At 37.2% G+C, this 72,089-nt stretch overlaps 1 protein-coding gene and 1 pseudogene across 1 annotated transcript; both read right to left on the bottom strand.

The window, feature by feature from the left end:
- Window positions 1-33,123: 33,123 nt before the first annotated feature.
- On the bottom strand, window positions 33,124-41,698 carry LOC127804363 (linamarin synthase 2-like; annotated as a pseudogene).
- Window positions 41,699-54,363: 12,665 nt separating this feature from the next.
- LOC127804362 (uncharacterized mitochondrial protein AtMg00810-like) lies at window positions 54,364-55,572 on the bottom strand. Its single transcript, XM_052341222.1, has one exon. The coding sequence runs from the start codon at window positions 55,570-55,572 to the stop codon at window positions 54,364-54,366; it is 1,209 nt and encodes a 402-aa protein (XP_052197182.1).
- Between the last annotated feature and the right edge of the window lie 16,517 nt (window positions 55,573-72,089).

Here is a 72,089-nt window from a genome sequence, read left to right as displayed (position 1 = left end):
TCCATTTGAGCCTTCACATTCGAATGAGCTGCCTTCACATTCGAATAAGTCATGTGAAAATTGCAAAATTCATCCGAATGAGGGCATTGTAGCATTCAAATATCCTTTTTTTTTTCTTCAGCTTTTCATCCAACTATTCAAAATTCATTCAAATGCTTTTTCTATTTTATCAATTTTTCTATCAAAAGCCTTAAAACCCATTCGAATGTGCCCAGATCATCCAAATGACTTTCATACAACTACCTATATATGTATATATCATCCGAATTCCTTAAATTATATTCGAATAGCTTCCTCAGTGATTCAAAAAATATATATATATCGCCCGTTACCTCATTAACTCTGGAAATGTGTAGAAAATTCTAGAACTGGAATATCAAAAAAAATATAATAAATATATAGAGAATTTTGGAAATAATTAGATGGATAAAAATGACTTATGAAGAAAATATAAAAGAGAAATTTGTGAGAAAAATCTCACTGGAACAAAGCAATCTTTTTCTCTTTCTCATAAGCTTTTTGTTCTTCTTCATACCCTTATTCTTCTTCTCACAGCAAGCTAGATCCTTCTATCCAAGGAGTTCTTAGTGGTTGATAGGTGAAATAAAAGGCAAGTTCTTTTTTCCTTATGGGTTGGCTATGTGTCTTGAGAGCATGACTGGGGTTAGGGTGTTTAAGCTTGAGGGAAAGTTTCTAATAGTCACATGGGGCTTGTTTCTCCCCACTAATCCTAAGGAATGGAGTTTTAAGTGGAATTTTGCATGGGAGACTTGTTTCTTCTCCATGCCCTGACTAGCATATCTCGCCGTGATCTTGAAGCTTAAGTAAGAAATCCATATTTTAGTGTTATCGACTGACTGTGTTGAACAGGTTTATAAACTGAAAATAACTTTAAATTTCTCATACACGCACAGTCATGGCATGTTTTAAATGAGTGGTAATTGTGCATCATGAGTATGTCTTGGCTTGACCTCTGGCATAGCATCTCATGAGTGAGCACAAACATTAGTTCTTATTTGTGTCACGTGTGCAATTTGCATGTGGCCACTTTATGTGTTACATGTGCATTGGAAAAGGCATGGACAAATATGATTATGCGCGCTGCGGTTGTGTACCACTGGGATATATCCCCTAAAACCAGCAGGCATTAGCTTGACTGGGGTTACGCTCCTACGGTGACGACCATGGGTGAGATTATATATATATTTATATATATGTACATATGGCTACACCCAAGTATTACAGATATGACTTATGGGCTACATGTTACAATTTCTCTTGTTACTGGTATCAGCTACAAGCTAGTACGTGTTATGATGCATTTTATATTATTTTATGAGCCACTGGCCAATTATGTGCTGATCGACTTTTATGTGTGTTATGCATGACATTATCATTGCGGGTGTGTGTGTAACTCCTGAGTTGTAACCTATCATTTCCATTTATATGCATCTGCCTTGCTCTTCCTTCTTATTTCTTATACTTGTTGAGCTTTGTAACTCACGTTGTACTCTCCTCTATTCCAGGTAAAGGTAAAGAAGTGGCAGGTGGTGAGTTGAGCAAGAAGGACAGGTAGGCATGTGCGCATGCGAATCCCCTCTTGATCTAAATGGTCTTAGGTAGGAGTAAGTTTAGAGAGAGAGAGTTAGGAGAGGGGGTGAGTTAGGGTTAAATATTTGGGGATTTGGGGAAAGAGGTGGGGGTATCTCTTGCCCACATTTTTTGTATTTTTAAAAAATATTTATTTGTTAAATAAAAATAAAATAATTTATGAAAATTATATTATTAATTATTTAATTGATACAAATAAAATAATTTATGATTATGATAACTAATAAAATAATAATTTGAAATAATAATCTAAAATATGGCAATAAAATAATTTAAATTATTGAATCAAATTAATATTTATTTAAAAATATTATTATATTATAAATCTAATAATTATAATAAATTAGTTTGATATATTATAAATCTAATAATTATAAATATAAAATTAATTTTTCATTTTTTTATTTGTTGGTATTTAAAAAAATATGAAATAAAAATGTCACAAAAATAATACTAAATATACTAAACAATTTTGTATGAATAAATGTTTTATAAAAATAATACTAAATATCCTAAATATAAGGTCATATTTGAATACTATATAGATATTGATGTATATATAAAAAAATGTATATCCTGATTATGTTTGATGTATTGTTATTCTTAATTCAAAAAGTTATTAAAAAATCGATATTTCTATTCTAAATGTTAAATAATGGGAATGAAAAAAGTATATTTATCTTATGTTTAAACATAGAAATATACAATTTTAACTTTAAATTTTAACCACTAAAATATACAAATTATTAAATTTTTAAATAAAATAAATAAATAATATTTTAAATAATTAATTTATTTATAGAGTTTTATAATATTGAAACATTTCTATGTTTTATTATTAATCAAGATCATATTTGATATATACTCTATAGACATTAATGTATACTATGTAGAGAAATATATAGCCTGATCATGTTTGATATATATATATATATATATTGTTATTCGTAATTCAAAATGTTATCACAAAACTCAAATTATATTTATATAGTTTAAAAATAAAAGTAATGAGTATAATACCGATAGTAAATTATTATACATTTAATATATATTTCAATTTTAAATACTTTTCAGATTTAGTTTACATTTATATATATTTAATTTTTATTATACATTTTATATTTAACATTTTTCTGTATCATCTTTATATTTTATATTATTTACATACAACTCTTATGATTAATTAAAGTGCTATATTAGAATCATTTATGTGTCACTTTATAAGAACATAAAATGTTAATTTTAATGTATAACTTGATTCATAATTTTATTCCATTTCAAAAAATAATTTCAACTCATTTATATTATATTTTTAAATTTCATGTCACATTGGCCATATGAAATTAAGTTAATTCATATATTTATAATTAATCAAACAAACAATACAATGTTTGATTAATCAAACACAATGAAGATAAATATCATAAACATATGAAATTAAGATATGAGACGAGAATGAAGATGAAGATGGATAGGAGGCGACGGACAACTTCCATATCAAATTTTTTTTCCCAAAGGCTCGATGAAGCTTTAGGCGGCAACTACTTATACAAAATATATTATTAAATAAAAGAACAAAGAAGTGATTATGCTACTGTGAAAACTATAAAATGTTTACATTTATATAGCTGTTCTAATAATACTTTATAAGAACATAAAATATTTGAGTGGAAAACTATATTTTTCGACAATCAACTTCTATAGCTGTTTTACATCTGAAATGATTCCAAATAATATTAATTTCTATTGTGAAAAAAAAAATTATCATGCATCCGTATATGCTTCATTAACATCTCATTACTTTGTTATGCTTAATTCATCTACCAAAAGAACAAAATTTTAGCTAGGAGCACTAAACCATTTCAATAGTAAATTATTATACATTCAACCATTACAGCAAAAAAAGACAGTAACGAGTACGGTGTGCCAATAGTAAATTATTATACATTTAATATAATATTTAATTTAATTTTTTTTGAGAGTTAGTTTACATTTATATATATTTTATTTTATATTTTACATTTTTTCATATTAATTATGTATCGAATATATATATTACATAATGAAGATATATTATTGAATGAATAAATGTATTATTAAATAAGCTCGTGTTTGATATATACTATATAAGAAATATATATTCTAAGTATGTTTCATATATTGTTATTCTTAATTCAACAAGTTATTACAAAACCGATATTTTTATTCTAAGTGCTAACTTAGAGTAAATTATTATTATAGAAAAAAAAATGAGTACATTATCAATAGTAAATTATTATACATTTAATTTTTTTTTCACATTTAGTTTATATTTAATTAGAAATTCAAATTAGCAATGGATTACCTGTCCATCGCAAAAATAAATTAAAAATATTTTTATAATAATCTAAATATATTTATAAAAAAAATTAAAAAATTAAAATTTAGTGATGAAAATATTAGTCTGTCGCTAATTTTAGCGACGGACATAAAATTCCTTCGCTTATGCTAAAAAATATAAAAATTCCAGGTTTTAGTTACGGAATATTTTTCCATTGATGAGAATAGTGACGAAAAATGTTTTCCATCGCTAACTATAATTTTTTTTTTAAATTTATCGACTGACAAATATTTTTCTCGCTAAATTTAAAAAAAAATTTCATGTAATTAGCAATGGAAAGTTGTTCCATCACTATTCTCAATGATGGAAAAAATATTCCGTCGCTAGATTCAGCGACGGAATAAAATTTTCACTGCTAATTACAAAAAAAAAAATTATTTTCTTTTTTATTTTTAAAATTTAGCAACAGAAAAACTTTTCCGTTGCTAAAATTAGCAACGAAATGAAATTTCCATCACTAATTTTAAAAACTTTTATTTTTAATTTTTTTTTACCTTAGTGACGGGATACTGTTCCATCCCTAATTTGCATCACTAATTCGTTGCTAAGTTTAAGAAATTCTTTTCCCGTAATCCATCGCACTATAAATCCCAAATTTCTTGTAGTGAAAAGTTAAGACTTTTGAATGTGAGTAACAAAAGTATTTTGAGAATATAGTCTGAACCAAAAAAAAAATCTCTTAGATCATGTTTATTGCATGACTTCATTTAATTTGTCTAATTAAAATTTATTGTAATGACCCAATGATGGGTCTAGCTTATTTTAGCATTAATTTATATTCGTTATATTTTGGGCATAAATGATATAAACACTGAGAATATTTAATGTGTTATAAAGAGCCCAAATGAATGAAATTTGTGTGTGAAAGTTGGGAAATGTTAATTTATTTCGCTTAAAAACAATAAAGATAATAATAGTAAAATAAATAAATAAATAAATTAAATTAACAGATTTATGGATTTTGGGGCATAAGTGGTATTGTTAGTGTGGGGCGTAAGTGATTGTTTCCAGGAATTGTGGGGGGCTAGGTGTAATTTTTGAAAGAAGTCAGTAGATCTCTTTAACATATATTTTGTGCTTACATTAAATAAGGAGGCTTGTAGCGCGAGTTGTAATGCCCTGTTTTAGGTATTTTAATTATAGATTATTTACCCTAAATAGCCTAAGTTATTTATTGCCAGAGACCAAGAGTATGTGGCAGTACGCTTGGGGAGCCGACATCGCGCCAATAGAAAGGTTGGGTATGAAGATTTTGTGTCTAGTTATTTTCAATAAATTATGTAGATTACTTAAGTATGTGGGTGTTAATGCAATTTCAGTTAGTTTGGTTATTGTAGAAAATTTAAATGTTATGTGTTGTTGAGATGTTAAAAATTCTAAATTAAGTGGTAAAGTGGAAGAATGGAAGTCAAGACTTACGGATTAAAGGAGGAGACTTTCTCAAAGCCTTAAGAGTGAAGGAAAAGTTAAGACTTAAGAATTAAGGGAGAAGACTTTTTAGAAGCCTTAGGGGTGAAGGTAAAGCCAAGACTTAAGGATTAAGGGGGAAGACTTAGAATTAATAATAAGTGTTTAAAAAGGGAAAAAATTGTGTGGTGAAAAAATTAGCAAAAAGTAAAAGAAAATTAGTGGGAAATATAAAGAGGTAGAATCTGGAAATTTGAAAGGAAGAAGGCATTTGGCTAGGAGACTCTCGCGGGTCTCTCTTCTCTCTCAAATCCAACATTTCTCTTGCAATTTCAAGCTTGAATCCAACTCTCTCAAAGTCTTAAATCCATCAAGTATTAAAGGAAGAAGTAAATAAGGCAAGTTCCTTCACTTCTCCTCCATTTCTTTTCAAGTAATGAGTTTTCTTTTGGGGATTGGACTTAGGGTTTTGAGAAGGGAAGTTAAATTGTTGTAGAATTGTCTAATATGGGGATTTAAGTGTTGGCATGAGTACTTTTAGAAAGGAAATCAAAGTCTTTGAGGGTTAAAAGGGATGGGGTTGTGGTTTTAAATCTTGGTTTAAATCTTTTTGGAATTTTTGTTGTGAGCCAATTTATTGAGCATCCAAAGGCAAGTTCTCCCTCATTTTTCCATTTATTGAGCACTTATTCCTCTTTTGGGGAATATTGGGTTGTTGTTAAATCTTCCAATTTGAAATCTTGAAGTAAGAAATTGGGGGCTTGTGAGAGTTGCAAACTATGGAGTTTTTGTATTGGTGCTGGTTTTGGGAAGAAATAATAAGTTTGGAAAAAGATGATTTTTGGCTTTATTTTGGTTGATTCTTGAATTTGATGGCTTTAAATTCTTGTGCATGTTTGTTGTGAGCCAAAGTGGGGTTTGAACTCCCCCACAATTTCTAAGGAATTGTGGTTTTTGATTAGGGTTAGAAACTAGTAAGAATTGGTCTCTTGCTAGCCTTGCTCTTTGTTTCATTTTTGGTCCTCGTAGTAGCTCGAATCGACTTAATTTCCCCTCGAGTTGACTCGTCTGTACCTTAAGTCAACCCATTTGATAAAAAATGCACAAAAATGTTCCAAATCAATTCTAAGGAAAATATCATCATACTTTCATGTCTCATAAGGTGCCTAATGAAATTTAAAGCAATAATTGACCATGATGGCGTGATGTAAATGTCTCTAGTTTTTGAGAATGTTAAATCTTGGCATAACATGACTTGGAAAGTATGGTATTTGTGCATCATGAGCATGACTTTGTGTAAGCATATGATAACATGATACGTAAGTGAGCATGGAACATGAATTATAATTGTTGCACGTGCATATATGTGTGGGCACTAAAGTGTTGCATTGCATGGAAAGTTAATAGGCATGGTGCAAGGGATTCCGCGGGATATATCCCCCAACAACCGATGGGCTTATGTTATGCATGACCGGCATTTTATGCTCATTCAATGATGATTGAGGGGCGCGTCCATTGGTGATGATCATGGGCGAGAGTATATATTTATTTGGCTATAGCCTACAGTTAAGATAGGACCATTGGTGTAATACCCGAGAAAAATGAGATTTGAGGAAAATAGGTATCAAAATAGCCCGAGAGATTGATCGAATTAACTGTATGGAGTACTCTGGAGCTGAGATGCCTAAAGAAAATGATATGGTAGTGTCGAGTATTTCGAGGTTTGATTTATGGAATTGAAATAAATTGGATCAAAAATAGTTTTCGGTCAGCTAAAATACAGCTGTGGGATAGGCTGTAAAATCGAAAATTGTAGGGGGTTTTTGGGAAGTCAACGAAACCTCAAGGAGGGTCATATTTGACATGAAGAACAACCTTTCAATGTTTTTTTGGAAGAAATGAATGGGTTTGCAGCCAAAACAAAGATTCAGGCCAAAGTAAAGTTTTTTGAATTTGCCGGAGGGAGGTCGAGATGGAGACTTTTTAGAATCTTCAGGGGTGAAATGGAAGTTTTAGGACTTGAGGGTTATGATGGAAATTATGGAAAGTTCAGTGGCTTTGTGAAAAAGGGCCAAGGCATAATAGACAAAATTAGGTGGGGCAAAAGTGCAATTTTTCAAAATGGAAGGAGGAAGGAACCTGCCATGTCCGACTAGCCTCATCTGGTTGCCGACCAGCCCCTTTTGAGTATGGGGAACTTGAGGAAACAGGTCGGGTAGGCTTTTGGGTTGGGTCTAAGTCGATAAGCAAGCATGGGTTGGTCGGAATTTGAAGATTTTCGACCAACTTTTTGGCCAAATTTGAGAAGAAACGAAAGTCATCATTGCGGTCTATTTTTGCAGTAATTAGGTCGATCCAGGGGTAGTAGAAGCCTTATAAGTGTCGGGTTAGCAAGCCTTAAGCGTTTGGAGGCTCAGGTTGCCTATAAATAGCAATGGCTGAAAGCTTTAAAGAAATTAATTTGTTAGATTTGTGAGTTTGAGAATAAATTGGGAGAATCGGATAAGGGGCTTTTGTTGCCCATGTACAGATGAGTATTTCTGAAAATTTTGAGCCATTTTGGTTGAGAGTTGAGGGAGATCCAAAGCCTCATCGGAAAAGCGAGCTTGAGAAAATGGATCCGATTGAGGGATTTTAAGTTATTATCCAGTAGAGGGCGAAAAAAGGAAGTTGTAGGTTCAAACAGGAGGTCAATCGGAGTTTGGATGAAGGAGATATAAACCAAGCAGGTCGTGAGCTACTAATGTGCTGGAGGAAGAAGATGACGGGCACGTGCAGTGCACGTGCCAACTGGGCCCCTCGAGTGGGGGCATATGAGTCAACTTCTAGGGGACAGTGAGGGCGTGTCCGGGCTCGAAAAATTTCTGAAAAAAATTGCTAAATTCCTCTAAAATAAAGCTCTAGAGGCCTGTGCAAAAAAATTTCGATTTGAACTTCCCGGTTTCCTAGTTTTAGCATCGACTAGCCTCATTTTGCGTGAAAACGCAGCATCCAGGTAAGTTTAGTAATTTTCTATTGAAGTTATTTGGATATTGTGAATTGTTTTGAAGAAAGATTGGAGAAAATAGTTTTGGAGATATTTATTTGGAATTTTAGAGGTGAAAATGGGAAAAAAAAATAAGGAAATATGAGGAAATTACGAAAAAATAGGTTTTTGATGATTATTGTTAATTAGGGTGCCTTGAGGATTAAAGTGATGTTATTTGTGCAAATTTTGACTTTGGCACCAAAATCGAGGTTGGGCACGCAAACTGAGGCCTGTGCATTCTTGAAGGTATCTTGAATTTTGTCAAATGTGAGAGTTCCTACATGCATAAAAATCGATTTGATTCTATCTTAAACTTGATTTGATCCATGCAAAGGTTTTGTTGCGTGTGAATGGTTTTAACCTATGATGGTTGGTTTCATAAGGGTTTGTCCCGAAACGTTTTATGCATGTGTATTGAATTTTGTGATAAATTATGTACATGAAATGTTGTTTATGCATCGAATTATGTTTTGTGGCATTAATGTGTTTTATTTATGGGATGTCAACCTGGGATGTTGCCCCGATAGTGTAGCTGTAATTCCCTAAGGGTATTGATGGAAACAAAGGTGTTCTGTACTAGACTGGGTGGCCAGGGAAGTTACACTAGGGTGACGTGTTGTACATATGGGATGAGATGTCAACTTATGATGTGGCACTTGAAGTGACAGCCAAGGGAAGCATGCTAAGGGAAAATGCCCATTTGCGACTTGGGTTGAGAATGGACACCACCATTGTGAATCGTCAAATGGCGGGGTTGAGAGTGGACACCAACCGTGACTGGCTTAAGTGGCAGGGCTGCGAGTGGACACTGCCCCGGGAGGCCTTTGATCAGTAGTATTGTTTCCGAGGTGGATGTGGATTCTCGAGATGGTGTCGATCATCACTTGGCTAGGATTTTTGTTGACGTGCTTTGGAAGCTTCTAAGTAGGAACGTAACGATGACGGGGTGGTTCCCGGGTTTATGCATTGATGTTTCTCTCTCTTAAGCTAGGATTGTGTTGTGCCAATGTGTCGATGTGGTTGTGTTGCCTTTAGAGAGATTGCATTTTCCCTAGTTATGGTTAAGTGTTGTGTGGGATTATCTTGGACTAGGATTTGTCATGATTTTTCTATTGTTTCATGTCTTGCATACATTCATGAAAATGTTTTTGAATTCTCACTTAGATGATTTAGCATCTAATTTTTGGACTTTGTCCCTGAAATATTCAACGTTCCAGGTGAAGGCAGCAGTGCAAAAGGAAAGGAATTGTCGAGGATTAACGACAACTTGTAGGTGGATCGTAGCATGTATTTTGGATTATATGCATTAATTTTGATAATGTCATGTTAGACGATGGTACGGTTTTGATGTTATGTATGAGATGATTTTGATTATGTACCATATCAGGTTTCGATTTAGCTTCCGCATTTATGATGATATTGTCTGTCTTAGCTTGATGATTCTAGTTTGATGTGCTAAGAAGGTAATCAGTGTAATACCTGGGAAATTATTAAGAGTATAAATGATATTTGATGAAGGGTATAATTGGAATTATAGAAGGAATAAGGCTATATGACACACTAACGTAGTTTTAGACGATCGAATCAGTCGGAGGGAGTAACCCGGACCTTAGATAGCCAAGAAGAATGGTATAATATCGACAAGTTATTCGAATTATGATTTTTAGTGATAAAAGAAATTGGTTCGGGAACAGTTTTCGGTACAACTGTCGACTGGGCTGAGAAAATCGAATCGACGTTAGATATATCCGAAAAGTCAATGGAACGTGTCAATGACTAATATTTAACATGTAGAACAACCCTTAAGCGATTTCGGGTTGAATCAAATGGGTTTAAGGTCAATTTGACTAGCCGGGCCTAAGTGCAGTTTTCTAAATTTGCTCGAGGGAGGTCAAAACAGTAATTTTTCAGAAGTTTCAAGGACCAAATGAAGAGTACTAATCTTGAGGGTCTTAATGGTGTAGTTGGATTTATCAGGGGTATCATGGAAAGAATAAAAATGGCATTTGATGAAAGTAGGGGGGTGGAAGTGTAATAAATCAAAAGTGTAATAGTGTGAACGCAGCAAAACGGCCGCCGCAAATCTTCGCACGTGGAGGTCGAATCCGGCGATGGGACGACCGGGGAGGAGCTGGGGGAGGTCGTATACGGCGGTGGGTTGCTTGTAGGCCAAGTTGTGGCCGGTGATTGGCCGGATTTTGGCCGGATTTCGAGTATAAAAGGAGGCCGCAGGTTTTGATTTTTGGGCTTCAAATCGATCGAGTTTTTGAATGGTTTCGGGAGAGTGAATAAGGGGCTTTTGGTCGCGAGGCATCAAGGAAGATTTTGGCAGGCTTTAGAAGCATTTTCGTCAAGTGTAGAGGCCGATTGAAGCTCAGCCGAGGGTTGGTGGCAGACCGCCGCGAGCTGCCTGCAACTGCCATTTTCGGGCTTTTTCAGGCGAGCTTTCGGCCTAAAAATGGTGCCAATAGGATCGGCTTATCGAAGGGTTGAAATGGGTATGTTCAGATCGGTCATCGGAGGGGTCGTCGCCGGCCGGTCTTGAGGGAGAAGACGACGCGCGTGGCTGCACGCGCCAGCTTTCACGAGCAGCCACGCGTAGGGCGCGTGTAATAGGGCATTTTGGTAATTTTAATTCCAATATTTTTATTTAATTATTTTAGGAATTATTGTGTTGAAATATTTTGAAAAATATCTAAGGAGATAATTATTTTGGAATTACTGAGGTGAAAAATGGGAGAAAAATAGAGAAAATTATGGAAAAATTGAGGAAAATGGATCTTAATGCTTCCTTAATTAAATATGATGTTTAGGATATGTTGAGGATCGAGGTTGAGTATAAGCTCAAGTATTTGGGATTTGGCACGCAAATCGAGGCGTTACACGAGGATCGAGGCGATCTGAATACATTCGAGGTGAGTGGTCTGATCCTATCTTTACCTTATCTTGAAAATATGTTGGAAGGTGTGTAGTGGGTTCAGGTGGGCGGTGTTACCTTCTCGAACTTAGGTTACACGCAAATATAGGACCAGTTCTAGTGAGCGGTTTTACCCTCCGAAACTTGGGTTGTTCTGCGAAAGAGTTTCACTTATGTATTTATGACATCATTTGCATATTGTACATGTGATATATTGCATCAACTGTTTTTACTTACAAAAGAGTCGGTGCATGGCGAGTGATTTTCATATCATCGGGGTATTAATATTCGTGTCAATATTGTTTTTGTGTGGGACGGGTTGGGGTCTTCTTGAAAATGGGACACGGTTAATCCTAGCGATCAGGTGACACGGTAGGGCACCCGGGGTCGGTACTGGTGATCGGGTGACACGGTAGGGCATCCGGGACTGGTAACCGAGTGACACGGTAGGGCACACGGGGATTAAGTATGTCATGGAAATTTCTCAAGTTAGACGTGTTTTGCATGTTGCCGCTTGTCTAATTATGCCATGCTCGTGTGTCTCTCATGCATTGTATAATCTGTTTCTATACCGTCACTTAGATGTTTTATCATCTAACCTGGGCTATGCCCCTGGAACGCTTAATGTTCCAGTCAGGGACTGCTGCGAGGGTAAGGACGTGGCCGGTTGAGGGCCAATGGTGCTTAGTTTGATAGCCGTTGTAACATTTGGAGGCTTTAGTACGTATTTCAGGTTGTAAATGAACAGTTGTATAGCAATGTTATCATTTGATCTGTATTGCGTATTTTGCTAAGGAAAACACAATGTAAGAACTACGGTGTTTGATGTTAATGTATCTGCTGCGTTGTATTATGTCTCGTTTGGTTTAAAGATTATTGATCTTGATAGTTAAATGGGCAAACTTGGGGTTCTCGGGGTTTGTATCTACATGTGAAGTTTGTTCTTGACACACCGCGTGTGTTGAGTTTGGAGAAAGAAAAAAAAAAAAAAAAAGAAATCCCGGGAATACCCTTATAGTGACACGCCTGGCGAGACGGGGTGTTACAATCAGGATTGTCGGGGAAATTATAGATTTAAGTGTAGTGTAGTGGAAGTGCATGTCTAGGAAAGTTCTGTTTAAGAAAATACTTGGTATTTAAGTGTGTCCCTTTATGACCCACCTCTCTTTCTTGGGAACTTACCTGGTGTACTATTCACGTACAGATGCTATTTCAGTATTATTTATGGAAAAAAAATATATCCCTGAAATCCCCAATGTTGAGTTATTTATTCTGCATTAACGCCCCTCGGATGGAGTGGGGTGTTACAGTTGGTATCAGAGCTGAACATTTGGAGATTTAGAAAAGTCTGATTTCAAAAATTGCACTTTGGCCCCCAGCTTCTTTCTTTTGCATTTTGGCGCTTTTCCTCAAGTCCTTAGATTTTGATATTTTACCACATGAACCCCTAAGTCCCATGCTTCTCAATTGGCCCAACGAATTTGGAAAAATATCATTTTCACCCATTTTTCAACTAGAATTAAAAATTACACTTAGGCCTAAACGTGTGTTTTGATCACCCCTTTTGTTTCATCCTGAAACCATTTAAGAGTTGTTCTATTCACAAAATTTGAGCCTCCTTAGGGTTCTGTGGTCTTCCCAGGAGTCATTTACCATCATTCGGTTTCTCAACCTCAATCATAGTTGTACCGAAAACTATCCTTGATCCGATTTCTTTCGGCGTCATAAATCTTGCCTTGAGATGCTCATCATTGACATACCATTTTCTTTAGACATCTAAGTTCCAAGGCATTCATTGTCATCAATTCAACAACCAATTTTACTATCAAGCCAATTTTTTAGTATTTTGAACTCATTTAAATTACGTGGCAACCTCATGCTAACATGAGGTGTTACAGTGTATGCAGTTATGCATGTGTGATTTGCTTTAATGGGACTGGAATAGGGCATTGGGTGCGTTAGTTGAAAATGCTAAGTTTAAGTAAGTTTAATGTTATATGTATGTATAGGGTGAGACATGGTAAATAATATAAGGTTAAGTGGGTTAAGAGCCCGACTCATGCTGGTCAATATAAGCTCGAGTGGGTTGAGTGCCTAACTTGTTGTGGTCAAAATAAGCTCGAGTGGGTTAGGTGCCTGACTTGTGATGGTCAAAATAAGCTCAGGTGGGCTATATGCTAGACTTGTGGTAAAGGCATGCTTTGCGAACGTGATCCGCTAAGCTCGAGTGGCTAAATGTTTGACCCGTGGCGAGTGATAAAAGCTTGGGTGGCTAAGCGCTAACTCGTGGTGAATAATATAAGCTCGGGTGGCTATATGCTTGACCCATGGTGGTTAATATGTTACGGGTGGGTTCTTTTAATCTCTAGTGGGCCTAAAACTTGACTCGTGGTAAACTTATTGGGCTAGGGTCCTTTAATACCCCGAGAGCCCAAGGTTAGGTCTAAGAAGGGACTCTGAAGAAGCTAATATATATAGAGAGAAGATAATAAGGAAAGAAACAACACCGGCTTGATACCTTTTGGGCTGAATGTGGATAAAGAACTCTCGGGTTAAGCGTACTTGAGCTAGGGTAGCTCAAGAATGGGTGACCCCTGGGAAGTTCGCGTAAGCCCATCAGTGTAAGTTGATATGGTCCTTCCTATCGCTCGATGCGGGATGTTACATGTGGTATCAGAGCTGACCTTTGGAGAAGGCGGTTCGATGAGGGCAGGGAGTGGCACCGAGGCGTGAGGGCTTGAACAAAGAGTAGCTCCTAACAGGCTTCTAGGATGGTAACCCAAAAGGGGAGAAGATCTGAGACCAGTTGTAAAGTCACGTAACGAGGATGTCATGTGCTCAAGGAAGGGAGAATGTAATACCCCGTGAGTCCAAGGTGAGGTCTAAGAAGGGACTCTAGAGAAGCTAATATATATATGTAATACCCCATATCTATATGAGGTCACCGCGTAATTTGGGTACGTTTAAAATACCGAAAAGTGGGTTTGATAGTAAAATAGATTGCCAAATCGATCGAAGGGAGTACCTCGGACCCTAGATGATTTTTGGTGATGAAAGAAATTAGATCGGGAATAGTTTTTGGTACAGCTGTCGACCGGGCTGAGAAAATCGAATCGACATAGGAGCCGTCCGAAAAGTCAACGGAGCATGTCAAGAACTAATATTTTATGTAAGTGATTTCGGGTTGATTCGAATAGATTTAGGGTCAAAACGATCAGTCGGGCCTAAGTGTAATTTTCTAAAATTACCCGAGGAAGGTCAAAACGATAATTTTTTCGAAAGTTTCAAGGGTGAAATGAGAATTACTAATCTTGTGGGTCTTAGTGATGGTGTTGGGAAGATCAGGGGCTTGAGGATAAGGGCCAAAATGCAAAAGAAAGTTTTAAGGGGGCCAAAATGCAATTTTCAAAAATTTGCTCAAGCATGGCAGATTTGGCTGTGATTTTGGCTAGAAAATCCGGAGATTTGGCAACCAAGCTTCGTCAGGGCATGGCCAAGGATGGCCCAGGAGGTGTGTGGGAGAAGCTATGGCCGGAGATTGGCCACGTGGGGGTCGGTTTTGGCCTATAAATAGCAATGGATTTTGGCTGATTTTTACATATCAAATTGTTCGAGTTTGGGGGCAAATCGAGGGAAGCCAATAAGGGGCTTTTGATCCTTGAGGCAAGAGGAGCATTTCTAGAGATTTTCGTGGGTTTTCGAACTGGTTCGAGGGTGGCTAGAAAGGCGAGGCCGTCCGCCGTGTTGCACCTGCAACTGCCCGATCGAGGGCTTTTTCGGTGTCCTTTTGGCTGGAAGTTGGCACCATCTTGATCGATTGGAAGAGAGCTTTCAATCGGTGTAAAGAAATTAGCCTTTGGAGCATCGCCGGCGACTGGAAAATCGAAGAAGAAGACTGGCTCGTGACTATCACGCACCAGCCGAATCCTCCAGACCACGCGCCTGCACGTGGAGGCGCGTGCCAGGTCCATTTATTTTGGAATTTTTTTTATTATTTTTAGAAAATTATTTTATGTATTATTATTTAAAAATATTTGAGAAAATAGTTGTGTAGATAATTATTTTGGATTATTAGTGATAAAAAATAGGAGAAAAATAGGAAAATATGAGGAAATTAAGAAGAAAATTATATTTTGATAGTTGATGGATAAATATGATAAATAGGCTGCCTTGCGGTTTAAGGTGAAGTGACTCGTGCGAAGTTCGAGGTGGGCACGCAAATTGAGGCGTATCACTTTTTTCGAGAAAATTTGAGTTGGGTCTAAAGGTGACTATTCATCCCTATGGCTTGGTTTATTGTGAATGGTTTATTGTGAGTTGTTCAAACCAATTCTTGTGCCTATTCTTGTTACTATTCTTGTTACTTTTAAGCACTCTTGACTTATCGTGAGCGGTTGGTTCCGTGCAATGGTTCGTCCAAATAGTTATTTACATATGCATTGAATTTCGTACGATAGATTGCATACATTGAAATGTTGATTTTATGTTATGCATGTCATGATTTTCGGCATAGGCATGTTATGTGTTGTCCACGTGGGACGTGGGTTGTTAACTTGTGACGTGGCCCATGAGTGACAGCACTCGGGATACGTGCCGAGGATTAATGCTATGTGACCCACTTGGGACGGGGTTGAGACGGACTTCACTCTATGGTACTCAAGTGGCGGGGCTGAGAGTGGACACTACCCCGGTTGTTCGCTCAAGTGGCGAGGCTGAGAATGGACACCACCCCAGGTTCCTTTGAGCAATAGCATTAGTACCGAGGTATCGTTGATTTCGGGGATAGTGCTAATGTGATACTCTTGGGGCTAGGGTTGCGTTGGGTTTTGGAATGCTTTCGAGTAGGAGCATAATGCCTAACAATGATAATGGGGTGATTCTCGGGTTCATATGTCGAGGTTGTCCCTATTAAGCGAGATTGTGTTTGCCAATGGGTTGATGTGGTCGTGTCGCCTTTAGAGAGATTGCATTTTCCCCGGTTAGGGCTATGTGCTATATGTGGGTTTCTCTTAGGCTGGGCATGACAGGATTTGTCGATTTTATATATGATTTTGCTTATATTCATGAAAATATTTTGAACTCTCACTTAGATGATTTAACATCTAATTTGGACTATGTCCCTGGAATATTCAAACGTTCCAGGTGAAAGCAGTGGCGCCAAGGGAAATGATGTCGTCGAGATGTAACTGCTATGTTTAGTTTTCGTAGGTCTTTGTCTATAATTAAGATGTTCAGAGGTTATGTAATATTTTGATATTTTCATGTAAAACATCAATTTGGTTATTTAATTGTAAACGGAATTGTCGGTTATATATCATTAAGGTTTCGATCTTGCTTCCGCTGATGTGATTGATAATACTTGTCTTAGTCTACTAATTTTTAAATTTTGATATGCTGAGAAGGTATAAGTGGGATTGTCGGGAAATGATTATAATGAGGGTATGTATATCGAGAAACTTATTTTATGTATATGATGTTGAAAAAAAAAATATTCCTGAAATCTCGAGGTAATGCGCGTTCTGGGAAAACGGGCCATTACAATATATATATATATATATATATCGAGGATAGTAAGGAAGGAAACAATATCGACTAGATACTTTTTGGGTTGAATGTGAATAAAGAACTCTTGGGTTAAGCGTGCTTGAGCTAGAGTAGCTCAAGGATGGGTGACCCTTGGGAAGTTCGCGTAGGCCCATTAGTGTAAGTTGATCTAATCCTTTCTATCGCTCGATGCAGGATGTTCTAGGTCCCTTGTATGATAGTGATGTTAGTAGATATGTGGGACTTGGATATAAGCATGGTTATAATAAGGCTTAGGATGCGCCACGTTTATGAGCTTATATGGCTAGGTTCCTCTTCTAATTGTGTGTGAGCGACGGACACTCTTAATCTTCCCAAGAGTCGGTGTGACCCAGCGTGTGAAGTCATGGTTCAGTACATAATGATATTTGATTCTCATACTGTTGCCTTTTTATTCCATTACACTTGCTAGGCCTTACGGCTCATATTTGCTTGCATTATTCTAAAGAATGGCAAGGCATCGGTTGATGGCGAGCCAAGCAATGCTCGAGCTGGGGGCTTAAACATATACAGGGCGATCCCAACTACAAGGTCCTAGTGGTGACATCTCCCTACAATTATTTTGGTAATAGGGTCAAATGTCAACCTTGTATTGCTCAATGTAATTGGCCCTAATGTATAAGAACGGAAAAATGATGTATGTGACGTTAATAAAGCCTTGTCATCTGAATTGTGTGCTAGCTATGGTGTTTTCCTTAAGTTTTGGCATGCACCATTTCTCTTAAGGTTTCCCCTTATATTTCTCGATCAGGGTTTCCAAGGAAAAAGTTGCAATGAGTTTTGGTAACCGTGCTGGCGTTTGATCTCCAAAATAAAAAATAAATAAATTGAGGACCTTATATTTATAATAGAATAAAGAATACATTAATTCTATTAGATCATGTTAGGTTAAGGACCCTAGGACCAAGATGCATGAGTCTAAACATGAATGCTTTAAATAAGACATACCAACACTCATAAATTACGTTGCTAAATTGTATTTTGTATCTTCCCTTCTAAGTTTGCAACTTTAGAAAGAGAGGATAACAACCTTCTATTTTCCAATTGTCTAATTTTGGATTGAGTATAAAATATGAGAGGGATTATTTTGCCTCACATTTTTTCAAACTCTTACTGTCTTTAATTTTACATTCTTGGTCTTCTAGCCCTTATTCCTCTCTCATTTTTCTCCCCCTTTGAACTTGAAATTCTTCTCCTTAGAACCTATAACAAAGGGCATTAATTACTCATATCACAAGAAGTCCATTTACTAAATCTTCCACACGACATCTTCTTTTTTTTAACACCTAGAAGTGTTAATGTTTCATAAGTTATAGTGTTGAATAACATCAAATATGTGCTTAGTGATTAGTGGTTAATTTTGTAAAAATTTTGTTATAATTATACCCTTCTTTTGATTTTAAAAATGGCTTAAATTAGATATTAATATATATTTTATGGTTATATGCAAGTTTAAATTGAAAGATGAATGAAATGAAGTTCTAAAGTAAATAATAATAATATATAAAATTATATATAATACATATACATCATTATATGCTTGCATGTAATATATATATAATATAATCTAATATATATGTGCCATGTGTAATACATATATATATAATATATAATTTATTAATTACATTAAATTATTTTTTTTATAGGCATGAAGAATTCAAGCCCATGAAAAAAATTAAAATCCATGAAGAATCAAGCCCATGAAGAATTAAGGTCCAACTTGAGTAACACATAAAAGATATCATTTGGAGAAAGCCCAATAATTATTTTAATCCTAATGAAGATCAGAAATCAATTTATAGAAATCTATTTTTATTTTTTAATGTGAGTGCTTTATTAGGTGTGTTTTTTAGCTAAAATCCATTTAACTATTAGGTGTGTATTATAGCTAAAATCCATTTAACTTTAAGTGTGTGAGTGCCCATTAGATATAATTATGTCTAGTTGAATAATTGAAATTGTGTGGTTTGTATTGCATCTTGTGGCCTATAAATAGCTCACTTGATTGCATTTGTAAGTGTGATTATTATTCTTGAATCAAAGTTTAGTTATTTCCTTAGAATTCTCTCTTTGAGAATTGCTTTTGTTCTTACTTCTTTCTCTATTGTTTTCTCTTGTGATCTTACTTCTTTCTTTCTTCTTTTAAATTCTTATGTCATTTATGGTTACTTTATTATTCACCGCCTAAATGGCCGGTTAGTTTATGCCTTTAAATTTCTGTAATTTTAATTCTTATATTTTAATTATCCACCGCCTAAATGGCCAGTTAATTTTTGCTATTTTAATTTTTGTCATTTAAATTCTGTTATTTAAATTACGTCATTTAAATTCATGTCAATTAACTTTTAAATGAAAATGAGTACTAAATCTAATCTTGGGTTAAGGAAATGACAGTGTCCAACGCCAATGATTCCCAAAGAAAGCTGCGCTTTAAATGAGTAACATTAATTTAAATTTCAGTATGAGTGTGTCTTAATTATTGAGAAATCACTAGGTTTGGATTGGAGCGTAAGCCTAAATTAGAGCTTTCATGTCACGCATGAGAGTTATTAGAACTGGAAACGCTATCATACCCAAACCCGGATGATTAATTTAGTTATCTTGTATATTAATTGTAATTGGATTTATAGTAGTTACTTAAATTAGAATCTCGCATATCATGTATGGAGATTGCTTAAACTAGAACTATCATTATCTCTAATTGCATTTAATAACAAACCCTCATATCTGAAATTAAATTAATGTTACTAACCTTATCTGTTAAAATTTGGGAATCAACGGGTTGGCACTGAAATTGTCTTAACTCAAGTATTATCCAATTTTATATTCTCACTTTAAGTATTTATTTCAATTACTGCCTTAATTTATTTCCTAGTATCTGTTGTTTAAAAAACCATAAAAAACCTTGTTGCCAATTTGTCCAAATGCGTGTGTGCTTGTGTGTGACATTCTTTTTATTTTGCCATAAATAAATCTCTCAGTGGACGACCTAGACTCATTCAGAAAATATAAATTTAAATTTGGACTACAACTGCACTCGTACACTGACGAGTATAAACCTCTCACCTAAATAAAGAAAAAAATATAAAATTTTTATTGTGTTTTGTTTTGTGTTTTAATTGTAGGGTGGGAGTGCAGCCAAATTTTGGCGCCATTGCCGGGGAGATTGAGGCAAAAACAAAAAGAAAAAAATATATAAGAAGAGGCATTTCCTGATAAATTCGGTAACTCTGTTTCTTTTTACTTTATTTTTATTTGTGCATAGTGTATCAATCACTCATGTCTCAATACAATGAGAACATGCCACTTGCACACAACATGTCTGCACATGGTAGTGACCACGGTGACCTTGATCCCATTGATCAGGGTATGATCAGACCCCTTAGGGAGTATCTTCATCCTCCTAGGCAGACAACCCCCTCATGCATTATTCTTCCCATCAACCATCATAGGTTTAACTTCAAACCTGGTACAATCCAATTGTTGCCAACTTTTCATGGCATGGATTCTGAAAATCCATATACTCATATGAAAGAATTTGAGGAAGTATGTAGCACTTGCATGGACCATACAGCAAATGAGGATGTCATAAGATTAAAACTCTTTCCATTCTCACTGAAAGATAAAGCAAAAATATGGTTAAGCACTCTCCCACCTAGATCTATAGGAACTTGGAGAGAAATGCAAACAATTTTCTTAAAAAAATACTTCCCTGCCAACAGAACTGCTACTCTTCAAAGACAAATCATGAACTTTGCCTGTAAACCAAATGAGAATTTTGCTCAAGCGTGGGAAAGGTTTAAAGACCTTCTTCACACTTGTCCGCACCATGTTTTTGAGCAATGGAGAGTGGTCAGTTTCTTTCATGATTCACTCACTCCCCAATTGAAAATGTTAGTTTCTACAATGTGCAATGGAGAATTCTATGAGAAGACTACAGAAGAAGCTTTCCACTTCTTTGACACATTGGCTGAGAATACAAGGAACTGGGAAGTTGGTCCAACATCTGCTCTTGATTCAAGAGAAAATCCACAACCTAGAGGGAGATACCAACTGAGTAAGGGTGACGATTTAAATGCAAGACTAACTGCTTTAACAAAGAAAGTTGAAAACATGCAACTCAAAAAAATGCAATCTGTTAATCAAGTGGAAGTAATGTAATATCCCAAATAAATAAATAAATAATAAAATTGTAAACTAAATTTACTGAAATTAAATTTAGTTAATTAATTTAAACTAATTAAATTGAGAGGCGGTGCACGTGTGCTTAGAGATTAAGCAAAGTAGCCAAAATTTGATATTTTTTTGTGTCTCTCGTTGAAGCTTCTGGCCGAGATGGGAAACAGAGAAGAGAGAGAGATCGAGATTGAGAGAGAAAGAGAGACCGAGAGAGGGAGAGAGAGGCGAGGTGTAGAGCGGCCATGGGAGCTGGTTGAGAGCTTGGCCATGGCAGCCGAGCACCCAGCCGGGACCATGGGTAAGCGAAGCAGCAGGGCGGCGAGCCGATAGGCGCGGTGGTGCGCGGTGATGGCCGGAGGCAGGCCCGGCGACCAGCGGAGGGCCGAATGGCGAAGGCCGGCCGCGACCATGCGCGGTTGCAGGCTGCCTGGGTGCGTGGGAAAGACGATGAATAGGAGCGGCCGCGGGAAGAAGAAGAAAGGAAGAGGAAGAAAGGAAGAAGAAGGAGAAGAATAAGAAAGGAATAAGAGGAAGAAGAAGAAGAAGGAAAGGAAGGGAGAAGGGAAGCAGGGCACGCTGGAGCAGTGGGCGTGAAGAAGAAGAAGAAGAAGAAGGAAGGTGAAGAAAGAGAAGAAAATAAAAGAAAAGGAAGAAATTAAGGAAAAATAAGGGATTTTGGAATTATTTTGGCGTGGAAAGTGACCAGGTACGTGGGTAAAAATTAATAGAAGCATGTTATGTTTAAATTATAAATTTTTCGCGATTAAAATTAATTAATTTGGGTCCCGATTGTGTTATTTGTTAGGAAATGATTTAATTTGCATCGGGAGCTCGAGTGAGATCAGAATCAGCTGGTTTCAGGCAAGCTCTTAACTCTCTCTTCCTGATCTATAATTCCCGTGAAAGACCCCGTGATTCCTGTATTTTATCACCTCCCTTACTCTAATTCGGCACCTAACCTTATTTGTTAAATTATTATTCATTTGTTTTAATTTAAATTAAATCCGAGGCTTCTAGAGTTTTATTTGTTGTGTGCCTACGGGGGTTTGTACCGCCCCCACTCCTTTCGGGAATGATACTGAACCAGTTTGGGGACTAAGTTCCTAGACGTGAGGGTTTATTTACGATTTTATTGGGTTTACTTACAGTTTTTCTCAGATTTATTTATGGTTCGGTTAGAGCTATCGAGCAGTGGGGCAGGGGTCGGTTGTTGGTGACGTTGGGGTAGACTATGGTACGGCCCTAATGTGGACCGTCGGGTGGACACCCCTAGTCACTGGCCGTTGACCGGTGCTGGACATTGTTGACTAGCTCTGCCGGTATGTGATTTACTGCATGAGTAGATGCATTGTATTACTGTTCATGATTTGATATGCACATGGGAACGGGTTGCATGTTAGGATATTCATTTATTGAGTATGTTTGGACACAGACATTCTAGTTTGGTTAGGTTGCATCCAGCGCGGGCATATGCATGGCGTGTGGTTTACTATGTGGGCGGAGCATGACCTGATGCCTGGATGTATGAGCGCCTTGTATCACGTTGATGCTCACTACGCCATTACATTTCTATGTGCATTGCATGGATACTGGTAGTATTTAGTTCTCGGACGGGAGTACCGTTCCGAGGGAGCCTTTGGCTCGGCTGTCGGGAGTACCTGTAGGGATACGGGTGGCGAGAGTACCAGCCCGGGACAGCGCGCACAGGTTTATTGCAGATACTTGTTGCCTTTCAGGGCAGCGACATGTTGGTATGGGACTTGAGTGCCGTGTGTCTTGTGTGGGCCCCAAGGACCAGTATGTGCTTTTATTATGCTTTACTATTGTGTTGTAGCGTCTCATGCCTTGTGTGTACCTAGGGGTTTATTTTGGGGAGAGTTTTCTAGTTATGTTCAGCCTTCAGCCTTTCTTTTCTTTATGCTTGCTGAGTCTCTCGACTCACTTTGCTTTCCATCATTCCAGGTAGTACCAGCGTGGGTCCGAGCAAGAGAGTCAGCATCTAGCAGCAAAGTTGGTATGGTGTACAGGCAGTCCCGTCAATCTCTATCAACTCTGATGGTTGTGTAGGGTCTATTCTCTTATTGTTTGTACTGTGCCAGGTCATTTCTAGAGTCTCGTGTGTGTCGGCACAGGAGTTTGTGTCGACACAGAAGTTTGTATTCTTTTACTTATCTTGTGACCGTTGTGTTAGCAGGGTTACCCGTAGTGTATGCATGTGTTTAACTTCGCTTCCGTTACTCTCATTTTTAAGTATGCATGCCAGGGTGGTCTTTGTCATGTTTTTTTCTCTTTTCTCCTTCTATAGGCACTCCCGTTCGGGTAGTCCGGGTGGTTGGGGATATCCGGGCGGGGGTGCTTACAAGTAAAGTGTGCTGTATGTGATGCAACAGATCATTCAACTGAAGAATGTCCTACCCTACCTGCTTTCAAAGAGGTATTGTATGGGCAGACTAATAACAATCATTCACACAACTTTGAGGGGAGACAAAATCAAAATCAGAGTGGAGCCTATTATGGGAATAATCAGAATTACAATTCATACCATCCCAATAATAGAAATCACCCCAATTTTTCTTGGAGAAATGATTCTGGAAATCATTCTCAACCTCCCTTCCCTACACAACCACACCTTCCAACAAAATCAAGGTTCTTCATCCAATACTTACCAACCTCCTCATAGGAGATCTTTGGAAGATACCTTGCACCAGTTCATCCAAAATCAAACAGGTATCAACAATCAGGTTTCTCAGCTTGTAAAAAATCAAGACCAAACAAACAGAGCCATAGAAGACATTAGGAGCCAGTTGACCAAGATAACACAAACATTGAGTGTGAGAGAACCTGGAAGGTTTCCATCCCAAACTAATCCTAACCCAATTAGGCAAACCAACCAGGTAGAAGCTTCAAATAGTGAAACCAACACTCATGAACAAGTGCAAGCAGTGACTGCCCTAAGAAGTGGAAGAATAATTGAGAAACCAACTGATCCTAGGATAAACTAACATGTTGATGAAGAAAAAGAACCAAAAGATCATGAATCCACCGTGGAGAAAAATGAAAAAAATGAAAAAAATGAGAAAAATGAAAAACAAAAAGAAGATGAGAAAGAAATTCAATACAGGCCCAAACCACCTTTTCCACAAAGGTTGAATCATTTGAAAAAAGAGCAACAAAATGCAGATATAAATGAAGTGTTTAAGCAAGTGAGAATCAACATCCCGCTGTTGGATGCAATCAAACAAATACCTTCATATGCAAAATTTTTGAAAGATCTGTGCACTGTCAAAAGAAAAACAAATGTGCATGAAAAGGCATTCTAACTGAACAAGTCAGCGCCATTCTCCAATTGAAAACTCCTCCCAAATACAAAGACCCAGGCTGTCCAACCATTACATGCATCATAGGAAGTCAAAAGGTTGATCGGGCACTCTTGGATTTAGGAGCTAGTGTCAATTTGTTGCCATACAGTGTGTATCAACAGTTGAGATTATGTGAGCTTAAACCCACTAGAGTGACCCTTCAGCTGGCTGATCGATCAATCAAAGTTCCACGAGGAATTGTGGAGGATGTTCTGGTACAAATCGATAAGTTCCCTTGGCGTCGCTGCTTTCACCTGGAACATTTGAATATTCCAGATACATAATCCAAATTAGATGCTGAAACATTTAAGTGAGAGTTCAAAACATTTTCATGAATGTATGTAAGACCATGAACAATAGACATATCCGACATGTCCCAGTCCAAGAGAATCTCATACAGCGCTTAACCCATATCACAAGAAAAGAGTAATCTCTCTAAAGACAATATAATCACATCGACGTATTAGCATAACACAATCCTAGCTTAAGAGGGGCAATATTAACACATCTTTTTGACATCTTGAGAATAATTGTTACTGTTGGGTTTTGTGTTTCCTAATGAGGCCCAAGGCGATGACGATGGTTCAGGTTAGCTTCATAGGCTTCGGCCTGGGATTGAAGCAACGGTTCAACCCACTTATTGGCAGCCCATTTATAGAAGTCGGGCTATAAGCCCTTAACCCTTCCTTTGGAGGAGAAATGGGCCTTGACCCATTTGCTCAAGGGAGGGAGGAAGCCCATGAAGCCCAAGCCCATTTCCTCTCTTTCCCTAAGCCCACAATATAAAAGGGTTTTTTTCCCCTTTTGTGCCCTAGGTGTGGCGGCCGATTGTGTGCTTTCTCTTACTCCCTCTCTCGGCTGAATCTCCTTTCATTGATGGCGATCCTCTTGGGTTTTCTTTCCTTCTCTGTCAAATGCTTCTTTCCTTTGCTGTGTGCCGCACTTTCCTTGTGCGTGGTGGCTGTTCGTCAATGGCATTTGCAACACCTATTTAGTCCGAGTTGCTGTCTTCTCTTTGAGGTAAGTTTTTTGGCCATTGTTGAACCCATATCTTTGTGATTTCTCTCTATTCCTTGGGGGATCCTACTGTGTGTGGAAGCTTGTGTGGTTTGGGTGAGGGGTGTCGATCGGCCGAGAGATTTGGGGGTTTGAGGGCTTCAGTTCTTGGGGCTTTTGGGCTCCTTTGTGGCTTGGTGTCCCTATTCATTGGCGTTACCTAAGTGGTGATTGAATGAGCCTAGATCTGAGCCTTGTAGTAGTCTTCATGACTGCCATTGTTGCTAAACAAGGAGTTTAATTTTCTGCCTTTATTTATTCTTGCATTCGGTTGTTTTGGTTTGATTTCGATTGAGTTCTAACCCTCTATTTTGTAGAGTTATTTGCGCAACAATTGGTATCAGAGCCTCGTGTGGCTCCTGGGTTACTCGAAATCAAGACCGAATCGAGAATCCCCTTTCAGTTTTGGGTTCGATTTCACGGTAAGAGTTTATCAAAGCCAAATCTGCGTTTCCTTGATTGTTGTGTGTAGGATTGGATTTGGGGGTGAAACGGCCCATAGCTGAAAATCAATTAACCAAGGAGAGTCCCCTTAACCAGCACTGGGTTGTGAGGAGCCGGCGGTAGCAACGCGTGCCAACTCCGGCAGAAGCAGTGGCTCGAACCATCTTCTGTTTACGGACTGTTTTTAATAGTCCGTTCAGTGAGAAATTTCCAAACCCTATTTCCTTTTCCAGTAACTAGCAGGTTATCGTGTGGGGGTGGCCATTAGGATTGGGGGTTACCCTGTGGTGGTAACCATTGCTTGTTGCTAGAATTAGGATTATCTATGATTTTCTTGTGTTAGCATAACCTGTTTTGATGCAGTTAAGTCTTGCTTAGAAAATCAGTTGCTTAGTGCTGTGTGTGAATTCTGCCTGGTCTAATCCTTTGTGGGTTCCAATGGCTGTTTATGATTTACTGTTATCTAAACTGCTTAGTAATTTTTTTTTCAGATATTACTGAGTAGACTGGTGCTAATCTGTGTGATTACTGAAATTGCTAAGTGCTTGAAAATTTTGTTTCTACTCGATCTTTGATTCTTTGTGAATCCGCTGCCTAAGTTTTGTTTAAATTAAAACTTTGTGTTTTTTTTTTCTTTTAAATCTCCTTAGGTTGCATATCTATCCAGTGTTTGTTTTGATATTTTAGGATTTACTTGTGACTGTTTTAACTGCTTAGTGTTTTAAATCAGTATTATCCCTGTTAAAAATCTGCCCTTGATTGAATATGTTTTGTGCATACCCATTGCTTAGGATACAGTGTGAAAAAAAAAAAATTAGTGTTTTATAGGTTGCACTACTTATTTTTGTGTTGAGCATATTCTTTGAGAACATGGCTACACATTTTGAAATGGAGATGTTCAACGGGAAAGGTGATTTTTCTATTTGGCAACAAAAAATGAAAGGGATTTTAGTTTAACAAAAAGTATCAAAAGCCATAGATGGAAAATATCCTGAAAACACAATAGCTGAACGGAAATTAGAAATAGATGAACTTGCCTATACTTCTATAATCTTGCATCTTTCTGATTTAGTGTTAAGGAAAGTAGAAAAACTTGACACAATTAAAGAGCTTTGGGAAAAATTGGAAAAATTATATGTTAAGAAATCCACTCCTAATAAGCTTTATTTGCTTGAAAGTTTCTTTAGTTTTAAGATTGACCCCTCTAGGGACCTAGATGACAACTTAGATGTTTTTAACAAGTTGGTTCAAGATATCACGAATTGTGGTGAAAAAGTGTCTGGGGAATATAAGGCTGTAATTCTTTTGAATGCCATTCCTGATGCCTTTAAGGAGGTAAAAAATGCCATTAAGTATGGTAGGGATACTCTAACACCATAAATTGTCATAGATTCTCTTAGGAGTAAAGAAATGAAACTTGAAAGTGAGAGAAAATATGATGAGGTCCACGTGATGAGGGGTAGGTCTCAGTTAAAGAGTCAAGAGGAAGGTAGCAAGGAAGGGAAATGTAGGTGTCAAAGTCCAAAACCCAAGGGAAGGGTAAGAAGTGTTACGGTTATGGGAAAATCGGACATTTTATTAAGGATTGTTATGTCAAGAAGGACAAACAAACGGGAAAAGAAAAAGAAGAGGCTAATGTAGTGACTTCCTATGACCTTAGTGAGGTTGGCGAGGTGTTCACACTCTTAGAGTATTATTGAGTGTCATGAATAGAACCTCAAGCAAGGTGGAGAGTCTTAGCCAACTCATTTTAAAGTGAGATCCTAACCTAAGTGGTAGGATGAGTTAGATCCTAGTCTAAGTGGGAGGATTAAAGAGATCCTAGCCTAAGTGGAAGGATGAGAGAAGGCCTTAAAAACATGTTTATGCATTTGTTGCATTTCCTATGTGGATAATATGCATTTGTTGCATTTCCTATGTGGATGACATGCATTTGTTGCATATTTAAGCTTTTGTTGCTTGTCTAAGCATTTGTTGCCTATCCTATGCATTTGTTGCATGTTTTACATCTGTTGCATGCTTTGTATTTGTTGCATGTGCTTGTTTCGTGTTGCCTATGTGTGCTGGCCTCATTAGGAATCAAGGTGGAGATTGTTGGGTTTTGTGTTTCCTAATGAGGCCCAAGGCGATGACGATGGTTCGGGTTAGCTTCATAGGCTTCGGTCCGGGATTGAAGCAATGGTTCAACCCACTTATTGGCAGCCCATTTATAAAAGTCGGGCCATAAGCCCTTAACCCTCCATTTGGAGGAGAAATGGGCCTTGACCCATTTGCTCAAGGGAGGGAGGAAGCCCATGAAGCCTAAGTCCATGAAGCCCAAGCCCATTTCCTCTCTTTCCCTAAGCCCACAATATAAAAGGGTTTTTTCCCCTTTTGTGCCCTAGGTGTGGCAGCTGATTGTGTGCTTTTTCTTGCTCCCTCTCTCGACTGAATCTCCTTTCATTGATAGCGATCCTCTTGGGTTTTCTTTCCTTCTCAGTCAGATGCTTCTTTCCTTTGCTGTGTGCCGCACTTTCCTTGTGCGTGGTAGCTGTTCGTCAATGGCATTTGCAACGTCTATTTAGTCCGAGTTGCTGTCTTATCTTTGAGGTAAGTTTTTCGGCCATTGTTGAACCCATACTTTGTGATTTCTCTCTGTTCCTTGGGGGATCCTACTGTGTGTGGAAGCTTGTGTGGTTTGGGTGAGGGGTGTCGATCGGCAGAGAGATTTGGGGGTTTGAGGGCTTTGGTTCTTAGGGCTTTTGGGCTCATTTGTGGCTTGGTGTCCCTATTCGTTAGCGTTACCTAAGTGGTGATTGAACGAGCCTAGATCTGAGCCTTGTAGCAATCTCCGTGACTGCCATTTTTGCTAAACAGGGAGTTTAATTTTCTGCCTTGATTTGTTCTTGCATTCGGTTGTTTTAGTTTGATTTCGATTGAGTTTTAACCCTCTATTTTGTAGAGTTATTTGCGCAACAGTTACCACTCCCGACACGAAAGGGTCAACATCAACGCAGGAACCCGACTCACCACAATCACGTCAGAGATTACGTTTCTACTCAAAAGAATCCCAGAACACTACCCATGTCCAACACATGCCAATGCCATAACCACAACATGCAATGATGCATTACATAAAATGACATTCCAATGCACATATTTCAATTCACACGTAATAAACATTTTGGATGAATCATCCATATGAAATTGACCATTTACATATCAAAACCATTGCATGATACAAAATCAAGTTTAGGGTCGAACCACCTGCAATAAACTAAGTTTTAGACAGAACACTCACAAGTCAAAACCATTTGTATAAAACCAGCTAAGTTTTGATAATAAACCAATCACAAGTCGAACTAGTTTTTCAGTAGAACTGCTCACCTTGAACGTACTCAGAATACCTCAATTCTCGTGCTTGACCTTGATTTTCGTGTCAATCCTCAAATAATTGCATTATTACTCAACCTAGACCCTCAACGATCCCTATACATCATATTTATCCAAAAGAATATCAACATCTATTTTTTTCCATAATTTTTCCTTATTTTCTCTCCAAAAATTCCAAAAATAAATGCCTCCTCAAGGTTTTTCTCAAAATTTTCTCCACCATAATTCATAAAATATTTTTCTAAAAATATTACAAAAATTTATAAAAATACCTCACTCCACGCGCCCTCACATGCTAGCCATGCGCCCTGCGAGTGAAGACCCGTACGTGTAATGCATGCACTAGTCGTCTTCTTCATTTTTTCGATCACCGGAGATGCTCCCATCGCCAAACTTCTTGCACCACCTCAGAGCCCTCCTGAAGTTGATCACTTTGGAACCCTTGGGTGCCCGAAACAACCACTAGAGAAGCCCCAAATCGACCAAAAATAGTCCAGCTTCGACGATGCTACCCTATTTTCCAGCCACCTTCGAAACCCAAATAGAAACATACCCAAACAGAAACTTATATTTCGAAACATGCACTCTATATTTCGAAACATACCCAAACAAAAACTTATATTTCAAAATATGCATTCTATATTTCGAAACATGCCCAAATAGAAACTTATATTTCGAAACACGCCATCTATATTTCGAAACATGCCCAACAAAAACTTACAATGCGCACCTTGAACTTTTTAGACCATAACTTTTTGTCCTGATACTGAAATTAAGATCCTTTTTTTTTTTTTTTTGCAACCCTAACACTATAAATTTTGATTTGGTATAGGATTTGAACCATTTAGTCAACTATTGAGCCTTTGGGATTCCTTTGAAATGTATGTTTGATTCATAACTTTCTTCTTTCTTAAAATTCGTTCAAGCTTAAAATCTGGAATTGAATACTTCCACCATGACTCAATTATTAATATTATCAAATAATTGCACTTAATTGATGTGATGAAACCTATTTAAATGTTGAATTGTGTGGAATAACTAAGAATCTTGGTCAACAAAAATTGGGGGTGTGTTAATGTTACTTGTTATAACATTGCTTGTGGCTGTGTTGTATTGCATCGTGTTACTATATTACTTCGCATTATGATATTGAGTCATGGGTTGCATTTATTGGGGAGTCATGCTTTGTATGTGTTGGGAACGTGAGCATTGACATGACAGGGTTGGCCTATGAGTGCTAATTTGTGTATGTTAAGCAAGCATATGCATTAGAGCATTCATGTGTATGAATTCCTATGTGGGCATAGTATGGCCTGATGCTTGGCTTATAGAGGCATTACCATTACGTTAATGTTGCAAAACCCATTGCATTCCTTATATGTTGCATTGCATGGTAGAATGGTGGTGGAAATTGGCTTGTGATTGTGATGCGTAAGACTATAGGTAGAGGCCCACAATAGCTAGATCATGTGATGGGTAAGACTATGGTGGAGGCCCACAACAACTAGATCTTATGATGCATAAGACTATGGGTGTAGACCCACAACAGTTGGATCTTGTGATGAGTAAGATTGTGGGTGGAGGCCCACAACAACTTGTGACCTTGATGAGATTGTGAGTGTTAAGGCACATGATGATGACGGTGATGGATATGATATCTATGGATGTGGTATGGGAGTCTTGGGCTCACATGGTTAACTTGGTAGCTTGCTCTTGGCTGCTGACAGATTTGTATACCGGTTCTTGAGTGGTAGTGTGCATTTTATAGGGGCCCCAAGGACCTTATGTGTGCATCTATGCATTTATGTTATGGTTGGGTATTGTATTATACAATCACATGGCATGGATTGTGTGTCGTTATGTATATGATGCATGTGATTAAAAAGGCCTTGTGTGCTAATCTGTTATGCATGTACATAGTTTCCTTATGGGATTGAAAAATGTAAGAAGTTATATTTCTTTGAGAATGTTGTTGTCAAGTGTAGAAGGCATAAGTCCAAGTGATGCATGTCTAGATGTTAGGTAGTGATTTTCCCTTGGCTCTGACTTATTTATGCCTTCATATTTCGTTCTATTGATGTTTACCTTTCGCTATATACTTGCTAAGCCTTGTGGCTCACCCTTGTTTCTTTTGTCATTCCATAAAAGAGAAAGATAATTACTTGAGACGAGTCCCGATTAGATGTGTACAGAGATGTCTCAGCCTCAAGATCCATGGGTATAGTTTTAAGGGCCTGAGTATAGTGTTTCATTTTTTAGTTAAAGTCTTAGTGCCTTTTTATTTTGAAAATATATGGGTGGTAAGCCCGAGATGATGATGTAATGAATGTTGTAATATTTATTTTGGCTCCTAGTGATAGTGAGAAAATATGGGAATGAAAATAATTTTTTTTGGCAATTTTTGAGTAATTCTTGTATATGTATCCATTTTGAATGGATATTTTCTCCGACTTCCTATGCTAGCGGGTAAATTCGGGAGCGGGCTCTAACAGTTTAGTATCAGAGCAACCCGGGCTGTGTGTTGGGACTATATACTAACCAAAGGCTGGGGGTATTGGACTAGGGATCGTGTACTAGCCAAAGGCTAGGGGTACTAGACCGAGGACACTAGACGGGGGATTATTGGTAGGCTATCAAAGCATAGGTTGGGATGAGAGAATTCTCTGTACACATAGGAATGTCGGGCAAAGTTAAGACTAAGAATAGTAGTCCGAGTTGAAAATTTAAATTAAAATGACATTTAAAAAGATAGTTGGTTGTGAGGAAAAATGTGCTCATAAGAAGGGTGGGGGAAGGTTGTTGATATGAAGCTCGGGAAGAGTACCCTACCCCTTGCATCGGTCACTCTAGAGAAGTCTACCGAGGATGCATGCTAGGGAAAATGAACGAGTTGTGAAGCAACTAGAAAATATGGTGGGAGAAGTCTTAATAGAAGTCCGTTAAATTAGAAAACTATTTGGTGTGGAGATCCGATATGTATTTGTCAGCACCCGGATTAGGAATTTCCCCACGATAGTGTAGATGGTTTATGCGATTGTAAGTGACATATTAGGACAAGTGGTATCAAGAGGAGTCTACTATTTTAGTGATTGAGTGGTACATAATTGGAGAACTATCCTCGAAGTCTAGATGTGATGGACACTAGCTTAGATGCAATTTGTTCTCGGTGTGGCCGAGAGGCACACCGATGCCAATACTTTTGTCATGCCACCTCAATGTTGGGAATAAAGGCTATGAGGTCAGAAACATAGATTGGATCAAAGGTCGATAAGGTCCAGTGTATAAGAAGTTATTTTTCGATTGGCATGTCTCGAGCAACGTCATGTTACGACTTGTGGACCCCTTATACAGGGGAGGATATCTATGTTGATAGCAGTTGGTGAGGTAGAAGTAATGGTGTTCAGTATTTTACGACGCCTTGCGTGGTGGATGTAATTAAGTTCTCCCTATTCCTAAGGAGTTGTGGATTTATGGTGCATGAAGATGCCAAAGGATGGACATGATGGGTGGTGAATAATTAGTGGATGTAAGGTTGGGACACATTACTGGAAGTTCTTTAGCGAGAAAGGCCATGTCCTATGCTGTGAGAAACAAGAAGAGCGCGTAGATCCTAAGTATATGGATGACTGCCCTTGCATAATTTTCGATGTTCGTGCCTTAAATTATGTCAACCAAAATAAATTATAGATTAGGTCTTTGACCCTTGTATAAGATGAGAACACCAACGTAGTTCATCATTATTTTTCAATTATATAAGGGGATATTGGGTAAATGAATTCAAAAAGGAATAAAATTGTACATTAATTAATGATTACTTATGGATTAATCATGGCAATATAACATGTGAAATACAAGCACAAACATGTACTAATTAAGCATGGGACATGCCGACCCTTGTATGATATTTTAATACAAATCAATATTCAGTGGGCCGGAGTGATCCCCGTTACGCAGGAAATGAGAGCCTCGTCCACGAATCTATCAAAGTTACAGTAAGATGAGCCTCCAACAGCAGTGGCCTCTTCGCCTTTCCTCTTCCACTCCAGCGCCTTCTCCCTCATCTTCCTCCCACTCTCTCCTTTCACCATTTCCCTCACAATCCTCTCAATCTCATGCCGCTTCACCTCCTGATCAACCTCCACTGCAATCCCCCACTCACTGCACGCGTACCTGCAGTTTGTCTGCTGCTCCGCAAAGTAAGGCCAGCAGATCATCAGCACCCCGCAGCATACGCTCTCCGTCATCGAGTTCCATCCACAATGCGTCAAGAAAATGCCAACCGATGGGTGCAAAAGCACCTGTTCCTGCGGGCACCAGCTTGCCAGCAACCCTCTACCTAAGAATAAGAATAGTATAAAAGATAAAAGTTAATCATCTGTTTACTAATTTAATTAAGCTTTTAGTTGAGATGCTACCTTCAATGTCCTCAACAAAATCTGGCGGCAATTTTGCAGACTCGCCCATTACGATGTCCGGTCGGACGATCCACAGAAACGGGACCTTGCTGTTGGCCAGCCCCCATGCAAATTCCTTCAAGTGCTCTTCCGACATAACAGTCACACACCCATAGTTCACGTACACGACCGAGTTTGGCTCCCTTTGATCCAGCCATTGGAGACACCTTGTATCTTCCTTCCATAGACTTAAGTTAAGTGAGTGAACCTGGCTTCGGGTTTGGGTTTGATCATCAGCGAGTTGTTTCTGCAGCAAGAAGAGTGGTCCTGTAGTGTAGATCCGAGGAAACTGCGACGAAATGGGTTGTAAAACTTGGTGTTCGAGTGCATCGAAGGTGTTGAAGATGATTGCGGATCCTTTGAAGCAGTTTTGCGCCAACTCGCCCAAGAAATGGAACATGAAATCGTCGGGATCAGTGGTTCGGACGAAGGAGGGGAAGTCCCTAAGCCGGATGTTGTGCATGCTGGGGACCCACTCTATAGGCGTTTCAAGCGTGCCATCGTTCATGAAATTTTCATCTGGGATTAGCAAGGACAGCATTCATAGTTAATTAATTAGTACTACTAGAGGTGTGCCTACATGTTTTTCTGAACAAAATTTGATTTAAACATCTAAGTCACTGGTCTCATCTTACTAAACTTGTAATAACGACCAGAATATCTATCGTCATATATTATTATCAACGACCACACACATTATTATAACAACGAGAAATTATACCCGTCACTAACTTATCAATGATTACACACATTGTTATATATTATCATCGTACTAAGTTTTAACTATGGGACTTATTCCCCTCACTATTTATCTTAACGACGGTATTTCTTTTTCCATCGTTAATACTTTTAACGACAGAAGCCTTAACGAAGGGCGACGACGAAATTTTTTTCTTCGTTAAAACTCTTAAACGAAGAGAAATTATCTTTTAACGATCACTTTTTCTTTCGTTAAAATTTTTTTCTTTTTTTTTTACAGATATGATTAGAAAATTGTCAAATCGCATAAGATAATAAAATATAATGCTTCTAAAAATCAATTACTTGATCTCAAAAACTTTTCGAACTAATATTAATCATATGTGGGCCACTGTCTTAGTGGTTATGAAAAACTATAAATTAGACAGCCAACAATTTATTTAGTTAGCCAAATGGGCCACCGCCTTATTTTTTTCATTCTAAATTTTCTTATAAAATAACCAAATATATAAAATACAACTAAATATATCCGCATTGTTATTTATTATGCCAAATAACCAAATATATATCTTTTCATATGAGTACATTGTGTAAAAATTACGTAAAATAACCAGATCACAACGGCCAGTGACAGTAACCTTGAAAAGATTGGGCTAAAACCTATATATATATATATATATATATTGTGCTTAAAAGAAATATGATATGTATTATATGTATACCTTTGAAGGGGAAAATCCCTCTCTTGGCAAGCTCAGAGCACTGAATATATCCCATAAATCCACAAGCTGAGGCAGTCCAAAAGTGAACCCCCGGAATGCCAAATTCTTCAGCCGCTCTCACGGCAAAGGTCATGAATCCATTCGCATAGTTATTTATTATGAAGCATCAAAGTGATGCCATTTTGGTCTCTTGCTGGAGTAAGGTAGCGTGGCAACCTGCTAGATGGCCACGCGACAACCTATAGCTGGCCCATTTGGTAGCTGCTGCTTCTATCTGCCCGAGTCTCTTTTCTCAAGCTGATCTTGTCCATTCATCTTGCTTTATCGCAAGCTGATCCAGTCCATCAATTCTGCTTTATCTCAAGATATCTCAGCCATCCATCTTGACTATTTATGTGCCACCTCGGGATTCGATTAGAAGATAAAAAAAAAAAAAAAATAGAGGGAAAGGGCATTGGGGATTAGGGTTTTCTTTTCTGTCGTTTTGGCCGAGAGTCTGAGAGGGTTTCCTTTCTTAGGGGTGCGGGCGAGATCTTTCCTTTTCTCTATTTTTATCCTCTATAAATGCTCTGTATATTCTCTTTGTTCACTAGCATGATAGGTAGACATTTGATCTTGATTTTGTGATCATTGGGTCGATATTTTTGGTAGCAAGCTTCGTGATGTACAAAGAGTCTTGTATGTTGTTGTGAATAAGTTGTATTCCTTATCTTTATAGTGCAGCGAGCTCTTCTCACCAGAGCTCAATGTGGACGTAGCCCATTTTGGGTGAACCACGGTAAAAAGTTTCGGCCTCCTTCCGTTATTTATTTTATGTCGCCTGTGTTTCTGTTCTGTATGTCGCATGCATATTTTGCCATGGTTGTTTGAGAGTTTAATCCTTTCAGTTCTATCGAAAGCAAATTGTTTGTTTTATCTAATTTATTCTCTGTGAGCGATTTATTTTGTGTGATTAAGCTCAACAAATGGTATCAGAGTGTTTATCTTTGATAGCACTGTTAGGGCTTGAATACTCTTAGAGTCGATCGGTTCCAAATCTAGGGTTTTCATTTGTTGAGTGGTCTCTGTCCCTTTAGGTTTTTCTGAGAATCTAAGTCAGCGGGTGTTTGTTGTGTGTGTCTCAGTAAGAGTCTAGAGCCACCTTAGGTTACCTTCGTGCAAGGCGAATATGATGTCTACCAGATTTGAAATCAGTATATTTGATGGCAAAAGAGATTTCGGAAGCTGAAAAAAGAAAATGAGAGTCCTACTCTCTCATCATAAGGTGCTGATAGCACTAGAAGCAAATGACCAAAAATGGTCACCTAATCAGCTTGCAAGAACAAAGGAGGTAAGAGAAGAGGCATTCAACCTCATTTTTCTTCACCTTGGTAACACTCTCATACGCAAGGTAGATGGTATGTCTACTCCTATTGATTTGTGGAATAAATTAGACTCATTATACTCTGTAATGTCTGCACCTAATCTAGTTTATTTAAAAGGCATTCTATTTAATTTTAAGATGAACTCCTCTAAGTCTATGGATGAAAACATAGATGAATTTACTAGACTTGAATTACTTTTAAGAGGAACTGATCAAGCATTAGGTGATGCTAGTGAAGCCATGATTCTTTTAAATTCATTACCTGATGACTATGATGTTGTTAAGCATGCTCTTCGATACACTGGTATTTTACCTAGCCTAGATCTTGTAATATCTGGTATAAAGGCTAGGGAATTAAAACTCAGTTCATCTAAGAAATTTGGACATAACCTGTTTATAAAAGGAAAAAAATGAGAAAAGGCACACTATAGAAAATACAGATCAATCTGGAGGATCAAGGCACATGGGTAAGAAGAAAGACAAAAAGGGTAAACAAAAATGGAAGTGTTAGCACTGTGGAAATGAGGGTTATATTAAAAAGTATTGCTATAATTTCATTAAGAAACAAAAACAGGGGGAAATACAAATGGAAATGCAGGTAACTCTAACTGTTTAACTGAAGTCCTTACTGTCTCTTGTTTATCTGCTGAAAATGAATGGGTAATGGATTATGGTTGCTCTTTTCATATGTGCCCTAATAGAGAATGGTTTCAAAATTTTTACCAAAGAGAATCTGATACTGTTTACATGGGTAATAACCAATCATGTAGTGTTCAAGGAATTGACAATATATCTTTAAAATTACATGACAACAAAATCAGAATTCTAACTGATGTAAGGTATGTACCAGGCTTAAAAATAAATCTAATATCTCTTGGCACACTTGATGAGTTAGGTTTTTCATATAAAGCAGAAAACGGTTTCTTGCATGTTTTTAAAGAAGATAATCTTATCTTGTCTGGTACAAAGAAAAATGACTTGTACATTTTGAATGGTTGTTATTCTCCATCTGTTAACATGCATTCTGCTTGCATAGCTAATACAGATAAGATAGAACTATGGCACTTGAGCCTTGGCCATATGAGCTTGAAAGGTCTTCAAGCACTGTTAAACCTAGGTTACCTTGGATCAGTGCTTGTTGGGTCTCTCGACTTTTGTGAACCATGTGTTCTGGGCAAGCAACACAGGCTGGGTTTCCATAAGGGAACTCATCTGGCGAAGGCATGCCTAGAATATCTTCATGCTGATTTGTGGGGGCCTTCTCAGGTCCCCACTTTTGGAGGTAACAGGTATTTCCTATCTACTGTGGATGATTTCATTCGAAAGGTCTAGGTGTTTCTTTTAAAATCAAAAGATTTGACTCTAGAAAAGTTTAAAACCTAGAAAACAATGGTAGAAAACCAAATAGATAGGAAAATCAAAACATTTAGAGCAAACAATGGTCTTGAGTTCTGCAGTAGAGCCTTTGATACTTTCTGTAATGAACAAGGTATACTTAGACACAAAATAGTTAGGAGCACTCCCCAACAAAATGGGGTAGTTGAACAAATGAACATAACTCTACTTGAAAAAGTTAGGTGCCTATTATTCACATCTAACATGTCTAAGTTATTTTAGGGTGAGGCTCTATCAATTGCAACACATTTAGTGAATAGGAGCCCTTCAACTGCCTTAAATTTTAAATGTCCTAAGGAAAATTGGACTGGTAGGAAGTTAAATTTAAACTACCTAAGAATATTTGGCTGTGAAGCTTATGCTCATCAGCCTGCAGGTAAGCTTGAACCTAGGTCCATTAAATGTGTGTTTGTTGGTTACCAAAAAGGGACCAAGGGATATAGGTTATGGGACAGGGAATCAGGTGGAGTCAAAATTATAATCAGTAGAGATGTTATCTTTAATGAAAATGTTTTCTCTTGTAAGACCATCAACCTAAAAGAAACAAACACTCAACAAAATCTCGATGATTTTGTTGTGCTAGGAGGATCTCAGATTGAGGTGGAGCAACCAGCAGGAAGTAATGACCTGCCAGCTGCTCCAGCCTCATCTGAACCTAATCAACCGAATGTTAACTTGCCTATGTCTCCTGATGAAAACACCTCTGATCATGATGATGATCAAGAGGAACAAGAGGATGAACCTGAGATTGAGGTGGAGCATCATAGCTCACCCCAAGATCTTAGTGGCTATAGCTAGCTCGTGATAGGAACAGGAGGGTCTCTAGACCCCCTGCAAGGTATGCTTACTCAGACTTAGAGTACTATGCTTTAATTCCTGGAAAAGAATTGAGGAGTAGTGAGCCAAACTCTTATGAGGAGGCTGTCAGCTCCAAAGACTCTGTTAAATGGCATCAAGCCATGGATGAGGAAATGAACTCCCTCAAGATAAATGGTACCTGGAATTTGGTCCCTAAGCCTTAGAAACAAAAATTAATCCAGTGCAAATGGCTGTTCAAAGTAAAAGAAGGTATGTCTCCCACTGATGCACTTAGATACAAAGCTAGATTAGTTGTTAAAGGTTTTAATCAAAGGGAGGGTATAGATTACAATGAAATTTTCTCACCAATAATCAAATTTAAGACCATTCGCATGATGCTTGTTGTTGTTGTTCAATTTAATTTAGAATTAGAACAATTAGATGTTAAAACAGCTTTCTTGCATGGTGACCTTGATGAATGAATTTATATGGTTAAGCCAATTGATTATATTGATCATACTCACCCTGAACATGTATGTTTACTGAAAAAATCTTTATATGGCTTAAAACAATCCCCAAGACAATGGTATAAAAAGTTTGACAGTTTTGTTCTAGAGATTGGTTTTGTAAGAAGTCAAAATGATAACTGTTTTTACTTCATTCTCTCTGATATTCCTGTTTATTTACTGCTGTATGTAGATGATATTTTGATAATTAGTAAGTCCAAAAATAAAATTAGTGAATTAAAGTCAATGTTAAAAACTAATTTTGATATGAAGGACCTAGGACCTACTAGGAAAATTCTAGGAATGACAATAGAGAGAGAGAGAGAGAAGTAAGTCAACCTTGAAAATTCATCAACATGACTATCTTATTAAAGTTGTTCAAAGATTTGGTATGCATAACTGTAAAATCGTAGGAGTCCCTTTAGCTGGTCACTTTGCCTTATCTAAATCTCAATGCCCCACATCAAATTCAGAATTAGTTAAAATGGAAAATATCCCTTATGCCAACGTAATCTGAACTGTGATGTATTTAATGATTAGTACTAAGCCTGATCTTGCATATTCAATATCTCTGCTCAGTAGATATATGTCAAATCTTGGGAAACCACATTGGGATGCATTGAAATACATGTTAAGATATATTAATGGATTTGTAGACATTGGCCTGTGTTATAAAAGGAGATTTGATACTCTTGATCTTGTGGGATATGTAGATTTTGACTTTGAAGGTGATAGGGACTCAAGGAAGTCAACAACTGCATACTTTTTCACCTTGGGTGGAAATTGTATTAGTTGGAAATCCCAACTTTAGCCTCTGGTGGCTTTGTCCACCATCGAGGCTGAATATGTTGTTGTAACTGAAGCCTTCAAAGAGGCTATATGGCTTCAAGGCCTGATCAATGAGATCCACTTGCTTCAAAGCAAAGTGGTGGTGTTCACAGATAGTCAAAGTGCCATTCACCTATCCAAGAACCTGGTATATCATGAACGAACCAAGCATGTGGAGGTAAAGTATCACTATGTTAGAGATTTAATAGCTAATGACATTGTGAGTATTTTGAAGGTGCCTACAGAAGATAACCCAGCTGATATGGGGACAAAAGTTCTAACTGTAACCACGTTCAAGCACTGCTTGGACTTGCTGCATGTTGGAGTTGGTTGATCTATCAGCCAACACGAGCTATGAAGATGAGAATTGAAGCATGTTGCACTTTACAAGATTGGGAGTTTACTGATACTTTGATGCTTCAAGGTGGAGATTGTTATTTATTATGAAGCATTAAAGTGATGCCGTTTTGGTCTTTAGCTAGAGGAAGGTAGCGTGGCAACCTGCTGGATGGCCATGCGGCAACCTCCAGCTGGCCTATTTGGCAACTGCTGCTTCTATTTGCCCGAGTCTCTTTTCTTAAGCTGATCTTGTCCATCAATCTTGCTTTATCGCGAGCTGATCCAGGCCATCAATTCTGCTTTATCTCAAGATATCTCAGCCATCCATAAAGACTATTTATGTGCCGCCTCGAGATTTGATTAGAAGACAAAAAAAAAAAAAAGAGAGGGAAAAGGGCATTGGGGATTAGGGTTTTCTTTTCTGTCATTTTGGCCAAGAGTCTGAGAGGGTTTCCTCTCTCAGGGGTGCGGGTGAGATCTTTCCTTTTCTCCATTTTTATCCTCTGTAAATGCTCTGTATATTCTCTTTGTTCAGTAGCTTGATAGGTAGACCTTTGATCTTGATCTTGTAATCATTGGGTCGGTATTTTTGCTAGCAAGCTTAGTGATGTACAGAGAGTCTTGTATGTTGCTGTGAATCAGTTGTATTCTTTTTTTTTATAGTGCAACGAGCTCTTCTCACCAGAGCTCAACGTGGACGTAGCCCATTTTTGGTGAACTAGGGTAAAAAGTTTTAGCCTCCTTGCGTTATTTATTTTATGTCGCTTATGTTTCTGTTTTGTATGTCTCATGCATATTTTGCCATGGTTGTTTGAGAGTTTAATCCTCAGTTGTATCGAAAGCAAATTGTTTGTTTTATGTGATTTGTTCTCTGTGAGCGATTTATTTTGTGTGATTAAGCTCAACACGCAACTATGCCTAAAAGGATCCAAACACTTGTTCATGACTGCTTTGCAAAGCACTACAGGATCCTAGGTGGCATCGCGAAAAGCGCTACAGGATCCTAGGTGGCATCGCGATCGAACAGCGGCAGCCCTTCTGACATCATCTTGAATTGGAAACCGTCGGAGCCCTTCACCCATTCATCAGTTCATTTGGATCTCAGTAGCCGCCGATGGTTGAACTCAGTGTTGACAAAGGTGATGAAGAAGCCTCTCGAGTGGAGGAGCTTGGCCAGTTGCATGAAAGGGTTGATGTGGCCTTGTGCTGGCAAGGGTACGCAAAGCACATGGGGCTGTTGGGTTGGTTTTGTAGCCATGGTGAATAGGGCAAGAAGGGGAGGTGAGGACCTTTAGTTATGGCTCAAAGCTTCCCTTGGAGCTTGGAGTTGAGCTGACTTTAAGCTTTATGAAAATTGGAGTATTATTCTTATACAATGACTGACTGGGGTTTGAAGAAGTAAGGAACCACATGTACACTCCAAGCAGATGAAAGGGAAAGGTGGAATGTTGAGATTAAATGGAAATTTTGAACGAGGAAGGCAATATGTAGCCTCCTACAATAATCACACGAATGAGTGGTAGTTTAATGATAAGTGGCAAATATATCAGTCTAAACGATCTCTCTTAGGTTATGTGAGTCCCCATCATATATATTTCATTAGATTTAAGAGATAGATGAATGACTAATGAGTAACATTTTAAAATTCAGTGACTAAATAATAATCGAAAGCAAAGTTGAATGATTATTTGTGTAATTAACCCTCATAATATATAAAAATAAAATTTATTATATATTTAATATAAGATAAAACTAAACAATACTCTTAATTAAGAGGATAATCAAAGTGCAATAAGTATACTTTCTTTTAAGATAATACATATTTATTACATCTTACTTTTAATTTTCAAATATTATTATTGTAAACTATCCTCTGGAGCAGACATCGTTCTCACAAAGGAAGCGTCAATCTTTCTGAGAAGATGCTCTTTAGAGAAAGTTGTTATTTTGCTCTTATATTTTTGTTTTGATAATGAAAATAATCTATCTTTATAATTATAGCATAATTTGTTTTTTACGTTCATTGCTTTAAATGCATTATAAGTCACCTAAATATAAATCAATTTCAACTCATCTTCAAATGCAAATCATTTATTTCTCAAACTATCTTTATGGAGATTGGAAAAACAAAATTTTATGTTCAGAAGACTCTTAAATCTTATTCAAAAATGGTTTTGAAGTATTGGAGAAATGGAAAAAAATCTTTTAAAAAATAAAGGACAAATTGTTAACCGGTTCAAAGGAACAGTCAATCGTTTTTGTTCTTGCTGTTCACCTTCATAGGCTATTAGCCGATCAAATGTTAGCTCTCAGTTAAGTGCGGTCGATAGTTACTTCATAAAAATTGGTTGATCGTTTTTCAACATGTCAACTGCTTTTGCTCCTCATATCGATCGTTTTCCAAATTTACACATTAATCTGTCAACCGATTCTATGAATTTATCAACTGTTTTACTTGCAAACTTGTTCAATGGCTAGTTTAATAGTTCATTAAATGCCCCCAACTACCACCAATGGTTATAATTTTCAAATGGCTTGTCAAGCACTATAAATTGAGGGTTGGTGGATTATTTAAGAAGTTAAGAGAATTTATTGCAAGTATTTAATTGTCCCAACTACTCTCAAGTGCTCAAAGTTGTTTTTTTTTTTTTTTTTTTTTCTCTCTCTCTTAAAGCTTGCTCTTCAACTGTATTTATTGTTTCAAGCCTTGTGTAATTTATGGGAGAGTTTGTAACTAAGAGATTCATTTACCAAATCCTCTCTTGTTATATTCATATTGTATTTTCTTTCCAAATATGCTAGAGGGCCTACTTGTGATCAAGTATGATGATTTATTGAGGTTTTTAAAATTCTTAGTGAGGAGTTAAAATGGTAGATTAGGCCATTTGGTTGAACCACTTAAATATTGTTTGTGTTCTCTTTGCTTTTGATTTCTTTACATTTAACTTATCAATCATTTTCATTAGCACTAAATCCTCTCTTTGAGGCATAAAACTTTCAATTTAGACCAAAATTTTTAATCACTGAATTCACCTCATCTTGGGTTGTGGTGCCATTACTAGTTAATTCTATTAGAAGTGTCATTCTCTAGGGGAAGATATTCCCCTGGACAAAGGTTTTTCTCTTAGATGAAGGATGTTCCCTCAAACGAATGACATTCGTGTGCCCGAATGAGCGATGTTCTCCCGAACAATTCATGTACACCATCGGTTCACTTGGTTGAGTCATTATCCCAAAGGATAACAAGGGAAATATTCTCTCGGACAACTCTCACTCATGTAGTAACAAATCTATTATTGCCCCATGCAATGGCAACTTGTCTCAAAGCATTCTTTCCCCTAGAGGAATCACTAGGCTTATATTTCTTCGTGGGATATTTTCTAGCTAGGCCTAATCTGTGCTTAACTTAGGATAACTCCCTATACCCCTCGTGCATCTGTCATGTGTCCTCTTACCGACATTGTAAGGGGTATAAATACCCCCACCCTTTATTTAAGGGATTTTTTGGCATTTTTTCTTCGGACTTTTCATCTATTCTCGCATAATTACATTTAAAAACTGTATTAACCTGATTATTTATTCAAAAGAATAACTCCTACTTCTCCCGAACACTTTGAGTTACTTTCTAACTTAAACATTAGTGGACCTATGTAGAAGGAATCTCCATGTGTCTTCTGATAGTGTACTGTCTTGCAGCTGTTCTTTCCCAGATAATGGAGCTTTTCCCTGGGCAATCATCCATCTTTCTTCCACTTCAACAATACTATTACTTATTCAAGTCCGGAGACGCTTCTTCAAGAAATTCAAGCATCTTGCTTGCGAGCTCTCTCCCAAGCAACAACCTTCGACTTTCTCTTAATTTGGTCACCTCTATTTTTTTGCTTAGCTCTATCCTGTCCTAACTCTACGCACTAGAAATTTAATTGTTGGAGGTGGAGGTAAAGTTCATTAAACTTTACAATATATGGATAATAACTTTTTAAAGCAAAATCACTGGTAGTTTTGACACACTTAAGGAGATAAAAATTCGTAAATTAAAACTTAACCCATCAAATGGTTCAGTTTTGAAAGCACAGAAAAGACAAAATGAGTTTAAAATTCGACCACTCATTTGACATCTCAATCCCTCTCTTTACCATCACTTGTTAGCTGAAAATACCGAGGCTGTTCGGAGTCCGGACCACAGTGTATGGTTATAGTCAATAAAGGTGGCCGCGTACTATCATTAGGTCAGAACAGATATTTGGCTCCTTGGGTACCAAAAGGTGAAATCCCTCACCCCGGGGCCCCTCTCTGACTGCCCCACGCCACGAGAGAGGAGGTAAATCAGGTACACGACGGCCATGGTCAATGGGAGGCCCAGTGCTGGCTGCCCACAAGGACCCCACCCCTGAGGAGCAGAAATCCCACACTGCGGCTGGCCAGACTCGAACTTGGCTCCTTGGGTACCAATCTACCATCCCACAACCAACCGTGCTATGCCCTGGGGGCAGATATTTGGCTCCTTCACAGCGTTACAGGTTGATTTAGTTTATGCACTCAACTTGGGAGAATTCAAACAAAGCCAGCTGCTTGTCTGTGGGTATTTCCAAGACTTTCTCTCTCTTGAAATCTTTCTACAGCCCTCGTGATCTCCAGAACTTTCTTGACCCAATATTTAAAAAGATTTTAAAATGAAATTTATTTTCAATCAAATTAATGTTTACATGAAGATAGTATGAAAAACAGACAAGATTATTGATCATAGCTAGGCATGAAACGAAGTTCAGTAAAAATTGTCCTTAACGTAGTATAGCAGCAAACCTCTGTTTGGCCATATAATTTTCTTTTACTATACTGCTTTAATGTTAATAAAAGTAATACAAAATTAATGAAAACCTTCCTCATATCTTATCACATCTTTTTCTTTTCTAGTTGCCCTGTAGATTTTCCATTCTTTTGTTTGTTATTTTTTTTATTTAAGTGACACATCAACAAAACAACAAAAAAAAAAGAGAAGCAACTAACCCTACGTTGGGAACACTGACAAGTGAACATTATGTGGCAAGCAATAAAATAAATTCATGCAAAAGCATAGTGTAACAAAACTTTATATTGGATGTAACGTCTCGTTTTTTCAGAACAAGTATTACCTCGAGATTTTAGGAATATTTTTTTTTCTTCAATATTATATACAACATAAGTCTCTCGATATACATACTCTTATCATAATCGTTTCCCGACAATCCCAATTATACATTCTTAGCATATCAAAATTTAATAATTAATAGACTAAGACAGGCATTATCAATCACATCAGCGGAAGTAAGATCGAAACATCAATAATATATAACCGACAATTCCTTTACAATAACCAAATTGATGTTTCACATGAAAATATCAGAATATTACATAACCTCTAAACATCGTAATCATATACAAAACCTACGAAAACTAAATACAGCAGCTACATCTCGATGACATTCTTTCCCTTGGCGCCACTGCTTTTACCTGGAACGTTTGAATATTCCAGAGACATAGTCCAAATTAGATGCTGAATCATCTAAATGAGAGTTCAAAAACATTTTCATGCAGATATGCAAATTCATATATAAAACCGATAAATCCCGACATGCCCCAGCCTAAGAGAATCCCACAATTGGGGTGGTGTCCACTCTCAGCCCCGCCACTTGAGTACCGTAGGGTGAAGTCCGTCTTAGCCTCGTCCCAAGCGGGTCACATAGCATTAACCCTTGGCATGCATTCCGAGTGCTGACACTCGAGAGCTACGTCACAGGTTAACAACCCACGTCCCATATGGATAACACAACATGCCAATGCCGAAAAATCATAACATGCATAAAATCAACATCTCAATGTATATAATTTATCGTACGAAATATAACACAGGTGTAAGTAATCATTTGTAAAGCCATCAATAAACCTAGCCATAAGAATGAACACTCATAGTAAACCATGCTACTATAAGTCTGTTCGGGTAGAACCACTCATCTTTGGTGAAATTTCAAATTCTTCTCGACAAGCACGATACGCCTCGATATACGTGCCTGCCTCGATTTGCGTGCCCTCTTCGAACTTCGCACGAGTCACTTTGACTCAACCCTCAAGGCACCATAATCATCATATTTATCCAACAATTATAATTTTCCTTAATTTTTCTCACATTTTTCCTATTTTTCTCCCATTTTTTCTTTTCTAATAATCCAAAATAAATATCTACACAACTATTTTCTCAAATATTTTTACATAATAATTCATAAAATAATTAAATAAAATTTATGAAAGTTGAATTACCAAAAAGCCCCTCGTCACGCGCCTTCACGCACTTGGCGCGTGGGTGCAAGCAAAGGCTGGCGTGTGCAGCTCACGCGCCACCGTCTTCAACCTCGAGCCAGTCGCCGGCGATTGCTCCGATGCCCCCGAAACCGGTACCCTCCGAAAGCCCACGAAGAATCGATCTCAACCCCACCGATTTCAGGCCGAAAGGCCATCGGAAAGGCCACCGGAAGTTGAGTTGCAGGTCGCAGTAGGCGGACCGCCTCGACTTTCCGGCCACCCTCGAAACGCCTTCGATTCACCTCCAAAACTCACGAAACTTTCCAGAATTGCTCCCCTTGCCTCAAGGATCAAAAACCCCTTATTGGCTTCCCTCGATTTGCCCTCAAAACAGAGTAATTTGTTGCTTCATTTTCGGCCAAAAACCCTTGGTATTTATAGGCCAAATCCGACCCCCACGTGGCAAATTTCTAGCTAAAACTCTTCCCACACGCCTCTTAAACTACCCTAGGCCATGCCCTGACGAGATTTGCTGCCCAAATCTCTCAATTTTTCGGCCGAATCCGCGGCTAGATCTGCCATCTCTGAGCAATTTTTCAAAAATTGCAGTTTGGCCCCCCTTGAATTTCCTTTTGCATTTTGGCCCTTATCCTCAAGCCCCTGATCTTTCTAGCACCATCACTAAGACCCTCAAGATTATTACTTCTCATTTCTTCCTTGAAACTTCCAAAAAACTATCGTTTTGACCCCCCTTAGGCAATTTTAGAAAATTACACTTAGGCCTGATTGATCGATTTGACCTCAAATCCACTCGATTCAATCTGAAATCACTTAAGGGTTGTTCTATACATCAAATATTAGTCCTAGACACACTCCGTTGATTTTTCGGACATTGTCTATAACAATTCAGTAATACGACCTGATTGGCAGCTGTATTTTTGCTGTACCAAAAATTGCTCCCGATCTCATTTCTTTTATCACTAAAAATCATAATTTAAATCACTCGTCGATACTATACCATTTTCCTTGGCTATTTAGGGTCCGGAGTACTCCCTCTGACTAATTCACTCGTCCAACCCTGTGTTAGTGTACCTTATAGTCTTATTTTTTCAAAATTCCATTTATGCCCCTTATCAAATATCATTTTTATCCTCAATTTATTCCCAGGTATTACATTGGATGTCGATTGATGTAGCTCTTCAATAAGAAAATAATAAATTTTGAAACATAGGAATCACCAAATTAATAATTGGTTTTTGACATATGACTATTAATAAATTGTGTTTGCATTAATTAGTAACCCTACACCATTAATCATTTTGTTTACCATGGAAAAGGTTTATCCATCGAGTGAATTGTGTGGGAAATATTCCTAGTTTGTGTGGAATTCATATAATGAAGCTACACTCCATTAGTCCATGCTATCATCAAATAATGCTTCCGCCATGTTGCCCATATCCATTTTGGTCGCATAATTAAGTCCAGGGCAGATGTAGAAAGACTTTGGGATTAGACTATATTAATATTTAGTTGGAGTTTGACCGCCTAAACTTTTATACATATATATATATTACTGTTTAGTTGGAGCTAACATAGTTTGAAACCCATTCACCCGCCCCTAACATCCGCCCCTCATAAGCCCAAATTTTTTAGATTTTTTTTTCATATTGTTTTTGTTATATGTATTTTTCGTACCACTTCTTATGGGTCGGATTCAGCCTAATGGGCCAGCCCAATCACCCGGAGCCTAGAAGGTCCAAGCAACCTCGTCAAAGAAAGCTCATATACCACCGAAATTCGGATCTCATAAAGCGAGCTCCTTGCAAGCTTTCGGCAAAACTCTTTGCGAGCTATCAGCAATCGACCTAACGAGCTCTTAATAAAACCCCCAGTTCGCTGGATCGATCAGCTCGTTGGGCTAAAAAACATCTAGCTCGCATAAATGACAAAGTTGTTGAACAGTCAAAAGCAGGACCCACTTACTTTATCTAAAATGGACCATACTCCTCGAAATAAGGATCTCACTCCCAATTTTATGTAGATGATAAGGCTTATTTGTCCCCCATTATTATATCATCTTTATATTTCTATAATTTATCCAAATTGTAAGGGTCCCTCATTATAAATAGGAATCAGAGATATCATAAGGAGGTAAAGAGAATAATCGGATACCGCTATTCTAAAAGAATAATCAGAGTACGGTCATGGAGTAAGCATCGTTTTGGCCGAACCACGTGAAAATTGCTTGTGTTCACTCATATCTGAAATTTTTGTTTTCTTCTTAGCATTTTGGATTCACTCATCGCAACCCAAAACGAACCACGATCGGCTAAAATTAAACGTTAACAATTTTTTTTTTTTTTTTTGACTAACTTCTTACCTAAAAATAGTATTATTATTCTTAATATTCCATCCCACTCACAAAACTAGCTTGAGTAGGTGAGATGATTTTCTCAAGATGGAGCTTTGACCCATTGGCTAGAATAATCTTTGATATATATATTATATTAACTTGTAAGTCACATTACAAAGGGTGATGGACGACTTTTTGAATGTGAGTAACAAAAGTGTATATATGATTGAATTCTTTGATAATATAGTCTTAACCAAAAACAAATATCTCTTAGATCATGTTTATTACATTCTGGTCTTCATTTAATTTGTCCAGTTAAAATTTATAATAAAACAAAAAAATTAATTCTATTAAATTATGTTAGGTCAAGGGCCCGATGACCAAGATGCAAGTGTCCAAACATGAACGTTTTAAATAAGACATACCAACACTCATAAATTACATCCCTAAATTGTACTTTGTATCTCCCCTATGAGTTTGTAAACTTAGAAAGAGAGGATAACAACCTTCTATTTTCCAATTGTCTAATTTTGGATTGAGTATAAAATGTGAGAGGGATTCTTTTGCCTCACATTTTTTCAAACTCTTACTCTTTAATTTTCCATTCTTGGTCTTCTGGCCCTTATTCCTCTCTCCTTTTCCTCTCCCTTTGAACTTGAAATTCTTCTCCCTAGAACCTCTACCAAAGGGCATTAGTCATATCACAAGAAGTCCATTACTAAATCTTCCACATGACTTCTTCTTTTTTTTTTTTTTCTTTCCTGTAAACACCCAGAACTGTTAATGTATCATAGGTTATGGTGTTAATTAACATCGAACATGTGCTTAGGTTTCTTTTTCACTCAAACCAAATATCAAAGAGTAAGAGTAGCCGCTATAGTCCCAATATACTAATTGCCTTTTCATTATCTATACTGTCGTTGGAGTTTGTTTTTTCTATAAAGAATGAGATGTTAAATTCAATTAAGAGGCCAAGGATAACCCTAAAAGCATTATTATAAAATATGTGTATGTTTGATTCTATTACAAATTTATAATTATATTCGTACTACTTTGAAGTTGTATTTCACATCAAAATTATTTTTTAAACTAAAAGATATAGATTTTTAAATTAAATTATAACTTGTTTTCAGATTTAAAAAATAATTGTTCAGGATTGCCCCTAGTCCCCTTCCCCCTCCTTTCCACTATAAGTACTAACCTCCCCCCTCCCTTCTCCTCCGTCTTTTCTTCAAACTCCCTTACTCTCTCTCTCTCTCTCTCTCTCTAATAATTATAAATCGACAATTGCTGTCTTAATTGAAACTTATAGCCTTATACTATTAGCTAAGAGAGCAATTATCATGACAAAACATAACAATGCCAATAGCTCCTAGCTCATAGCTCATAACATTTTTGTGTTTTCAGCAACCAAGCGTCATTTTGTCGAATTTTTATTTTTGTTCCATTGTTCCATTACAAGATTAAGGCAATTATGTAAAAATTACTACACAATGTGATTCGAGATCGAAACCCCAGTAATTCTTATGCAACGAGTGTGTTTATAACTTTCATTTCATAAAAATACTTTTAAAAAGTATTTTTATACAAGATATGTCATTATTATTCATTTTATAAAAATACTTGTCTCATAGATCAAGAAACATAATATATATACTTTACTACGAATTACATCACGAGTGATCATCATAAAAGTCTAATTTAAAGATGCATTAACTCACATTCATGGTGAATTATATACGAATCCAAATATACAAGTCAAATAATTCCAACATCTATGGCCATAGTTTTCATGATGCATGCAACAATTAAGCTTTTATGCAAGTTATTCATCTAAGAATTAATTTGATGACATTGATGCACCCATTTGATGTAAAATCATAATTGTTGCCCAAACTGAGAGCAAAACATGCACATACGTACACTTTGAATCATTGAAAGCCTTTAGACCAATCAACAAAAACGAAATTGGTGCACGATACGAGAAATAGATATTACACTCTCAAAAAAAGCTCACACAAAAACACTTTGTACAACACTAATTTGATAACCAAAACCACCTAAAATCACTAATACAGATTAGGGCATAATTATTAAACCAAAAAAAATACATACAGAATCATGTACAGAGCTTATAGATCATAAACGATGGAAGCCACAAGGCTACCTTAGACAAAAACTCCCGAACCACTCATATTCCTTTCTCTTTTCCTCTCTGATTCTCGACCTTACCTTTTTTTCTCTGTCGTTGGTGGGTGAATTGATCTAACGCTCCAGATCCTGATGGCATGATAAATAGCAACTTTGAATGGCTAGGATAGAGCTTTGTAAAAGCAAGATGAAAGGCTAAGATTGAATTGTGCAGCATGATATTTCTCAGCACGGAAGGGAATAATCACTACAAGAAAAATCGTATTTAGCGACGGAATTTAGAGACGAAATTATTCCGTCGCTAATTCGTGACAAATAGCGATAGAATTTTCGTCGCTAATTTTTTTAAATATTTTTTTAATTTAGCGATGGAATTTGCGATAGAAATCCCATCGGTAAATTTTAATTTTTTTATTTAAATTTGTTTTATTTTTTAGCGAATTTGATTTTTTTTTATTTTTTAGCGACGGGATTGACCCCGTCGCTAAATTTTAATTTTTTATTTAATTTTTTTTTATTTTTTAGTGATGGGTCCCGTCACTAAATTTTAATTCTTTTATTTTTTAGCAAATTTGAATTTTTTTTATTTTTTAACAAATTTGAATTTTTTTATTTATTTTTTATTTTTTAGCGACTGAGTTGACCATCGCTAAATTTTATTTTTTTATTTAGATTTTTTTTATTTTTTAGCGACAGGTCCGCGTCACTAAATTTTAATTTTTTTATTTAATTTTTTTATTTTTTAGCGAATTTGAATTTTTTTTATTTTTTAATGATTTTAAAATTTTTTATTTAATTTTTTTATTTTTTAGCGAATTTGAATTTTTTTTTAATTTTTAGCATCGGAAAATACCATGTCGATAAATAAAAAAATTAAATAAAAAATTAAAATTTAGCGACGGGATCATCCCCGTCTCTAAAAAAATAAACAAAATTTAAATAAAAAAATTTAAATTTAGTAACGAGGTATTACCCATCGCTAAAAATTAAATAAAAATATTTTAATTTAGCGACGTTCTCAAACTTGTCGCTAAAATATAAAAAAAATAAAATAAAATTTAGCGACGAGTCAACCTGTCGCTAAAAAAAATAAAATAAATAAATAATAAAAAAAATTATATTTAAACATATCACAATAATTTTTATTAACATTAATATTAATAAAAATTAAACTATTAATTTTTTAAATATATTAAAATTAAAATCAAAATCAAAACATGATTTTTCACTGCTAATATAATAATTAATAAAGTTTTATTTAAATTAATAACAAAATAAAATTAAAATTAATATTCATTTCCCTTTACGAACATTAAATATTAAAATTAATATCATTAAATAAGTTTGAGAAATTTTGGTGTATAAATATAATTCTAAAAATATTTAAAAGAGAATAGTATAAATATATTTTATATACATCAATGAACAAGGAGGCTTCCAGATCGACTGGCTCGCACGCAAAACTTAGTCATAAGAGGTTGATGATTCGAATCTTGTTGAGAGCATGAGATAATTGCTGAGAGTATTATCTCAATGCTGTCATGTGGCACACATGAGGGGTGGTTGGGGCTTGGCGTGCATTGAATTTTGAATTTTTGTGTTGAATTTAGCGACGAAATTAGCGACGGGGCTAATCATGTTGCTAAAAAATAAAAAATTAATTAATTAATTAAAATTTAGTGACTGCCCGTTGATAAAAAATTAAAAAAAATTAAATAAAAAAATTCAAATTTAGCGACGGAGACCCCGTCGCTAATTCCGTCGCTAAAATACTCCCGTCACTAAATTTCAGCGATGCCCTTTTTAGCGACAGAAATGTGCCCGTCACTAAATCCATCGCTAAATTTTTTAGTGACGAATTTTTATGTTTTAACGACAGAATCATGAGAAGAGATCTCCATATGCATACAAGTATCTCTAATAGCTAACAGATACAGCATATCTCTTTAAATTGAAAGAGGGGTGATAAAATTGACATATCGCTATAAATTTGACAATTATATAAGACATGAGAAATCTAACATGTCTTCAAAAATCAAATGAAACATGTAAAATCTATGATGAGTTTGGTATGCCTTTAACAACTAAATGAGACATGATAAAATATATCACAAATGCATGTAAAAAATTGAATAAATAACTTTAATATATAACATAATTACAATGTTATTAATATGCCTAAACACTCTCCCATTAACCCAATAAAGACTCCAAAATGAATACAGGGTATACATGTTCTTGAAAATTATGGGTCATAGTCACTTGCTTATTGGTATTACAAAAAAATATATATATATATCAAATTTAATTAGAATTAGTGGTGTATTGCAATATAATGGTCACAAATTAAATACCTTAATTATATGACATTATTATCAACGGCTTAAAATCTTTTCTTCTCTCATTCTAATCGTGACAATATTAATTGAATTAACTAAATATCACAATTATTATACATATTAGAAAGGGACTTATTCTATATTTCTTATATGACAAGAATAATTAATGATAGCCACACTTAAAATTTAAATTTCTAACATTCTCTCACTTATACAACATTATAATTTATTGAACTTCAAATATACTTCAAGATTATAACATTAATACAATTCAAACCATCAAACCATGACGGTATACATACATATATATATATATCAATATATCAATAACACAAGTTGTTTCATGATTACTGAGAACATAATGAGAAAATCCACCATTGTTTCTGGTGGTGATATTCATATTGAATTTATACAATATTCTGTACAATGTAATAATAAAGTCAAACATTTCATCTACACCATAATCTACAATCAAGGGATTGCCTAAAATCATGTGATTATGATTTGATGAGATTTGCTTAATTGTTGGGGACATGATTCTTGGATCCTTCCATTACTGTAATACCCCCTCGCAAGCCTAGCGACTGTGAATCTTGGACGCATAGCTTGGATCACAGAAAAATGAAGGTAGATTTGCCGATACTCTTTGTGAACACGTCTGCAACTTGGAGATGAGTAGGAACATAATGAATTTGTAGCTCTTTGGAAGCCACTAGTTCTCGCACAAAATGATAATCCAAATCAATTTGCTTAGAGCGTTTGTGAGAAATTGGATTAACAACAAGAAAAATTGAGCTTTGATTATCACAAAACAGTATTGGAGATGAGGTAGACATGAAGATCATGAAGGAGATGAATGAGCCATTTAACTTCAGCAGCGGTAAGAGCCAATGCCCGATATTCTGTTTCACAACTGGAGCAAGACACTGTCGGTTGCTTTTTAGAGCTCCAAGACAGCAGATTATCACCAAGGTAAATTGCATAACCAGAGATTGATCGACGTGTGTCAGGACCCCCAGCCCAATCGGCGTTAGAGTAAGCAAGGATCTCTCGAGAAGTAAATGGAGTGAAAACCAGTCCAAACTGAAGAGTTCCTTTAACATAGTGAAAAATTCGCTTAAGGGCTTGAAAATGAGAGACATGTGGCTTATGCATATATTGACCGATAGCAGTAACAGCATGGGCGATGTTGGGTCGAGTGATAGCGAGATATTGAAGAGCTCTAACAAGCGATCGGTAGAGAGAAGGATCATCAAAGTCGGGACCAGCAACCGATAGATGTTGAGCGACCACCATTGAAGTGCTAACTGGTTTGGAATCGAGGAGTTGGGCACGCTGCAATAATTCATGAGCATACTCAGCTTGACTAAGAAAAAGACCAGCAGAGGTCCGATGGGCTTCCAAACCCAGAAAATAGTTCAAGGACCTGAGATCCTTGGTAGCATATTCACGAGTCAATTTTCCAATTAAACTAGCAAGAAGAGACGAGTTGTTGCTAGTGACCACAATATCATCAACGTAGAGTAATAAATAAATCAAATCAGCATCTCTGGAGAGAACAAATAATAAGGAGTCAGCACAACTACAAGTGAAACCCATGACCAAGAGAAAGGAGCTGAATCGATGAAACCAAGCACGTGGGGCTTGCTTGAGTCCATAGAAAGCCCGACAAAGTCGACAAACATGTGTAGGATGTTTGGAATCAACATAGCCAGGTGGTTGGTCCATATAGACTTTTTCCTGCAAAAAAACATTGAGAAAGGCGTTTTTCACGTCGAGTTGACGAGGAGGCCAATTGTTAGAAACGACCAGAGAGAGGATAACCTGAACAGTAGAAGCCTTCACAACAGGACTAAAAGTGTCATGAAAATCAAGACCCGATTGTTGAGTATACCCCTTTGCAACTAGACGAGCCTTGAGACGGTCCACAGTGCCATTTGATAAATATTTAATGCAAAAAACCCATTTAGGGATGACAACATTTTTATTGGGTGGTCTTGTGTAATACCCCATATTCGTATGAGATTGCCACGTAATTTCGATAAGTTTAGAATATCGAAAAATTGGTTTGATAGTAGTTGAAAGTACCAAATCAACTGTAGGGAATGCCCCAGAATGAAATTGTCTAAGGAAAATGACATGGTCTCGACGAGCGTTTCGAGATAGGATTTATGGTATCGAAAGAAATCGAATCGAGATCAATTTACGGTACAGCTAAAATACAACTGTTATTTAGGCTATAAAATCGAATTGTCGTAGGAGACTCCCGAAAAATCAGTGGAACCCTAAAGGGGCTCTGATTTTGGGTAAGAATCAACCCTTCAGTAGTTTCAAGATGAAATGATGGCCCGGTATGGACACTGGGGCAAAATCGTCATTATCAAGTAACTTTGAAGTTATTAATTTTGTGTTTTCGGCATTGTAATGCAAATTAATTTAATATTTAAGGCCGTAGTTGCAATTAGGAAATTGCACTAGTGTAATAGGGATGAAATTTGAGATTTAATGTATAATTTTTAAATTAATTATGTAATTTTTCTTATATACTAACATAGTATATAATTATATATATGTATGTACGTAGCGGCGCCTCTGCAAATCTAAACCCATTCCCTGTAACTTTAAACCCATTCCCTGCAAAATCTAAATCTCCACGCCTCTGCAGGATTTTAGCCACGTCGCTCTGCAAGTTTGGAAAGCTTCGCACGCAATAGGTGATGGCGAGATGATATGGGCAGTGAGGTGGGGGAGCGATCAATTGCCTATAAATAGGCAGTGAACTCGGCCGAAGAGAAGCAGTAAGGGAGATCGAGAGAGAAGAAGATAGAGGGAGAGATCAGATGAGAGCTCATGAGAGAGAGCGCTGGAGCTGAGAGGACCGCCTAGATTGGCCGAAATCGGCCATGGCAGCAATAGCAAAGCTGTTGTTTGGCAGCCATGACCGATGAGCAGCAAGCATGGCGGTGGCAGCGAGCAGCTTTAGGCTACTGATCGGCCAAGGGGGTGGCGCAAGGAGGCTCAAGGAGACATTCAACGACGACCGGAGAAGCTGAAGCATTCGATTGTAGTGGCCATGGCCGCAAGCAGCAAGCAGCCGCGAGCGGTCGTGATGGGAGTTGGTGAGGTCGGGGGTGGCTGGTGCAGCGGCTGGTGAAGCCGTGGTGGACGGCGGGAGTGAGGGAGGGCCGGGGAAGCTCGGCCATGCGCGCGCATGGTAGTGCCTGTAGCAGGAGGCAGGGGAGGAAGAAAAAGGGAAGAAAAGAAAAAAAAAGAAGGAAAAGAAAAAGAAAAAAAAAAAGAAAATAGGAGAAAAACGCTAGAAAAATGTCAAAAAAATAGGAAATTATGTTTCGGTAATATCCCAGAGATTTTAGCGAAGAAATGGCTCGGGCACGCGTTTCGAGGATGTGGCACGCATACCGAGGAAATCGAAGAAGCTAAGTTAAGGTAAGTAAAATTTTTTAAAAAATTTTAGAAATTTAGGAATATTATTTTATGAATTTTCGTAGTAAAATATTTGAGAAAATATTTTAGAAATATTTAGTTTTGATTTATTGAGAAAAAATAGGAAGAAATAGAAAGAAAACTAAAGAAAATGCAAGAAATTATAGAAAAATAGGTTTTAATATTTATTTAAATAATTATGGTTATTAGGATGCTTTGAGGCTTAAGTTGAAGTGACTTGTGCAAATTTTGAGGTTGGCACGCAAATCGAGGCGATGTGCGCAAATCAAGGCGATGCACGTATTTCGAGGAATGATCGAATATCGAGATAAGCTTGAGAAGGTAAGTGGTACTTCCCAATTAAAGTTAGTTTTATGGAAAATGCTTGGTTTTAAGTGATTTATGTTTAAAAAACCCGATCCTCGGGAATGTTTTCAACATATTGACATGCCCTGATATTATTAGATATATGCCCTTAAGACCAGTTCTAGTGACACAATAGGGCTTGATCTTGTAATTCTTTAAACCTTATTTAATGGCAAGTTTTATGTTTAATTTAAATTGCAATATGATTTGAATTGAACATATAAATATCCTTTAGTATAATAAGGAGTGGATACCATTCTTAATTGTTAAGAATAATCGAGACGGATAATCCACAATACGTTATACTATAAATATGTTCCTGGCCATAGAGTTCCTAACTTGGATAATTAGTAACTCGCAAAGGCCAGCACATCCTCTTCCTCCTTGTTAGGTATAAGATACCGAAAGACAAGATTGGTGGGTCTCGTACCACTCTATATAAGATACAGAAGGAAGACGAGTGGGTGCTCGTTATAGGAACGAGTTCACTGAACGGGACTATTAATATTGAATCGCATGGGTTTTATCTCACGGGTCAATGATTCAATATTAACTACAGATTTACATTAGTCCTTAGACCTGAGATGACATGGATATCTGTGTGTTAGTGGATTAGGATATCAACGATATTATATGGTTGTCATAATCAGGGATAGCCGTACATATCTATGTACCTAGTTCAGTGACACATGAGGTATGTGTGCATCAGACATGGAATCTATCACCTCGAGATATATGAGGAGGATATCCTATGAGATCCAATGGTCACTTGACGATAAATCCTTGGCCGAGGTAATATGACGATGAAATTTGGATTCCGTAGAGGGTGTCATATTAGTTAAGTGTGATTATTGGATTTGGTCATACGACGAGATCGAGAGATTTGACCTACTGACCGTGATCTCATATCTCGTCAGGATATAGTATGATAGAGGGACTGTATTATAAGGCATCGTAGTGTAAGGTTCACATTCCCGCTTCACATTAAATTGGGTAATCATGATATATTGCTAGATGTCACTCATGTTTTACGAGAATTAATAATTGATTAATTCTCGTTGCCAATTTAATTGTGAACCCAGAAAGTCCCACCCAATAAAAATTGTTTTAAAGGAAAAATGGGCAAATTTAGTAATTATAGAATTACTAAATTATAAATGCAATTATTTAAGAAATAAGAATAATTAAATAAGTAATATGATTATTTATTTAATTATTAATTTGGATTGAGCTTTTTGCTAGCACCTAAAGCCCAGCCCAATAGCATTTAGGGTTTTAGGGTTTCTTGTCTATAAATATAACATTAAACCCAAAATCTGATTAATCAATTCGTTGGATCAAAAATGGAAATTTTAGAGAAAATTTTCCTGTCCCTTTTTCTCTCAAGTCTATTGAAGTCTTGACGGTTTCGGGTAGACCGACTCGGCATCTCACGCGTGGGAGATATCAGGCGGGTTATTGACTACGAAATCAGATTTCGTTTCGAGGTAACTTCTCGTTTTTGTGTCTTCGATTTAACCGTAAGATTTGAAAAACGTGATACCAATAAAATCATATTTTAATTTTTCGCTGCGTATGATCAAATCATGTTTTCTAATAGATATGTATCCATCACGTAGACTGCATACATGACATGACTATGAAATTCATATGTACACGTTGGTATCATTGATCACACGTATTAAGGCCGTATGGAGTACGAATTGGCACCGCTACCAAGGGTACCCCAAACACCCCAGCTTCGAAAGAGGTGGCCGTAAGAATGGTAGATAGCATGAGGAGTGCAGTTGACACCTACGATGAAAGACATTGCATACACATATGATATAGCATTATGTACCCTTATTTAGATGATTCATCATCTAATTTGTGTTTTGCCCCTGGAATATTCAAACTTTCCAGATGGAGATTGTAGCAGATACGAGGATAAATAAGGCATGAGATGGCACTTAGCAGAGTGCATGAGGAATGAAATGTATGTTATGTAGCCCATGTATTTAAGTTCTGTTACTTTAAATTCTGAACGTTTTGATGAATGTTGAAGATGTAAGAATTTATTTATGATTAATGTTAAGATATCAGGTTTCGATCATTGCTTCCGCATTTGATGTGTATAATGATTCTCTTTCGAGATTAATGTATGGGAATTCTTGGATGTATTCGAGGAATGATGTGATTTAGCTTTAAGTTTGAAAGAAAAGAAAAATTATTGTCCTAGAATTTTCCCAAGTTATAACGCGCCTGAGAAGCGGGGCGTTACAGTTAGTATCAGAGCTTAAGTTTATTGGAAGCCTTAAGTGACTCTAATGTAGTTGATATCAAAGTTAAACCCTAGGAAATAGCAAATTGGAGACTTAAGAGGATCCGATGTTGATAAGACCAGTTAATAGGAACCCCAAATGGAGGTTTAGGGGAAAGAGAGTAATAGTCCATAAAACGAAATCCCTATTTAGGAGATTCGGGGATTGTCGGTTGAAGGCTTAGAGGTTATTGGATTTAAGTGTTGTGTAGTGGAAGTGCATGTCTAGGAAAGTTCTGGTTAAGGAAAAACTTGGTATTTAAGTGTGTCCATTTGTGACCCACCTCTCTTTCCTGGGAACTTACCTGGTGTACTATTCACATACAAACACTATTCCAGTATACTATTACTATTCTTGGTGAATAGTAAAAGTCTGATGGGGGCTAGTACAAGTAGAATGATCTAGTTATAGAAGTTAGAATCCGATGATATGATTTGGGTGTAAGGTTGACTCGGTAACCATGATTATGGATCCGAGAGATTTAGAGACTGTTGATTTGAGGTTATTAGTTAAAATCCTTACAATGAAAAGATAACTAATGATTATCAAGGATGATCAAATCAAGAATGATTAGTCTGATGTGACATAGCCTAGCTGATGAGTTAGGATCAAATGATAAGTATTTTCGAGGATCATTTAGTGTCTCAGTAATGAGATGTAAAGATCAAGAACTCAACGGATTGGGTCAAGCAAGAGGCCGAAGACGGCCAAATGATGGATAATGAGTTGCGTCAATTGATGAGACAATAATGGTACAACCAATGTACTTGCAGAGACGGGATAAGGAACCCTAGTAGCGTGACGGCACTACTGGTCCGGTATTCGCAGTGACAGATCTGGATCTAGGACCCACGTGTAGATGGTTGATGGATGGCTTATGGTAAGGTACGGGAGACCTGTCGACCAAAGCATCATAGTAGATTGCCTGGGAGACGATCAGATGTTGAAGATTTGGGATAGCCCAGTAGGGTCTGTACCTTGTATGGGTCTAAGTCCCAATGGTTTAAGAGCGAGGTGTGCCACTAGCTGTGATTGATCGAGGTCGGAGAATCAACCCGAAATGAAATAGATTGAGTATGGACTGAGTGTCCTATTTAAAGAATTGTATTAGGGTTCGTGGTCATCTTGGGAGTAGGTGACACGACTAACAGTGCGAGGCTCAAGGAGTAGAATACCTCGGTGTCTAGTATGGCAGTAAGATCATGAGATGGTCGTGTGCCAATAGTCAACTAGGTATAAAGAACGAAAAGCAAGAGTCAGTGGATTCTCGGTAAATGAGATTTCAGGCAGTAGAGCGTGAAACTTTGATGATGAGTTATGAGATGGCAATCTCAGTTCGAGGAAGAGTTGCTTGTAGGTCGTGTTGACCCTAAGGAAAGATGATGAGAAACCTAGTCAACAGAGGTTGTGACTATGGTTCAGTATGCCAAGTGGGCTTGAGGATTCGAAAGTCTATAAGAGAAGACTCGTGAATAAGTTATGCCTTGTGCATCGGTATGGGGACCTGAATCGTTATTTGAGGTTTAAAGTATCATTCGGTAAAGAGTCCTTGGGAGTTTAAGGTTCGGTGGGTTTTAGAAAATAACTGGAACCAGGTAGTGTGATCTGAATAGCGATCTTCAAAGATGAATCGATTTGGGATTTTCGAGGAATGACTAAGGATTGGAATATCATGGGTGATGTAAGTACCTGCCTGCTCTAGCTGGTAGTATAGTTATGGATTATCGCCTGGAAGATTGTGAGAATCTTTGACGTGATTGAGAGAATCAAGTAATGATAGATGTGTCAAGATAACGGGTCGCAATAGGAAAAGTTGTAAACCTAGATCGATTAGAAATTCGAGATTTTTGATTTTGGAGAATGGAACTCGTATGGCTAGATGGTTAGTCTAGATAGCCTTGTGAGCAAATTAGGAGATGTATCGTTGAGTGATGTCAGTAAGTAATGAAAATAAGGAGCTTACTAAGATATGGTATAGGCACTTGCAGTCAGTGGAAAACCGTAAGAAAAATGGGAAATACTAGGATACATTTTCGAAAGATTTATTGGGATTATTTCTTAATTGCCAATAATAGCTTGAGGTTACTAGATGCTTAGCTATAAGTTGTTTGATTGAGAACATAAATTATCGGGCTTTAAAAGAGATGATAATTAAGAGTCGATATCTTTACCTCGAACTTGATGAATTATTAAACAGCTGCAAAAGGCTATAATATTTTCTAGGATTGATGCTCGATCGAGGAGTAAAGTAGACCCTTGTAATATTAAGGTTATGTGTGACGCTCTTCATTGTGATGTTTGAGGGTAAATGGACCCAAGATTTTGATTGGATGATAATGATGTCATAGATTGTGTGGACTAAGAGGCCAAAATAGTATGAATAAAGTTAATAACACTATTACCAAGACAAGTAGACAATAGAGTTAATGAGCAAGTCTAGAGATTGCGAGTTGGTAATTGAACCTGTGCTACGATTGACAGGAAGTCAAAAAAAAAAAAATGCCGATGGTCATATGCGAGAGAAAGAAATTAGATAAAGTATGATTGGTATGAGATGGTGCCTTAAAGATCGAGCAGGACTAGAGTTAGATGATATATTACTCGAGGATTAGTTCAAGCAAATTTGAGAATTAAATGGTTAATCCGACGATATAAAACGTTATTTGAGGATCACTTTAAAAAGTTCGAGGACTTATTTGAGTTATGGGTATATAGATGAATGTGTATTAGTTTGGCGACCAAGTAACAAATGAGCGAGCAATGCAAGGATATTAGTATTGCTAGACTTGAAAGACAACGTTAGATTTCGATCGATATTAAACGTTAAGTTACTGAAAGAAGATTTGGAAACAGATAGAATTTATTAATAAATTGTAAACATTTCTTAATGAGATAGTTATATGACATGATTAGAAAATGATTGTAGTCAATTGTCAAAAACTTGAGGTTATATCAAGTGATGAATACCTACGAGAATGAGGAAACAACAGTTTATAAGAAACCTCAAATAGGTTGGCTCGGGTAAAGATCAAGCAATGATTAAGTTTGTGATGGCTTAAGGTAAGGCATAGCTAGTTTTGAGGACAGAAATCATTTGAGGACATGTGATAAAAGAGATGATATGGTAGGACCACTGACTTGTTATGGCAATTTGGAAGCCTATGAAACAACCTCGTGATGACAAGATATGTGACGTTTGAGGATTCAAGGATACGTGAAATAGTTTGGTGACATAAAAAAAATATTTCTTTGAGGATTGATTTGATAAAAGTCAAGATTTATCAAGATCAAGGACTTTTGTGCTAAGGCTGGAAGATTATCAAAGCACAATTTGTAACGCCTTGTTTTCCCACAACGTGCATTACCTCGAGATTTCGGGAATATTTTTTTTTTTTCATCGTATACACAACACAAGCCTCTTGACATACATACCTTCATCATAGTCATTTCCCGACAATCCCGATCGTACCTTCTCAGTATATCAAAATTTAATAATTAATAGACTAAGACAGGTATTATCAATCACATCAGCAGAAGCAAGATTGAAACCTCAATGATATATAACCGACCAATTCCTCTTACAATTAAATATCCAGATCGATGTTTCACATGAAAATATCAAAATTTTACATAACTTCTGAACATCGTAATCATAGACAAAAACCTACAAAAATAAACATAGCAGCTACATCTCGATGACATTCTTTCCCTTGGCGCCACTGCATTCACCTGGAACGTTTGAATATTCCAGGGATATAGTCCAAATTAGATGCTGAATTATCTTAGTGAGAGTTCAAAAACATTTTCAAGAATATATGCAAAATCATATATAAACCGACAAGTCCCGTCATGTACCAGCCTAAGAGAATCCCACATAGCACTTAACCCTAACCGGGGCAAATGCAATCTCTCTAAAGGCGACCCGACCCCATCGGCCCATTGGCAAACACAATCCTACTTAAGAGGGACAACCTCGACACATGAACCCGGGAATCACCCCATTATCATTGTTAGGCTTTACGCTCCAACTCAAAAGCATTCCAAAACCCAATGCAACCCTGTGTCACATTAGCACTATCCTCGGAATCGACGTCACCTCGGCATTAATGCTATTGCTCAAAGGAACCTGGGGTGGTGTCCACTCGCAGCCCCACCACTTGAGCCAACAATCGGGGTGGTGTCCACTCTCAGCCCCGCCACTTGGGTCCCGTAGGGTGAAGTCTGTCTCAGCCCCATCCCAAGTGGTCACCTAGCATTAATCCTAGGTACGCATCCCGAGTGCTGTCACTCTGGGCTACGTCATAGGTTACCAACCCACGTCCCACATGGATGACACAAAACAAGCCAATGTCAAAAATCATAACATGCATAACTTAAAATCAACATTTCGATGTATTCAATTTACCGTACGAAATTTAATGCATGTGTAAATAACCGTTTGGACAATCCATCACAATAAACCAAGCCACAGGGATGAACACTCACAGTAAACCATGCACATGTCATTCAAAGTCTTTTCGGGTAGAACCACTCACCTTTAGACGAAATTTCAAATTGACAAGCGCGGTTTACCTCGATTTGCGTGCCCTCTTCTCACTTTGCACAAGTCACTTCACCTCAAGCCACAAGGTACCCTAATCACCCAATAATTATTAAAATATAATTTTCTCACATTTTCTTATTTTCTCCTATTTTTCTTCTCTAATAATTCAAAATAAATATCTACACATCTATTTTCTCAAATATTTTTACATAATAATTCATAAAATAATTTTCTAAGAATTTTGGAAAAAAAATCAGAAATTACCTATGTGGCACGCGCCTCCACGCACGGGTGAGTGGGCTGGAAGCAAAGGCTGGCGCGTGGCAGTCATGCGTCACCGTCTTCAACCTTGAGCCAGTCGCCGGCGGTTGCTCCGATAGCCACAAAATCTGTACCGTCTGAATGCCCTTGAAGAATCGATCCTAGCCCTACCAGTTTCGGGTCGAAAGGACACCGACAAGGCCTCCAAATGGTCGGTTACAGGTCGGCGGTGGCGGTCCGGCTCTAACCGTCGGCCCAACTCGAACAACCCTCAAAAGCTCACCAAAATGCTTCAAAACACTCCCAAAACGATCCTTGATACCTAGAGACCAAAAGCCCTCTATCAAAGCTCCCAAAATCATCCAAAATCGAGGTCGATTTGTGCTTCAAATTCGGCTGAAAGCCCTCAGTATTTATAAGCAAAAACAACCCCTTACGTGGCCGATCTCTGGCCAAAACTTCTTCCCCACGCCTCCTAGACCACCCTAGGCCACTCCCTGAAAGTCCTAGGTTTCCAAATGGCCGGATTTTCCGGCCACAAATTGCGGCCAAATCTGCCATCTCTGAGCAATTTTTCAAAAATTGCAATTTGGCCCCCTGAAATTTTTCTTTTGCATTTTGGCCCTTAACCTCAAGCCCCTGATCTTTCCAACACCATCACTAAGACCCTCAAGATTCTTACTTCTCATTTCTCCCTTGAAACTTTCAGAAAATTATCGTTTTGACCTCCCTCGGGCAAATTTAGAAAATTAAACTTAGGCCCGATTGATTGTTTTAACCTCAAATCCACTCGATTCAACCCGAAACCACTTAAGGGTTGTTCTATACATCAAATATTAGTCCTAGACACACTCCGTTGATTTTTCGGACATCGTCTATAACAATTCGGTAATATGACCTAATTGGCAGTTGTATTTTTGCTGTACCGAAAACTGTTCCCGATCTCATTCCTTTAATCACCAAAAATCATAATTTATTCTACTCGATGATACTATACCATTTTTCTTAATTATCTAGGGTCCGAGGTACTCCCTCTGACTAATTCTGTCGTCCAAAGCTGTGTTAGTGTGCCCTATAGTCTTATTTTTCCCACAATTCCATTTATGCCCTTTATCAAATATCATTTTTACCCTCAAATTATTCCCGGGTATTACATTCTCCCCCCCTTAAAGAAATTTTATCCTCGAAATTTGGTCCGTGATAATTGTATCACTACTATTGCTAATGACTCTCAATTAAAATATTGTAAGTACTATTCATAATCCTTAACATTTATTCATAACTTATATCTCCACATGATCTGGGCCTACCAGACACCTCTTTTATTTCCAGAATATCCTGTTGTAGCTCTAAACAGGCGGCTATACAAATCTCAAAATAATTTATATCATTCCCAATCATGTCCTCAAAACTCATTTTATTTGACAATTAATTCTCCCAACCCATTCCTATACTAATGTATATGCCATGATTGCACATAAATTGATAACATTGAACCTTAACTTGGCTGCTATGATTATAAATTAACCTGAATTAAACTAACATACCTTTGGTCATTATCGGATGGGTCTCTTCGTCATCTCTCGCCAAGCCAGGGTAAACCTCTTCATTTTCATTTTCTAGGAAATAAACTCGTCTGGTACGAGGTCCTGGCGTCATGTTTATCTTCCCGGGTTGATCCATCTTTTGTCTTTTCGGACATTCACTAGCGTAATGACCGGGTTGATTGCATGAGTAGCACGTGATCCCCGTTCGATTCCCAGTTTGAGGTACATCTTTCTTCTTAGGGCAGTCCTTTTCCTTATGTCCTTTTTCGCCGCATGAAAAACACGTGATATGCCCTTGCGAACAATTTCTTCCTGGGTGTTCTTTATTGCATCAAGGACACGGTTTGCTATCTTTGAAATGTTTTCCTCTTGACTTATGCTCCAGGGCTTTCGAATCTCTTTTCTTTTCATCAGATCTTATCAGTCCTACACGCAGTAAGTTCATTTCGGTGGTCAGAGCCCTGTCCAATGCCTCATTGTAAGTGTTGATGGTACATGAGCTGAGAGCTTGTTGTAGATCCACCTTCAATCCACCCACAAATTTTGGTGCCTTCTGCCTCTCGTCAGTTTCGTACATAAGCATGTACCTAATCAGTTAGGTAAACTTGACATCGTATTGAGTTACTGACATCTCATCAGTCTGCCTTAACTTCATGAATTCCTAAGTCTTCTCTTCCTTCCAACTTTGGGAAAAATACTTAGCATTGAAAACTTCCTTGAATGCTTCCCAGGTTATCGGCTGAGCTCGTCTCGACCTTGGATCTTGTGTTACTTGCCTAGGCGTCCTTTGCAGGGCCCGCTGGGCTGATTGCTACCATCGTCCACCCTAGGCCACTCCCTGACGGTCCTAGGCTGCCAAATGGCTGAATTTTTCGGCCACAAATCGCGGCCAAATCTGCCATCTCTGAGCAATTTTTCGAAAATTGCAGTTTGGCCCCCTGAATTTTTTTTTTTTTGCATTTTGGCCCTTAACCTCAAGCCCCTGATCTTTCCAACACCATCACTAAGACCCTCAAGATTCGTACTTCTCATTTCTCCCTTGAAACTTTCAAAAAATTACCGTTTTGACCTCAAATCCACTTGATTCAACCCGAAACCACTTAAGGGTTGTTCTATACATCAAATATTAGTCCTAGACACACTCCGTTGATTCTTCGGACATCGTCTATAACAATTCGGTAATATGACCTAATTGGTAGTTGTATTTTTGCTGTACCGAAAACTGTTCCCGATCTCATTTCTTTCATCACCAAAAATCATAATTTATTCTACTCGATAATACTATACCATTTTTCTTAATTATCTAGGGTCCGAGGTACTCCCTCTGACTAATTCGATCGTCCAAAGCTGTGTTAGTGTGCCCTATAGTCTTATTTTTCTCATAATTCCATTTATGCCCTTTATCAAATATCATTTTTACCCTCAAATTATTCCCGGGTATTACACAATTGATTAGTACAAGAGAATTGATGACGTGAGAAATCGACAATAGAAAAGTGATGTGTATAAAGATATCGATTGGATGACCCAGTGATAAGCAAATTGAGAATTGAGGATGTGAATAAGAGAGTCGCATGCTCATTATAATGATGTGTGTACCAACTTGGGTGGGAGTTCGGGTTGAGACTAGTGGCCTAAGAACCAAGATATGTGGTTATGGGGTTCGAAAAAGAAATTAGAAAGGCAAGTGTACTGGCTAAGGATTGATAAGCATGGTTAGTTCAAGGGTTTTGATTTTGAGATTTAGAACATATAGCAAATTTCGAGGACGAAATTTTTGTAAGGATGGGAGAATGTAATACCCCATATTCGTATGAGATTGCCACGTAATTTCGATAAGTTTAGAATATCGAAAAATTGGTTTGATAGCAGTTGAAAGTACCAAATCAACTATAAGGAATGCCCCAGAATGAAATTATCTAAGGAAAATGACATGGTCTCGACGAGCATTTCAAGATAGGATTTATGGTATTAAAAGAAATCGAGTTGGGATCGGTTTACGGTACAGCTAAAATACAATTGTTATTTAGGCTGTAAAATCAAATTGTCATAAGAGACTCCTGAAAAATCAACGAAACCCTAGAGGGGCTCCAGTTTTGCGTAAGGATCAACCCTTCAGTGGTTTCAAAATGAAATGATGGCCCGGTATGGACACTGGGGCAAAATCGTCATTACCAAGTAACTTTAAAGTTATTAATTTTGTGTTTTCAGCATTATAATGTAAATTAATTTGAGATTTAAGGCCGTAGTTGCAATTAGGAAATTACACTAGTGTAATAGGGATGAAATTTGAGGTTTAATGTATAATTTTTAAATTAATTATGCAATTTTTCTTATATACTAACATAGTATATAATTATATATATGTATGTACGTAGCGGCACCTCTGCAAATATAAACCCATTCCCTATAACTTTAAACCCATTCCTTGCAAAATCTAAATCTCCACGCCTCTACAAGATTTTAGCCACGTCCCTCTGCAAATTTTGGAAAGCTTCGCACGCAATAGGTGATGGAGAGATGATATGGGCAGTGAGGTGGGGGAGTGATCAATTGCCTATAAATAAGCAGTGAGCTCGACCGAAAAGAAGTAGCAAGGGAGATCGAGAGAAAGGGAGAGATCGGATGAGAGCTCATGAGAGAGAGCGCTAGAGTCGAGAGGACTGCTTGGATTGGTCGAAATCAGCCATGGCAGTAGCAGCAAAGCTGTTGTCCGGTAGCCATGGCCGACGACCAGCAAGCATGGCGGTGGCAGCGGGCAGCTTTAAGCTTCTGATCGGCCAAGGGGGTGGCTCTCGGTGGCACAAGGAAGCTCAAGGAGACGTTCAGCGGCGGCGGGAGAAGCTGAAGCATCCGATTGCAGCGGCCATGGTTGCAGGCAGCAAGCAGTCGCAAGCCGCAAGCAGCTGCAAGTGCGGCAACGGCCGCGATGGGAGCTAGTGAGGTCGGGGCTAGCTAATGCAGCGGTTGGCGAAGCCGTGGTGGCCGGCGAGAGTGAGGGAGGGCCGGCAAAGCTCGGCCATGTGCGCGCATGGTAGCGCCCGTAGCAGGAGGCAGGGGAGGAAGAAGAAATGAGGAAGAAAAAAGGAAGAAAAGAAAAGAAAAGAAGGAAAAGAAAAAGAAAAAAAAAAGAAAATAGGAGAAAATGCTAGAAAAATGACCAAAAAAAAAAGGAAATTATGTTTCGGTAATATTCCGAAGATTTTAGTGAGAAAAATGGCTCGGGCACGCGTTTCGAGGATATGACATGCATACCGAGAAAGTCGAAGAAGCTAAGTTAAGGTAAGTAAAATTTTCTAGAAAATTTCAAAAATATAGGAATATTATTTTATGAATTGTCGTAGTGAAATATTTGAGAAAATATTTTAGAAATATTTAGTTTGGATTTATTGAAGAAAAATAGGAAGAAATAGAGAGAAAATTAAAGAAAATGCAAGAAATTATGAAAAATAGGTTTTAATGTTTATTTAAAGAATTATGGTGATTAGGATGTTTTGAGGCTTAAGTTGAAGTGACTTGTGCAAATTTTGAGATTGGCACGCAAATCGAGGTGATGTACGCAAATCGAGGCGATGACGTATTTCGAGGAAAGGATCGAATATCGAGATAAGCTTGAGAAGGTAAATGGTACTTCCCAATTAAAGTTAGTTTTATGGAAAATGCTTGGTTGTAAGTGATTTATGTTTAAAAAACCCGATCCTCGGGAATGTTTTCATCATATTGACATGCCCTAATATGTATCCATCACGTAGACTGCATTCATGACATGACTATGAAATGCATATGTACATGTTGGTATCATTGATCACATGCATTGAGGTCATAGGGAGTACGAACTGGCACTACTACCAAGGGTACCCCAAACACCCCGGCTTCGAAAGAGGTGGCCGTAAGAATGGTAGATAGCATGAGGAGTACAGTTGACACCTACGATGAAAAACATTGCATACACACATGATATAGCATTATGTACCCTTACTTAGATGATTCATCATCTAATTTGGGCTTTGCCCCTGAAATATTCAAACGTTCTAGATGGAGATTGTAGCAGATACGAGAATAAATGAGGCATGAGATAGCACTTAGCAGAGTGCATGAGGAATGAAATGTATGTTATGTAGCCCATGTATTTAAGTTCTGCTACTTTAAATTCTGAACGTTTTGATAAATGTTGAAGATGTAAAAATTTATTTATGATTAATGTTAAGATATCAGGTTTCGATCATTGTTTCCGCATTTGATGTGTATAATGATTCTCTTTCAAGATTAATGTATGGGAATTCTGGGACGTATTCGAGGAATGATGTGATTTAGCTTTAAGTTTGAAAGAAAAGAAAAATTATTGTTTCAGAATTGTCCCAGGTTATAATGCGCCCAAGAAGCGAGGCGTTACATCTTGGAACTAGATCCCATGTATGATTCTTTTGAAGAGCCCTAATCTCTTCATCCATGGCAGCAATCCAACCTAGATGTTTTGCAGCGGACTTAAATGTTAGAACGGGTAGGTGCTATAGCACATACCAAGAGGGGGGGTGAATTGGTTATTTTAAAATTTTAATTGATAGAATTTAAAATAAAAACTTTTTGATACAGATTGAGATTTTAGAGTTTTAAAACGTAAACCATAAAAATGACAAATGAACAAAGATAAATATGAGAACCGAGTGAGGAATAAAGAAATGTTTGGAAAGATAAATATATCAAAGAACACAAGCATAAGAAAACACAAGGATTTATAGTGGTTCGGCTTAACCAAGCCTAATCCACTACCTTAGCTCCTCACTAAGGATTTTTCAAACCATCCACTAAAACCCCCTACTTAAACCAAGTAGGTCCTCTAGTACAAGACTAGGAATTACAACATCTTGCTTATACAAGCAAGCCCTCTAGCACCTAGCTAGGAATTACAGCTACTTGCTTTAACGAGCAAGTCTTCTAGCACAAAACTAGGAAAATAAGAGTGATACAAATGTAAACAAGATGCTAAGAGTTGGCACTCTTAGTTACAAGTTCTCTCACAATAAAAACAAGGCTTGAATGAATTAATACAAATTAAAATCAAAGCCTTGAAGAGAGAAAAAATTGAAGCACAATCACTGTAAATACAAACGAGAGTAACAGTAAGCTCAAATTAATTCATTCCCATCCATTAGCCTTCTCTTGATCATCCATGACATGTATATATAAGTGTCCCACAAAGTTGAAGAGAAATATAGCCGTTGGAAGCTTTCTGCGAAACACATAGTCGACAGAGAAAATAGGTTAGTCGACTATTTTATCAAATAAAACTAGCCATAGTTGACAGACAGAAAAGCATAGTCGACTATCTTATAACACAAAAATCTCATAGTCGACAGATCTTTTCACATAGTCGACAGATCAAAAATTGCAAAGAAAATTTTGAAATTCATGAACAAACATAGTCGACAGATGAAATAGCATAGTCGACTATCCTTACACAATAGTCGACAGAATGAAATATAGTCGACAGAGGCCATATATAGTCGACAGATTAAACAAGCATAGTCGACTATCTTCTTGAAAAATCTGGAAACTTAACAGATAACATGTAGAAGCACACTTGATTAATACAAAATATCACCACATATTTAAGTAAATGTCCTCATTTTGTTTAATTTATATTTTACCTTCCATTTACTTTAATACATAAATGTAAATAAGAAAGTACCCTCCATTTGGATTCAATAAAAATATCTAAAAAATCAAAATCCATAAGAATAAAAAAGTAGAATTTGGATTTTAGTAGGAACTTAGGATTTTGTGATTTTACCACCTCCAAGATATACACTTTCTATTTCTTGAAAAATTTGTTAAAAATCATTTTATCACTAATGAATGTTAGCTATTGAATTATCGGGAGTTAGTTTTCTAAAAAGGAAACATTTTCATATATGTCTCCTTATAAGGTGCTAGTCTTCCAAACTTAGAAAAAATATTGAAACGTTATCAAAATGAGTTTCAAGATATGATGCATGAACTAAAGGATTTTTCATACGATTAAAATTGGATTTTCATCAAACACATATATGTTAAAGATGGTCTTTTGCC

This window comes from Diospyros lotus, chromosome 6 (genome assembly GCF_014633365.1).
Source record: "Diospyros lotus cultivar Yz01 chromosome 6, ASM1463336v1, whole genome shotgun sequence".
Lineage (NCBI taxonomy): Eukaryota > Viridiplantae > Streptophyta > Magnoliopsida > Ericales > Ebenaceae > Diospyros > Diospyros lotus.
This window is presented reverse-complemented; position numbering and strand designations above follow the sequence as displayed.

Coding starts and splice junctions, on each gene's coding strand:
- LOC127804362 (XM_052341222.1), bottom strand. CDS start 55,572: ATGGGGTATTACACAAGACCACCCAATAAAAATGTTGTCATCCCTAAA.